At 34.0% G+C, this 68,447-nt stretch overlaps 1 protein-coding gene and 1 pseudogene across 2 annotated transcripts; one reads left to right on the plus strand and one right to left on the minus strand.

Moving 5' to 3' along the window:
- The first annotated feature begins 7,477 nt into the window (after window positions 1-7,477).
- On the plus strand, window positions 7,478-8,075 carry LOC136275640 (uncharacterized; annotated as a pseudogene).
- A 24,773-nt stretch (window positions 8,076-32,848) lies between these two features.
- Window positions 32,849-39,091, minus strand: LOC117684916 (uncharacterized). Of its 2 annotated transcripts, XM_066086209.1 has the most exons (5): window positions 38,570-39,086; window positions 34,675-34,758; window positions 33,629-33,913; window positions 33,486-33,535; window positions 32,849-33,220 (listed from the first exon to the last, which is right to left on the minus strand). In XM_066086209.1, exons 1-4 carry the CDS (start codon window positions 38,848-38,850, stop codon window positions 33,514-33,516), a joined length of 672 nt encoding a protein of 223 aa, XP_065942281.1. In that variant the 5' UTR covers window positions 38,851-39,086; the 3' UTR covers window positions 32,849-33,220; window positions 33,486-33,513. The 2 variants fall into 2 exon arrangements, with proteins under 2 accessions (XP_065942281.1, XP_065942280.1); XM_066086208.1 differs by lacking the exon at window positions 33,486-33,535 and having other exon boundaries at window positions 38,570-39,091.
- Between the last annotated feature and the right edge of the window lie 29,356 nt (window positions 39,092-68,447).

The raw sequence follows: 68,447 nt of genomic DNA on the forward strand, positions 1-68,447 counted from the left end.
ATTTTTTTAAATGATTGTGTTTAAGGGGCAACAATGTAATCAAAGAAAACTTAACCATCATGAGCAATAATGTTTCCAAATTATTTATGTTACATTTTAGTACACACGGTACATTAAAAAATATTTACAAATGGGACCGATGAACAAACACCTGCAGGCATGTTCACGAGGCTGTCTTAGGACTAAGGTGCGTCCTAAGTACATCTTAGGATACGTCTTAGTCTTAAGTCTGTTTCTCGAAGCTCTCCTAAAGGACTATATATGATAAGGACCTAAAATGGCCCCTAAAATGAACATCATCATTTAACTCTAATGCTTTGTTTTCTTTGTACAGATATATATGTGATGTTCTTACATAATGTTCATTTTGATTCAACTGCCCACAATTTAGAAATATGACATTGTAAAGACAACCTTTTCCCGCCATTTTTGCATTTTTAGCATTAAACAGCTTGTTTTCAAGCAATTTTCCATTCATTAAACATAGAGCGCATGCTTGAACAAAAAAAACATTTTAATCAGAGATGTGTCTAGCCAAGGCTTAAAAGTGCCCCAAAAATTTTACTTGTTCAAGCATGCGCTCTGTATATCCCATTCATAAAAAGATAAGTAAAATGTCGATTTTTGACTGCTTTTGATTGAATTATAGAAATAGCGTCACTTCTGTCGTCATATACTGGCAGTGAGTGCAAATAAATAAAATAAAATAGTAAAACATATAGTTAAAAATCAACTGTTCTAAAAAAAATAAAACAACATTTTATTGTACCCGAAGCATTTTAAAAAATGGCAAATTATGGGGGCCAAATTTAACTCATATCATATATAGTTCTTTAGGAACCGCCATAACTTTGTCCTAACTTTAGGACATCACCTACCTTGTCCTAAGACCATCCTAAAACTATAAAATCATTTTTTTGGGGATATTGGGATGTTGTGAAGCCTTTTATTAAGACCGGTAGAATAGAGCAATATTTTCCACAGTTCCAGCATTTTCGACAAACATCAAATTCCTAATCCAGGGGGGGGGGGGGGGGGGCATAGTCATTTATTCTATCATGTATGTTCATTTTAACAAAATGATGTGGAGGGGGACCCCGAACTCTCACCACTTACCCATTGCTAAATGCCTGTCTTGGAGCTGACAAATTAAGATTTTTTTTTCGCGAATACTATCTCTGTTTGACGAATGAAAATTATTCACTTATTTTTTTTTATCTACACTGTACACTAAATGAGCTACATTCATTGTTTTGATTATAATAATTTTTGATAACAAATATTTAAGGTACTTCACTACACCGAGACTTACACTTTCTAAGACACTACGTCACAAGATGGCGATTTAAATGTTTTGTTAAACTGTTTGTATCAATCGATTCAGATGTATATCGTCATAGCTCAGTGGTTAAAGTATCAGGCTTGTGAACCGCAGGTCATGAGTTCGAATCCACCTGGGGCTTTTGTTTATGTTTACTGAATGAAATTTTTGAAAACATCATATTTTATCAAAAATTGCACATTTTTTCGCCTTTTTGACATTTATACTTCTTATCCATCACGCTTTCTATCATAGTCAAGCAATTTTCTGCTGATTTGAGAAACTATTTCACGGTGTAGTGAGGCACCTTAAATGTCCTTTGCTAAAAAGTAAATTTACATCGGGTTATATAAGCCGTGCGTGATCATTCCTAATTTTTATCCCTTTATTCTGAAAAAATAATCTTTTACAAATTTGTAATGTTGAATGAACTGTATTTATATATATTTTCGAGATATATTACAACTTATTTCTTATTTAACATGTTTGTGTATTCTATATATTGCAGATTATAAGGAAATTGGTTGTGTTTGTACGAGTACATGTGTTTCCTCATGTAACGTTTCAAATTCTATGAAAATAGCGTGTTTATGTACTACATATACTTAAATGACAAGATTCTCAAATGTTAATTATCAAATGACAATACAAACGTGTTGTTGACATAATTATCTGCTTGGAAACCAGTTCTGTCCTATTTTCTTTTTTAAAATAGAACAGTTATTTAAATTTATAGGGGTTTGTGATATTTTTTATTTTAATATGTTTTTTTTGGGTGGGGGGGGGGGGGGGTGTTTCATTAAAAAAAACTTGTTATTGGTTAATGATATATATTGAGGCAAATGTAAATTTTTTAAAATGTATACATTAAAACTATTGGTTTTAGGCCTATTGTGTTAACTACCGAGACGTGCAATTTTAGCAATATTCCAAAACTACGTACTTACGCACTTTTTAAAAGTTTTTGGTAGAGAAAATTATGTAGTTTTAGATATGCCTAAACACTTGCGATCAATTTTGGCTCAGTTTAGATGTGGGATTTTACCATTGAGAATTGAGACGGGTAGATACCACGGTGAACCTGTTGAAGAGCGAATTTGTACTTTTTGTTGTAAAAATAGCATAGAAAACGAAATTCACTTTATTACATTGTCCTTTATATAACGATTATAGAAGAATCCTTTTCGAAAATACTGGGTTTAATCAATTACTAGATTTGTCAGATACAGATGCTTCTTATTCTTATTTCAAATTATCCTCGGCAGGTTGCCAAATACTTATATCATTCTTTTACACGTAGACAATCTTTATTGTTAAGAAAATAAACATACACTGTATTATATAAACTATGCAAACTCAAGGTTCGGAAGAAAGTTTTATACTCATACATGTATATTTTCAATCATATCTTTGTTTACCGCTTGATGCTGTGTTATAATTTTTTCTTTTTTCATGTATTATGTGTTCAAAGTGGCATATAAGCCCGACGGGCCGGGTGTTTAATCTATGCTGACTGTTGTTAATATTACAATTAGAACTGTATACACATGTCACTATAAATAAATAAATTACTTACTTACTTATATCTTAAATCTTATAAACCTGTAGACACCTCTCATTTTTTAGATCTTGATTTTAATTACAATACATTACGACAAAATAACTAATAAAAGGTAGATCACTCAAAAGGCAAATCACAAAAATCATAGAGTAATACGCAGCTCTCCTTATAGTATCATATGGCATTAGTAAATAAAAAATTAACATCCCAGTTATCCAGTTATCTGTTTGTGCACATGTAAATATAGTTTTAGTAACACTTAATTGCAAAACAGTTGATATTTGAATGTTCGCATGAAGACGTTCTGTTTCTCGCTTGTTGAGTGCTTCATTTTTGTTGTCCTCATTAAGATAAAACAATTACAATATAACCCTTTCTTTGTTCGCTAATTCCAAAACAAACTGAGTAATTAATAAGACAAAAATCATTTAGCAGATCAGATATATCATGTATAGCATGTTTTATAAAGTTTCTAAATATGACACGTTCGATTTGTTTCTTTCTCTTATTAAAATTACTGAATTCTTGATTATTGATATTTTGATAATTATTCACACAAATATATTAGGTGACATTATCATTAACACTGTCTTTCTCTTGTAGTAGAGAATCTATTTGATAACTAAGCCTAATATCTGTATAAATATGACAAAACTTATCAAAACTAAGAAAAGTACCATCTTTTTCAATAATATCATTAATATGTCCGATGCTATAGTCCAATTATTGTAAAAGTTTGAGAAAAATGAATAGAAAACAAAAATAATAGTAATTGCTATTGAAAATATTGAAATGAAATATAATGCCGAAAGGCAAAACATACAATTCAAAACTAGTGATATCAATGTATATAAAAAATCAATGTTCATTTTAAATTGATAACGTGCCAACGCCTGAATTTAAAGGACTGTCATATCTCTGATCAATTTTAAAGTAGACCTTTATTTTCCCTTTAGCATTTGTTATATGTAAGTTGTATACAATTTATTTTGGTTGAACTCGATGAACGCCAGTAAGAGTTAGGGGCGGGGCTTAAGGTTTTGTAGGTAAGTCGTGTTCGATATGTATTCATTCTGGCGTTCAAACTTTGCATGGGAAAGTTGCTTCAAGTGACTGAGTAAACTTCGACATGAAGGAGCTCTCAATACCAGACTTACTTGCAGAGTTAAAGTCTCAAAAAGAGGAAATTAAGGAATTCGTTAATTCAAAAGTGTCGGGTTTGAAATCAAGAAATCAAAGGCGCAAGTGCCTCTGCGAATTTTGAGTTGAAAAAATTCAAAGGGCAGAACGAAGTTACCTTGAGGTCGAAAGGACATAAAATTCAACACAATTTTAATAAAGATATTCAAGAGTCTTTGGATTCTATAAGTTGGGCGATTTATAACAGAAAAGTAGACTACGCGAAGGAAGTCATAAAAGAAGCAGGAGCGAAACAAGCATATTCGACTTGCCGATTCTTCCTCTAATGGGTAGGAGACGGTTAACCAGTACGTGACCAGTACGTGACGAACCCGGTAGCAAGCGACTCAGATGGTGAAAGCGAGATATATAAAGCCGAAAACAAACCGGAACCTTTCCCTTTCGATTCGGTGGGTGCTACCTACGTCTGCAGGGATTTCACCCACTTACAACGGGAATGCCCGCTTATCATCAGGACAAGATCCACCCCTAGTTCAACTGGAGGACAGTCAGAGAAAAACAGAGTGCAATTATGAATTTGAAAGTCAGAGTCTTACTGATTGCATTATTAAAGGTAGATTAAAATCTTATGTACAATTTTAGGGAGAAAATAGTGCTTATGATAGTGTTTTAAATATTATCAAACATGGTTCTAAAATTCCTTTTAATAGTGTGCCTTGTAGGAATTTTCAGAAAAATAATAATTCTTCTTTGATGCATAGGGATTTTGTTGATACTGCAAATTTCAGTATTGTTGAATCAAGGACTTACTGAACAATGCAATACTGCTCTTCATTTTGTAAATCCTCTGACAGTCTCTGTTCAGTCTAACACCAAAAAGAGACTTAGATTGGATTTAAGATGTGTAAATTTATATGTAGTTAGACAAAGTGTAAAGTATGAGGATATTAGAACGGCGTTAGTATATCTTAAATCAAATTCGTTTATGTTAAGTTAAGATTTACATTCTGCCTATCATCATATTGAAATGTTTTATCTACATACAGAATTTGTGAGATGTTCATGGATTAGAGATGGTGAACAACAATTTTTAAAATTTTTGGTCCTTCCTTTTGGTTTGAAATCGGCTCCGTATGTTTTTACAAAAGTTACAAGGCCATTAATTAGGAAGTGGAGGGGAGAGGGCAAATGTGTTATCATGTACTTGGATGGTGGTATCGGAATTGGTAGTGATTTACAGGAAACTAGGTCAATGTCAGAGGGTGTTCGAAAATATATACAGTTGAGTGGGTTTGTTATTAACGAACGTAAATCTGTGTGATCACCAGTGCAGGACTTAGTGTGGTTTGGCTTTTGTATTGATACAGTGAGTTTTATTGTTTTAAAAATCCCGGAAAGGAGATTAAGGAAAGTTCGGTGTACTGGTTCAGAAATGATGTCCGAATTTCTTAAATTAAGAAAGTTGCTTGTTTTTTAGGGCATATAATGAATATATTATTTATTACATTTTTAATAAATATAACATATTATAAATAGCGGTATATCGTATGTCGATACTCTGTATAAGGAGACCATTACGGCATGAACGATTAGACGTTATTATCAAGTGTAGTGCATAAACGCCCACGCAGACTTTACGATACAACAGTTCCTTTCATTTATTTCAAAAATAAAATATCAATTATTTAATTGATATTTTATTTCTGTTTAAAAAATGAAGAAAACCATTAAATTCGACAACAGAATCGCTGATCCGACTTTTTTTAAGCCTCTGAAAAAGTATACTATCCAGCATCGGTATGTTCCCTCATCCCAACAGATAGGGTTCTTTATTATCATAACAGCAGCAAGGGAGGTGTTTGGTGCTATGAGTTCTGTCCTGTTGTTGTAAAGTGGTCGCATATAGCATTTCTTTAACATCAATCGAATGTGTTATCATGTACTTGGGTGGTGGTATCGGAATTGGTAGTGATTTACAGGTAACTAGGTCAATGTCAGAGGGTGTTCAAAAATATATACGGTTGAGAGGGTTTGTTATTAACGAACGTTAATCTGTGTGGTCACCAGTGCAGGACTTAGTGTGGTTTGGCTTTTGTATTGATACAGTGAGTTTTATTGTTTCAAAAGTCCCGGAAAGGAGATTAAGGAAAGTTCGGTGTACTGGTTCAGAAATGATGTCCGAATTTCTCAAATTAAGAAAGTTGCTAGTTTTGTAGGGCAGATAATTTCAATGTCGATAGTTTTGGGTTCCGTTAGTCAGCTTATGACCAGGTGTTTGATTATTGACATATTAAGTTCAAGGTCATGGAATGATTATGTAGTTTTGTCTAATGGCAGTTGTGACCATATTCAGACCAAAACAAACTAATAAATATTGAATTCATTGCTTATAATTTAATTTTTTTACTCTTCATTGTAGAAAAAACCCCGGTTATTTGACCTTTAAAATGACGTAAAATTGTACAAAATTCAAACGTAACGTCAGGCGCATTGATACGTTTTTGACGTTGGTTTTACTATGACGTAGGCAACATTTTTTATTTTTGATGAATGAATTCAATATTTATTTGTTTTATACGATATAAAATGGTTGCGGGCAGTTTACGCTTTATAAACCGCGGAGCGGTTTATAAAAAAGCGTAAACTGTTTCAAACTATTTTATATCGTATAAAACTAATAAATATTGAATTCATTGCTTATACATGTAATTTAATTTTTTAACACATCATTGTAGCTAAAAACGGTCATTTGACCTTTAAAAAGACGTAAAATTGTACAAACGTAACGTCAGGCGTATTGATACGTTTTTGACGTTTGTTTTACTATGACGTAGGCAACATTCTTTATACGATATAAAATAATTTTTTAGCCAATCAGAAAGCGCGTTACAACCAGAATTAAATTATTGTCGTTGGATCGTTTTGTTTTTATTGTCTAGCTGGTTCTCGTGAGAGGGTGAAGTGATAAAAATTTCCATGATTACAGGGAACTACTGGGGCGATTAAAATAATGCATTATTGGTCCGATTTACTGACGCCAAAAAAAATCCGTTGAATGAATGTGCAACTAGTCCGAATTTTTTATTCACATGGGCCTTGTTGGTAGAGCTCGTTTCGCGCCGGCGCTGCGAGCTGCGCTCGCTATTAACAGAGTGTCGTGCAAGGTTACTACCGAAGTTACATGAAGTGGTTGGAGAAGAATGGCATTTACGATAAAATGTCTACTATGAAGCCCTTGGTGATTTGTGTTTATTTAGCAAGTTTAATTCAGGAAGGAGTTTCAGTGAGTGTATTATATTCAGCTTTATATGGAATTCGCTGGGCATATTCCGTTATTAGTATTTCATTTCCGACGGATTCGGAATTGGTGAAAAATGTTTATAAGACAGGAAAAAGACATTTGTCTGTACCGATAACGAAAAAACCCCCCTATAAATTCAGATATGTTGTGGAAAATGCATTGTAATTTTTTGAAAGTGAAAACATATAATCAAAGAACAATATGTGCATACTATGTAACATACTCTGGCTTTTTACGTTGTAGCGAGTTACTAAACATCAGATGTTTGTTTAAAAAAAAAACTCACATGGCTATTTTCATGGAGAAATGTAAGACTGATATATATATAGAGATGGTCAACATGTGGTGATTGCTAGGACACAGACTAAATTATGTCCTGTCAGAAATTTGGAAATATACTTTACATGGTGTGGATTTACTAATGATAGTTCGCAGTTTATTTTTTTTGTAATATTAATAAAACGAAGTCGGGTTATCAGATTAGAAAAGTAAACAAACCTTTGACATATTCAAGAATGCGGGAATTGTTTATTGAGGCTTTTAAATCTATAGTCCCAGATATATCAAAGTTTGGGTTGCATACATGTAGTTTAAGAGCAGGTGTTGCAACAGTTTGTGCAAATTCTGGCGTGTCAGATAGATTGTTTAAGAGACATGGGAGATGGAGATCGGAGTACGAGAAGGATGGTTACATCAAAGATATGCTGGATTCTAGATTACTGGTTTCACTTAGATTTGTCTTACATGTATAAGTATAATGTTTTCGTAATTATCCTTTCTTTCGTTTTGTAATGCAAGAACGCAAATGCCAAAAAAAATAAATATTGTATTTTGATTTTGGTGTTTACTGTTCTTGTTAATTACAATTTCTATGTTATTTAATGAACATATAATGAATATATTATTTATTACATTTTTTAATACATATAACATATTATAAATAGCGGTATATCGTATGTCGATACTCTGTATAAGGAGACCATTACGGCATGAACGATTAGACGCTATTATCAAGTGTAGTGCATAAACGCCCACGCAGACTTTACGATACATTTATTTCAAAAATAAAATATCAATTATTAAATTGATATTTTATTTTTGTTTCAAAAATGAAGAAAACCATTTAATTCGACAACAGAATCGCTGATCCGACTTTTTTTTGAAGCCTCTGAAAAGTATACTATCCAGCATCGGTATGTTCCCTCATCCCAACAGATAGGGTTCTTTATTATCATAACAGCAACAAGGGAGGTGTTTGGTGCTATGAGTTCTGTCCTGTTGTTGTAAAGTGGTCGCATATAGCATTTCTTTAACATCAATCGAAAGTGGACTTTCAAGCAGTGAAAACATGTCAATATCTTTATATTTATTCGCCATCCTTTTCTGCTATCCGATATCTCTGTTTGATTCGAATGAGGAATTTTCAAATACTGTATTCGAATATTTATGAAAGGCACCGATGAGATTGCGACAACATCTTCTGTATGGAGGGTCAATAAAGTAACATCTAAAAAAAAAATAAGAAATTAAAAAAATGCAAAATGCAAATTCTTTTAAAACCTTTTTTTACATTATAGTTGAGATTATTCTCAACTATCAATATTGGTAATGAACAGTTTTTACACTTATCAGATAATATATTGATTGTTGGTTTTATGTAATATTCGAGATTTCACTCAATAGGAGGAATAACGAGAAGCCCATGGGCGACATCACTCACTCACTTGAGCAATAATAGCCATAACGAAATCAGATTTATAAAGTCATGTACAAATTACCTGGACAATGTAGTAAAAATATCCTGTATAAAAAGATTTATAAGCTTTTTTCCTAATGTTATTATGTTAAATATTCAGCCTCTGTTGTCACAGAATGATTTCATAGTCATATCAAATATTAAGTATTGCAGTTCTCAAGACAATCTTTCGCAATTGCTCATATATCTATAAACCTACCTCAAGTTTTGAGCCCCTGGTGAGAACAAACAATACGTCAAGATGCTTGCATATGAGTAATACCATGTTTTGAAACATTGGAGTTTTTGATAAAAAAATTATTCTGTGAAAAAATGGAACCACCCTCCCAATATGGTCAAACCCTACCCCCGAAGATAACGATTATGACTTGATTTTTTTTACTTGAATCTATCTACACAATCTGCCGATGCTTTCACAAAAGTTACAGCTTTTCTAGGTGTTTTTTTGACGAAGAGATTTTTAAAGATTTTACTCTAACTGTTCATATGTAAGAATTCGTTTTTTTCTTCTTTAGAAAAGGACAATGTATGTTGTGTGTTAACATATAGATTTAACAAATGATACGACAAAACAGCAATCACTTGACGCCATAGGGGTATTCATGTCCAGGGAAATTATGTAGTTTAAGTATACATGATTTAGCAATACTACCTCTGTATTGGTTGTTTTGTTTTCCTGTGTTTCTTTTTATGTTTGATCATAATAAAGACCGTAGCAGCAAATACTGATTTGAGAATACACAAAATCATTCCATTATTTTGTCAGCATATCCGGGTTTAGCGAAACACTATTTGCATCCATACCGTTTTTTCTCCAAATTTTAAAAAGCGAATGTTTAAAAAAAATATCTGACTGCAAGGAAAGCCGTGCAGATGCAGGCAACAGAATCTGTAGCTTCAAGCTTTAGGTTTTACCCAACCGTAGATTTGTTATCCGAGTGCCCGATCAATTTTTCAAAACAGTTGTTTGGCTGGAAACTCCAAGTAAAGACAGGTTAACGTTGTGGATGACTGTCAGTACTAGACTGTATCGTGAGAAGAGCCTCCAACAGAATATATCGACTTGAAGGGCGATAAAGTAAATGCAGGTAAGTGAAGACCATAAATTCAAAATCCTCGACTTGTATGATATACTTTTTCGCGATTTTTTAAAACTACTTTTTTCATTTAATTTAACAATAAATATAATGCATATTTTTCCTTATGTTTGCAGAATTAAAAAAGATATATTGCTATAGAATTTTTGGAACAGCAATATTACATTGTGTTAATCTATTTTATTTATCTATATTACCACGGACGATTTAGAGACGATGGTTTTATACCCTTTAACGGCACACAAAATGAAATTCTAGAATTGTTTGACATCGGCAATACATGTCACGAACACCTGCAATTCACGTATGAAATCTCAGAAAGAACGTCAATTTTCTTAAAACTACTATATACAAAGGCGTGAGGTTTCAGGAAAATAACATACTTGATATTAAATCATATGTTAAACCAACAAACAGTTTTCAATATCTTCACAGAAAAAGCCCCACAGCCCTGCTGTCTTTAAAAGGTTTATAAAAGGGGAATGCATCAGACATACAAGGAAAACCAGCGATCCTTGTATTCTATCTACCATTTAACGGATTTCAATACGCACTTTTCAAAGAGAGTTTATTCTGATAAGGAAATAGATCCCATTATTCATACAATAGAAAACACAAATAGAAATCAAAGTACTGAAGTGCTGACGGGAGTTGATTTTATCGATTATCATTTATTTTAAAATCAGCGATATGTGATTTAGCATGGCAAATAGTATCAATAATCGAACTATTTCTGAGAAATTGTATGGATCCAGGCAAGATTGAATTCTAGCTTTGTTCAACCAAACTCTCGACTGTCTCCGTTTATCTCCGACAAGCAAGAGAGACTCTCTGGTTTGTCGGATATTATCGGAGACAGCCGAGCGTCTGGTTGAATGAGACTAGTACATTGCAGTCTAGCGTATGAATACATGCATACGACTTCAAAAAATATCTAAACTGTTTGTACCATTTTAAATCTTACAATTTTCATGGTAATAATAAATAGGTTTTCTTGAAAAACAATGCTTCAGAATACATTGCATCGAATTTTATCGATTATTTTCAGGAACTAAGTGTCGTCAGCGGTATTGATTTGTGCTTAGGTCCAAACACTGTTTCACTTTCGGTTTGCCCGAGTAAGTGCATAGGAAAGTTGATTAAAATCAACTCCTAAAAAGTGCTTGGTGAAAACAGATCTAAAATGCAGATAACGGCAACCAAATGTCATGATAACCAAGTACAACCTACACTTTAAGGGTCTCAAAAAGCGCACCCTTAAATACTGGAATGTCCTTAAAAATGATGAAAATGCAAAGAACTATTTACCAAGGAACCTATAACCGCTTACATTAAACACAAGAATATCGGCGAAATGATAATTCAATCACGATTACAATAATGTAAAATTCATAATAGGTAGACCCCTGATGAGGCGAGTCTTAAGAGTTAAAACCATAACTCTAATAAAACCGCCGAAACACTATATGCATCCATAATAACAATATAGGTGTATAACGTGTACTCACAATGTGGTCTAGAGTGTCGGGTCTTAATACAACAAGTTTAATTCGGTTGATTCATGTCGTGTTTTTTCAAAACTGTGCATGTACATCTTGCCTCACCGTGTTACTCGATTGCGATAAAATTATCAAGTTTTATGCACTTTTTTCAAGCCAGGAGAATACTAACATCAAATAAACTGGTCAAAATGTAATTTACATACAGAATTTGCACATAAAATAAGATTTAAATGCATAAAATACAAAAACCACGAAAGGAATACTACATGTCGGCCACGAGTTTCAGGTGTGCAATCTGGTGTATTTACAAACAGAATTTGCACATAAAATAAAATTTAAATGCATAAAATACAAAAACCACGAAAGGAATACTTCATGTCGGCCACGAGTTTCAGGTGTGCAATCTGGTGTGACGAATTCAAAGGGTTTTTATACCAGGTATCTGTGTGACGGTGCCTATTTACGAGCGGTTAAGGAGTGAGGAATGTAGTAGTTGGGGCTATATGGACCGTGGATATCGGCCTGGATAGCTCAGTGGTAGAGCTCCTGACTAGAGTTACAGGGGTCCCAGGTTCGATTCCCGGTCTATCCATATGTTTTCAATATTCCTCCTTTCCTATTACATTTGGTGCCGTAACCTGCCCCTGGATTCTGCCAAGGGGAAGAACCTGAGGTGATCTTCGAGGGCGAAAGTGGAGGAAAGTGACGGTCAGACCAGTTTGAATACCTGCGCCAGATAGTTCAGTTGGTAGAACACCTGACAAGAGATTAAGGGGGGCCGGGTTTGAATCCCGATCTGGTCCGTCATTATTCATCCCATCACGTTACATTTGGTGCCGTGACCAACCCCTGGAACTGACAGGTAAACTCCTGCCAGGGTTAGAGCCTGGGGGTGATCTTCGAGGGCGAAGATCATTTAAGGGGAGGAATGTGACGGTTAGATCGGTTCGAATACCGGCGACAGATAGCTCAGTTGGTAGAGCACCTGACTAGACTTTTAGATGGCCCGGGTTTGAATCCCGGTCTGGTCCGTCATTATTTCTCCCATCCCGTTGCAAAGGAAATTAGTAATGAAAATATATATAAGAATTGTAAATGAAAACTTAAAGCTTTGTATCTAGTAAGTGTCACTGCCATTCATAAATTGTATTTCTTTTTTAAAAGGTTTAGCAATTGGTATTATTTTCACAATTAAGAAAATCTCAGTTATAGTGTAAAATGTTTAGGGATTTTTCTAAAATTTTCCAAAAATATTCAATGACCATTAACTACAAAAATAGTTACAGAGGATATTTGTACTAAATATTTATAAGTATTGTAAATGAAAACTTAATGCTCTGTGTGTATTAAGTGTCACTGCCATTCATAAATTGTATTTCTTTTTTTAAAGGTTTAGCAATGGGTATTATTTTCACAATTAAGAAAATCTCAGTTATAATGTAAAATGTTTTGGGTTTTTTCTTAAATTTTCCAAAAATATTCAATGACCATTAAATCAAAAAATAGGCCATCGACCTACTCTTTTGAAAGTGAAAAATAACACTACCATGAAAGGTCTATAACACACATTAGATAGTTTTTCATTATCATCAGTGGATTTTTTTTTCATTTTGAGGAAACGTATACATTAGAGTAAAGTATATGTAGTGAAGTAGTCAAGTTATTGTACTATCTGATTACGTTAGATTACTATGGTATTGTGAACATGTGCACAACACCATTGAAGGTACATACATTTTATTAATTCGCACATAGAACGGATACACAGACAAACATTAAGTCATACAAAAAATATTCATACAATACACGAGTCTACATACCTCCCCTACTTGGATATGATATTGCATACTAACTCAATTTCTTGATGCATAATACAGTTGAAAAGAATAGCACCATAATCATTTTCCAAAATAAAATAGTTTCTTAAAGTTCGGGGTTTAACCTCAAAAATTCTCATAAACAAAGAATTAAAATGATCATCACTTTACAGTCAACAAAAATCTGAACACAACTGTCATTTCCCCATCATATAATCATGGAAACGAAAAGGTATATTTCGCGTTCTTTGTGGTCTGCTTGTAGTGTCTATGTCATGTTCAGGTTCCACAATTCAAGGTTTCTCGGTATCACTTGGCCGTATTTCGATCTTATAATCATCTGTAGTTGCTTTGGATTCCACATTATTTTGCTTGACTTCCTGTTGGTCATCATGTTTTTCAAGGAACTTCTTAACATGAGTAATGTTTCGCTTGTATTCAACCCCATCTACGTCCAGAGTTAAATTGTTCCCATATTTTGCCTACATTGTCATCGGCTCTGGTCGGAAAATTGGAGTCATTTTTTCACGGTTTTGTGTTTGTTTCACAAGAACACAAGAAGGTGAGATATCGGATTCGGTACTTCCATGCTTAGTATCGCTGTATTCTCCTCCTTTTTCTTTGAGCTCTGAATCTCTGTCACGAACTTCAAAATCATCAATGTGAAAGTTACATACTTGCGGTATTTTGGTTCGAATCTTCCTTCCAAACATCAACTCCGCTGGACTGATTCCAGTACCTAAATGTGGCGCAGATCGGTACATCATCAAGTAAGTTTCTAACTCCTCTTTCAGCTCTTCTTTTCACTCTGTGCAAAACTTATCATCTTCATAAGGGATCTATCTTGCTTCTCAACCTCCCCATTGGCTTGTGACCATAATTGGAGTAGTACGTATATGCTGAATTTGATTTTCTTGCATAAAATTCGAAAATACATCACTGACAAATTGAGGACCATTATCAGTGGTAATAGATAATGGCAATCCATAAACGCTAAAGATCTTCATCAAACAGCTGACAGTTTTCTCTCCTGTTGTGGATTTCATTATTTCAACAATCTTGTATCGGGAATAGTAGTCAACAAGAACAAACAACAAATCTCCCGAAGTTAATGGACCCAAAAAATCTGCTGCTAGGTGCTCCCATGGTGCACTTGGTAACTGTGTTCTGTGCATCGGTTCTGGTTTCGCTGGTATGCTGACTAGCTGACATCCATAACATGTACGGCATTCTCTTTCAACATCCTTGTCCTTGCCAGGCCACCACACTTCAGACCTCAGATTTCTCTATGCTGGACTGTCCTTCATGTCCCAATTCTAGTACTCTAGTCCTCGGTGATCTTGGAATAACACTACTAGTCCCACGTAAAATGACTTGGCCAATCGCACAAAGTTCATTTTTCACATTTAAGTACTCCTTGAAGTTAGAACGCTCCCGCTGGCCAGAATGAGGACATCTACGGACATCACACTGTTCTTCATCCGTTTCTGACGCGCGTTCAATTTTCTTGGTGGACAGCGCTATCGGAGAAGCTGCTAACGCTATACTGTGCACATAGTCTTCGATTCCATTCTGTTCTGATAAATTTTCAGTTGGTCTAGAAAGCAACCTTGACAATGAATCTGCAATGTTTAGTTTTCCTGAAATGTATTTCACTACAAAGTCAAATGATTGTAGGCGAAGAACCCATCGTTCAATCCTGGTGCTCGGCTTGGACCTTGGTGAGAAAATACACTCAAGGGGACATTGGTCTGTCCATAACTCGAATTTGGATCCTATGAGATACATATGGAACCTTTCACATCCCCGGACGATTACCAATGCCTCTTTCTCTGTTTGCGAATATCTCCTCTCCACATCAGACAGACTTCCTCTCGCATACATTATGACTCGATATTCCGAACCATGTTTCTGAACAAGAACACCTCCTAGACCTACCGGGCTCGCACCTGTCACTACAATGGTTTGTGCAGACGGATCAAAACATCCTAAAGTTTCAGGCTGGGCTAGTTGTTTCTTCAATTCTTAAAAGGCCTTAGTGTGTTCATACTCCCACTTAAACGGAACATTGTTTCTAGTCAGCTTTCTGAGTGGTTCCGCAGTAGTCGCCAAGTCAGGAATAAAACGACCACTGAAATTCACTAGACCTAAGAAACTCCGCACCTCTGAAACTGTCTCTGGTCGACGTGCGTTCAAAATAACGTCAACTTTCGTTTTGGCCATTCCAATACCATGACTCGACGGAATGTGTCCCATGAACTCTATATGTGTCATGTTGAACTGACACTTATCAGCATTCAAGGTAAGTCTTCTTTTACACAGTCGCTGAAAAACATTCTCTAATTTCTTGTTGTGTTCCTCTGTTGTTTTACCATGAACCACAATGTCATCAAATATACTTTGCACTCCATTTCATCCATCCAGTGTCTGCTGTATAATCTTGTTATACATCTCCGGCGAACAACTTACACCAAACATTAGTCTCTTGTAACGATACATTCCCTTATACGTCACGAATGTGGTGATGTGACGACATTTAGGATCCAGTTCTATCTGATGATAAGCTAGCTTAATGTCTAGTTTTGAAAACACAGTACTATGATTGAAATCATGCAGAATCTCTTTCACGGTAGGTATAGGGTATCGCTGACGCATGACAGCTTGGTTTGCTCTTCTGATGTCCACACATGATCGAATGTCAATTCTTTAGGCACAACAACAACTGGCGAGACCCATGGACTTGAGGCCTCAACCTTCTCTATGATGTCCTGTTGGACTAGCTCATCAAGCTTTTTTCCCCTCAGGTATTATGCGATTCGTCTAAGGGGCTGTACCACAGGTGTCACCTCCGGATCAATCGTACTCTTCAGACGATAGTCCTTCAGTTTTCCAATGGCAGTAAAACACAATGGAAACTTTGACATCAACTCAGTTTTTCTGTCATTCACACTGTTAACACTAGCTAACTCAAGTTTCAAAAGTCCAAGTTTCACAGCTGTGTTTTCCCCAGAATACCAGGTGCCTCCTCTTGAATCACAAAAAAGTCTGTGTTTCCACTCTTTCTGTTGCACAAGCTCCCATCTGCTTGGAAACTTCCAATAACCGTTTTCCAGCATACGCAAACAATTCCTTCGAGGACCTCTTACTAATGCACTTTACTCTGTTGACCTTCAGATATTCCCATAACTTATGGTCCATAACGTTGACAGTTGCTCCAGAGTCTACTAACAACTTCACCTGCACTCCACCTACAGTGACATGTCAGCAAAACTGTCCTTTGATTCAATACTCAACGCATAATGTTCCTCGACATTCTCGGTATTCTGGCACACATCACCATTCACATCAACAGTTCGTACTCTGTATCTTAACGGCTTCCGTTTGGAATGTTCGAGATTCAAGTTTTGCACATTTTTTTCGAAATGTCCGACATTGTTACACTTGTTACACGATCGCTTCAATGCTGGACATCCAGGGTCCTTCTTCATGTGTCCTCTCCTCCCACATGCATAGCATAATTGATTAGTCATATGTTTATTCTTGTGCTGAATTCGATTCACTGATGAAGTCTGATTTTCTGATGACTGTTGAGAATCTTTCCCCTCAAAAACCTAAGCTTGCTTATCTGCAAATTCCATTGCCTGCGCCGTTTGTCTCAAATTTTCTAGTGTCAAGTATTTGATCTCTTATAATTTCCTACGGTGTGAAATGCACTTCTCAATCACTTGATCTCTTATTATTTCATCTGTTCCTTCTCCGAAGTTACAGTATTCTGCTCTCTCGCGTAAACGAGTAATGAACTGTTCTATGGTTTCGTTTATCTGTTAGCCCGTTGATCTGAATAGTGATCGTTCGTAAGGAACATTTGTCAAAGGTGAAAAATGGTATGTTAATAACTTACACGCAACGTCGTACACGGTCTGGTTTTCACTTGGATCCGTTTCCGTGAGTGTGAAGTAAATATCTTGTACCTCATTTCCTGCTGTGTGTAAAAGAAGAACTTTCTTCGAATCTGCCCTAGTCACGCCTTTTCCCACTGCGTACAGTTCGAAACCGCAGAACCATTTCTTCCACCGAAATCCCACATTATTAACATCGCCATTCGGGTCGACTGGATACCACCAATTTCAATCGATTTCATCTTCACCTCAGATACTTGGTTTATCCTCGTCGCCAATGTACTATCTGATTATGTTAGATTACTATGGTATTGTGAGCAAATATGGTATTTGTTCAACACCATTGAAGGTAGCAAAGGACAGTTTCTGATAAAGTACCCGTCAATATTTTCGTAAAATTGAGAATTGCTGTACTTGAAGGCTTATGAGTGTTGCTAAAATTCATGAAATGATTTTTAATGATTATCATTAGTTAGAGGGATGTCTCTTGTTGACAATAATATGCAAAATGTAGGCCCCATATGTTAGGTACATGAGAATCAGAAGTAAAATGCGAAACCTGCGGCTATGACTGTTGTGTTCACTCTACACATTGAAATTGCAAGTTACAGACGGGAGGGTAAATAACACGAAAAGTAGGTGGATGGGACATTGTAAACTATATACCGGTAAGATACTGACATGTGATGGTGCAACATGCACACGGTACGGAAGGTCAACCCTTTGCTGGGAATTGGCTGGGGGAGGTCTACAAAGCTGAAAAATCATGAAAAATTAGCAAAATATGAAAGAGTCAAAATCTCATAAAACCAGTATGTAGAAAATTTTACCGGTTTTTATTAGTAATTTTCTTCAGAAATAGGTGATTGACCTTATAAAGAGTAAATTAAAGGTATTTGTGCTAAATGGGAACTGAGGAAGTTCTATTTACCGAGTTCCCAAGACACACATCTCTTGGCTACAATGAAATGTATCAAAAAACGTAAGGTACATACAATTATTAATTCGTACATAAAACGAATACACAGACACACATTAAGTCATACGACAAATATTCCTATTATACACGACACTACAGTTATGAACAGCAAAATATGCAAATATAAGTGTAAATACAGGAAAATGTATTGAGTAAAGTTATGTGCAGTAAAATGTAAGTATGAGTAAAATAATGTTTACTGTGTATTTATAATTTCTTTATATTTCAGATCACTTTTTGTACCTTTTATCTGAAATCTATGGAAAAGTTGGAAATCTATTTGTCAAATATCACCTGAATAAAGGCCTTGTAAACTTACTGAAAGTTATTATTTTGGAGTCGCAAAGCCACCCGGCGACGGTAAGTACTACAGAATATCAATAAGCAAACCTCAAAAGAGAAAATAATTGTGATATTTGTTTGTGCCCTAATAAAATCCAAAAGTTCATTATATCTCAGAAAAAAAAATATAACAAAGAAACCCCTGATAGAAAAAAGCAAAGTTAACGTTTAATTAAATGAATAAGGCTAGTAACAATGAAAGTCTTATCTTTATAACTTATTTTAGAGAATCGAGGAAGACATCCAAATTGTAAATGCTTTGTAGAATTTTTTTTCCTGAACTCATAAGCTAACTTACTCACCCCTTGTGTTATATAACTTCCTTTTTTGCTCACTTTTCTATGTCTAAGTCTTCAGCTTTATCATAATTTTCTGAGCACTATGGATCCATCCGTCAACTATTTGGTCACGTAGTACTGACAACATTCTGCACTTGTAATGATTGTAGACTATCAATAAAAGGTCCAATTTAAAAAGAAAATTAGAATTTGAGTCATGAACTTTATTGTACTTTTTACAATCAGCAACAATTATATCTTTTCAATTAATTATGTTTTCCTTTGACATCAAAAGTATTTTATCGCCAGGGTAACTTGACCGAAAATAACAATAAAACCTGTAAGCAGTGTTAATTTTTATGCGACATTTTCACACAATAACAAAATAATAAATTCAAAATAAATAATAGCGAGCGCAGCGCCGGCGAGCAAAGCGAGCTCTACCGGCATGGCGCGTGTGAATAGAAAATTCGGACTATAGTCTGTCCCATACGAAAGCCGAGAAGGATCATTCGAGATTCGAGATTCGAAATACGAGATTCGAAATACGAGATTCGAGATTCGAAATTCGAGATTCAATATCTAAATTAACCAATCAAATCATGGATCTGAAACCTGTATCCTAGCAACATCAAACTGTTCTAAATAAAGATCATTCGTACATGCTCTTTCCTACAAATACATGTCTTAATAGCTCTTATATAGTGGTTATAAAATGGTTAAATTAACATTGATGAATTAACCCCACACAGTATAAACAATTAAATTAGAAATAACACTGTTGGCTTTGCGAATCTAAGTGGTTTTGTTTGCCCTGTATGTATTTCCCCCCGAACAATTTTAACCCGAAGTGTATTCGCCCCAACTGTGTAAAAATCGGCTCGCGAAGAAAGATCTGTTTTATCTAAATGTTTTAGCTATGAAACGAAACTCAGTGAAATAATCGACATGTCAAAATATAGGTTATGATAAAGTTTTAAACCATAGAAGATTTAATGATTTACAACCTCAAAGACAAAAATCCAGATAAGAATAGGGTATTGTAGGGTATGGCAATGCCATTGTCGATATGAGAGAGAGAGAGAGAGAGAGAGAGAGAGAGAGAGAGAGAGAGAGAGAGAAAGAGAGAGAGAGAGAGAGACAAAGACAGACAGACAGACAGACAGACACAGAGAGAGTTTTGTAGTGTCAAATTCAGTTTTGATTTAGAATTTGAAATTGATTTGATTTGTTACAAGCATATATAGACAATAATTAAGCCTCTAAAACGAGAAAAGAGAGGAGGTAGCTAGGGTAGGGCAGACCAACTAGCAAGCTTTAATTTTAACGGTGTTAGCGCACCTGTGATTTACATCGACTCTCTCTCTCTCTCTCTCTCTCTCTCTCTCTCTCTCTCTCTCTCTCATCACCTAGCATTTCCTTTTCCGTGAGGGGGTTTGGGGTATTTGTGATGTCTTACATTAGCTAGCGAAAATAATAAAAAAAAACATGAAATTTTCTTTAAATTGTGTGCGGATGTTGTACGCCAATAATCTGTTTTCAGTATATACATTTCAAGAGGGGGGGGGGGGGGGGGGCTATATAGTCCTAATTAATTTGTCAGTTATTCTGTCCCCACTTTGTTTTCTCTTCGTTTTCCAGTTTTTTTTTTATTTGGCTCGGCAAATTAATATAAAACTTTCTGTGTAGCTCCATAACGATGTATATACTGTAGATAAATTATGAGTAGTTTTACTTTTGATAAACAGGTACATATCCGTTCTTGATTTTTAATTTGACTCTTTGACTCTAATTATAGGGTAGGAAAGAGTAGACGGGACTTTTTTGCGCATATCATACTGTACCATTCATTCAACACAGGTATTAGCACTCATCGAGTTCGACTTGCTTTCCTTTTTTTATCTACTGGATTTAAAGCTATTAATTTTTTAAAATATTTTGAATTTATGACCTGATTATATATTAATTAGAGCTGCGCTGGTGCATATATTTACCCGAATGGACCAAAATATAACCAAATGAATCTAAAAATTTTGACAAAATTAGTTTTAAACGAACGACTCTTTTTCAATTCTAATCGGGTATGTCCTTTAGAAAAATCTTGAACCATACACATTTTAGCAAATAAAACGACAATTGTTTCATTTTTTTATGGGGAGGGAGGTGGTGCCGGTAAAGGACATGTATTGCTTGTGGCAGTTGTGCTATACTCTCATTTGTTATAATAGGTATTGTTATACTTTCATGTTAAATACTGAAATCTGATTGGTTAAGACGCAGTTAATAATATTTACTATTACCCTCAGCGTTAGCAACGCACTTGACAACGGGTAACATTAAAAAATGTTACATGCGCGAAAATTATGCGCGCACGGTTCGCTGTAGAATTCACGTTATTCCTATATAAAAGCAGTAAAATTTTCTTAAAAATTTTAAAAAAGACATTCAGTATAACAAAATAAATAGTGCCTGTTTGGGAGGATAACAGTTGAAATTGACACCCCGAGAAAACCATTGTCAACCTCCGCTTCGCGTCGGTTGACAATGGTTTTCTCGGGGTGTCAATTTCAACTGTTACCCTCCCAAACAGGCACTATTTATATAATACTACATATTGATATAAAATGAAAGTTTCCAATTACACTGTACATAGCTTCTATCACGCATTTTGACCCGTGCGATAGTTTAAAACAATTTTCAAAGCATTTAATGTAATTTAACCGATCATTTTTGAAATTTAATTTTCTGGATCCCCGCCTGATACGTCCGCCTCCATGGACATTAGAATTACATGTACGTTGACCATATGTACACATTAACTTAATCGGCTATGTTATGGGACGATAACATTTTTTATCAATGTTTTTGCAGGATATGAAACGAATAACAGCCTATTTGTGGGTTTTTGCACTGATTATTTGAGATAATTTGCCGCCATCTTTTATGCATTCCACACACCGCTCACAGTTTCTTTATTTGGTGTTCTGTGTGTATGGCGACAAATTGGTAAATTTGCACCACTCACCCCTTGTAGCTTCATCCTGATTACATTTTATCTGGCTAAGTGTAATGTAGTTTGCAGTGCTTATTTACATCTTTAGAGATTTACTTACAAAAAAAGTAAACATTTATATGACTTACATGTAATTATTGTCAATTTTGGTGCGGTGGGGGGGGGGGGGGGTGGTAGGAAACTACAGAGAAACTGAACTTAGCTGTGAAACATATGCTTTTATTCTTTCTTGTTGATATATCAATGAATGAATTATAACAAAATATATGTACAACAATTAATTTTGAAATATTCATGCTCAATCAAATAAAAGGTTTTAATGTTCTTTGCACAAGAAATCGGCAATGTGAACAAATTGGCACCCTATCATCCCTACCTTTAATTGTAGAGAGTAGGTATCCTTCTATATTGAAGACAATTCCAAAAGTAAGACTCATAATAAGTTGTTTACTGAGGAAAAGGAAAAAAAAATGTATTTATCAATAATTCCGTATGATGTGATAATATCTTAATGATTTGTTTATAATCATAGTACTAGTGTATCACTGTATGCAATCAGCATACATAAAAACGATACACAAAAGGGGTGAATAAACCCGGGTTTTAAAATAATACCTTAGGGTTCAAACGCATCAGGTGGAAATGCACCAGGGCAAACAAAATCACTTAGATCCGCGAAGCACACTGCATTATTACTAGTCTACTTAGATATTCTGCGTAAAAGTAAATACAAATAATTATTTAGTTAGGTAGGGAGAAGTGAACAAAGCATTTATTTGTATATAAGAGCATGTACGTATGATTTTTATTTAGAACAGTTTGATGTCGCTAGGATACATATTTTCAGATCCTTGATTTGATTGGTTAATTTAGATATTGAATCTCGAATTTCGAATCTCGAATCTCGTATTTCGAATCTCGTATTTCGAATCTCGAATGATCCTTCTCGGCTTTCGTAGTCCCAAGATATCTTGAATTCACATTTTGCTTAATTGCGTGATATTTATAAATACCCCAGGGTTAAAACGATGTTCATTCAAAAGTATAAAAAATTTCCAAGATTTCTCAGTCGAAACGCCCCTGTTAGCGTATCAGGTTTCAATACAATGCTAAAAATGTGATGTCTACGGAGATTTTGTATTGGAGCAAGCCCGGATGATAACGTTGAAAAATTGCGCGATGTATTCCGAGTGTATTCCGAATGGAGTAAAGATGTAAACATTCCCCATTATAAATCTCCGTAAGGAATCTGTTTTCGTTCCTGTGAAATTTTCTGAGTGACAGTTGATAATGTGTCAAAGAAATTATCTTGGAAATTATCATTTTCAACTATTACAAGTGCACTTCTTTCACAGGTATGTGTATTTTTTTTTTAAAAATCGTCCAAATGTGCTGCATAAATATCTTAGGACAGACTTTAGATGCACATTGATTCAACGGAATTATTTGGCGTCAGTTACTCGGACCAGTAATGCAATGTTTTTATCGGACCAGCAGTTACCTGTAAATATGGTTTCCCATTTCACACTCTCACGAGAACAAGATAAAAAACTATGTACATGCATTGAAAATATACTGCTGACACAATGTAAGACTAACGGAGTTATCGTCCTTTCGAGTGGCGTCACAATGAATTTCTTATACATTGATCCGACAGAATTTTTCGGTTAGTAAATTTCGACCCACAATGCAATTCATCAGTGGCGGTCGATCTCAGTAGACTGGATACCTTTTCGCGAGAATCATAGTAAAGCTTTTGAGAAACAGTTAAAATGTATTATTTCAAGAACATCATGCTTTTTAAGTAAATAAAACATTATATTTCGTGTAGTTTTTTTTTTCAGGGTAGTCTTTAAAGAGACAGACGACGACATTTGACCGACGTGAACTTTGACGTCACAATAAGGGGAAATTACTCTCACTAGTTATTGTAAATCTGCTGAAGTATAAATACCAAAATCTTCTCAAAATCTCGCAGAGCTAACGAATAGGGACATTTCTTCAGAGACAGAAAACAGTTGTAACTTGCTCTCATTTGGATGAATGCTCATATTCATTTTATTTTCTATATTTACGGTAATTTTCATAAAAGTTTTAAAAAGGGGGCTTGGCAGCCTCATTCAAAAAATCTTCACAAGCAAAAAGAAAAAAAAATCTCAAAATCAGGTAAATTCTAATCCGGGGTAAGGAATGGGGAGTGCGTAGTATGCCTTTAGCTGCTTAATGATATAGTTATTGTCCCCAGCCGCAACTCGGAGCGGGGACATAGAAATGCCGGGCGTCCGTCCGTGTGTCCGTGGGTCCGTGCGTCCGTGTGTCCGTCCGTCACACTTTTTTGTAAGCGCTCTCATGCCTACAAATTTTGACGGATTTTCATTAAATTTATACCAAATGTTTATACCACTAATACCTTGGTCAAGTTCGAAAATCAGCATTGGTCGATACTTTTTGTTGGAGTTATGGGACTTTGACTGCAATAATGACTCCGTTTTATCCAAAAATTGACCTTGTAAGCGCTCTCATGCCTACAGATTTTGACAGATTTTCATTAAATTTATACCAAATGTTTATACCAGTATTACCTTAGTCAAGTTCGTAAATCAGCCTTGGTCGATAGACTCGATACTAGTATACTGCTTGACCGGCGGGGGACCCTGGAATTCTATTCTTGTTTTCACTTAAATTTATTACATGCTCCCCGAGGGGGGGGGGGGGGGGGACTCCATTTTCCTTATATGATCTTTTTTTAAACGGGAGGGGGGACTCTATGATAAGTCAATTTTTTATATGTATGTTTAAGAAAAATGTCTGCTGCAAGAAAAGTGGAAATAAACTGCAACAGGGGCGTAGCTTCCATTGTGGCAATGAGGCAACTGCCTCACTAGAATTTTTTTTTACCATCAATGGGATTTTTCCTCCCAAATAGTAGAAATTCTATTCTACAGCAATGCTATTATGTTGGCGGACTCTTGACTTTTATTCCAATTTGCATGTCATATTCCGCATTTTACTCACCATGCCAGTTGGTTCAGTCTGATGCAAGAGATCTTTCACCGCAATAAGTCGCTTGAAACATTGGGGAAGGTCAACAATGACCGAGGACCATATGGTTGGCCTTGCCTTACTTTTTGTTCATATGCACCGAATGGTCTCAGTTGACACTATTCTCACAAAATTTGCTGACTCTAAAAAACGCCTAATCGGCCCATTAAATTTTTGAAGTAAAACAACGATTAAAATAAAAATGATGATTCATCTAAAATATGTTAGAAGTCTTATTTTATTAAATACTGTCGTATACACATTTTTGAATTATAAAGAATTAAAAAATTATGTACAGGACAATCGTGTTCTCAATTTTTGAATTTCTTATAATTCAAAAATTTGTATAAGACATTACTGTGAATAGATGCTGGTCTGAAATGTAAAATAACAAAATATTCGTATCGTCCAATGGTTTTTTTCCCCACATTATAAAACTCCCAAATTCATTTTTCGTAGGGAGGCTTCGCCCCCTGAACCCCCCGGCCCCCAGACCCCCTGCCGCAATAAATTTGCCTCACTAGAATATTATCTCAAGCTACGCCCCTGTGCAATGAACATTATCATTATGTTAAAATCTTTCTAATTCAACAACATTATATCTGAGATAAATTCTACTTACAAATCAATAAAAAATCTTATTTCTAGAAAAAATAGCTATGTTTTATTTTATTTTGCACTCAAATTCATTTACGTTACGTACGTAGTTACTTTTATTTTTATTGATTTATCAAAATTCATTATTTGATCACATGCTGCGCTCGCCCCAACGGTCGCACCGTAAAACATATTAAATTCAAATCCACCTGAAAGCTATAGTAAAATACACGTAAACGTCATTTGTCTATATCTCATAAACATTGGGTATTTCATTCGTCACCTTTACTTGTTCCTAGGAGTAAACTCGTTATTATAGAAAATGAAGGCAAATTATATATTTAGTTGGCGAACGTGGCCACGGTACTAGGGCTGCCATGTGCAAAATGTGCAAAATGGGCAGCCCTATCACTAAAAACATTACACATTACATTACACATTATATTAACCATTCCTCTATTTTTTTCTAAACAATTTTTGGGTTGAAAAGTTTGAAATTTACCTCTATTGTAGGTTTAATTTGAATGCATGACAACCATTTGTTACAAGTCAGGAGAGGAACGAGTCGATAGTACTGTTTCAAATTTTTCACTTTTTTGACAATAAAATGCGTTTAAAACAGAAATATAAGACATGCAAATTTTATCTATTACTTAAGTTTGTTAAAGACGGAAGATAACACAATATTTATCAAACATTTAAATTAATTTTGCCATAAAATATTGGACTACTGTAACATGTATATCAAGTTGTATCGCTAAACCAAATGTAATTTGTAAAACAATAAATTGTTCTGGACCCATCTCCACTAAAAAAAAAATCGTTCAAATTAGTGAAGAATTTGAAACAGTACTCAAGGCTTGATACTCTCCTAAATTGTAACAAATGGTTATATTCACAACATGTGTGTTGAATTTATTGTAACGAAGCTTTTCTACTATGATAAAGTTTTGGACTTCAAGTTCTGTTAATAGTTGTCTATCAGTGCTTTGGGTTATCTCTCGTTTCATTTGATAGCAGAGCCCCAATAAAATGAGAGAGAGAGAGAGAGAGAGAGAGAGAGAGAGAGAGAGAGAGAGAGAGAGAGAGAGAGAGCAATGATAATTTACGATTAATAAAAATAAATTAACTTCACCAATACACCCTAATGTTAATTAAAATTTTGCATAATCAACCATTGATTTTACATAATTGTAAAATTTTATCTAAATTATTAAAATTCAGGATGAAGACAATGTTGTTTGTGTTCATTCTACGAAGCGTATTGGTATATATACAAGTTTGGTACAGAAATTGACAATTATCGAATATTAAACGTAAAGCACTTTAACTTTTGAAATTTTGGAATTCAAGAACTTATTTTCAACGTGCAAAATACCATTTAGTTATAAATTTTATTCATTTCTCTTCCTTATGCTTAATTTTATATTGTCCTTGTGTTTTGGGGAATATGGCTATATCATGGAATAAAACGAAAAGACAAAACCTCATTTCTGTTACTTGAAGTGCTGTGATTATTATGGTATTATTGTTGATTTTTAAGTTTAGGGGGTCAGCATATACATGTATATTAATAAGTCGTATTGTTTTGTATGATTAGTTTTCGATTTTATGAATTTATGTAATTTTGTTTTCAATATTTTCGTTATTTTTGATAAATGACATATTTCACTTCCACGTAGGCGTTGATTTAGTTTTTATTCAACAAACGCAATGCTGCGGTTAGAAAAAGGGTTTATAACATTTAGTTGATAATATCTATTAACAATAGTTTAAATAGTGTAATAGTCCATATTTACCAGATTTATCATTTCCTTTGAGCTATTTAGGAAACATGATATAATTAGATATCTAACGATACCAAATTGTAGTTTACTGCGCGCAATATACATTAAAATGCACTATGTGGAACTTTCACACTTTGTACATTCTCTTCACTTATAGTACTGTACAGTACTTACGGAGTACTTATCAACGCCCTAGTTATCTTTGAGTTGTCGAGTAGTTCTCGTTTTGCTTCTCTGGTGATGGTGGTTTTAATAAGAGCCCGAGAAACAAGTACCTTTCTCTTTGAGAGTAAGGTATAACTCTTGTCTGTCCACTCAAGCTTTGTCTATTTATTTGTTTAGCTTCATGTTCACGTATTATATGACTGTTTTTTTTTCTCTAAAACATATCAATCCTTTGAGGCTGTCTGAAAGTTACATACCAAGTAGATTTATTGTTTTCATATATGTGTATGTTATGTCTATCATACACAAAGTTCAAATTAGCCATTTATGATAAAACGTTGCACGTTCTAAACACGTGATCAGAAATTTATAATAATTTTATGCGTTGGTGTTGATGTGTGTCCGTGTGTGGCAGGACTGCATGTTCTTTAACGTCCATATCAACATAATTAAAAAAAAACTAACCCAAAATCTAACCTTCACATTTCATTAAAACGGCACTTCCTTCTTTTTTTAAATTGTAAATTATTAGTGCTATTCATAAATATTTACATTTTACATTGTCTTTGTCTGTGGTAACAATACGTTTTGTACTATATAACCCATAACTTCAAATGACCTCAAATTGAGGCGCCAGCGGGGTTTGCTTATTTATATTTAAAAATTTAATCGTACGATGGCTTAAAATTATATAATTATAAGTAATAAGGAATCATTCTTTGAATACTAAGAGATGATAATTTCGGTCGGGGCATGATCAAATCTATGGATTTGATCACGCCCCGACCAAAATTATCACCTAATAATACCCAAAGAATGATTCCTTATTCCTTAAAAAGTTCCGTGTTAATGTAGCTACATTTCTAGTCGGAACTTTGTTCAGAAATACCCATTATTATGGTGACGCTTGATAATAAACTGAGTGAAATGTTTTACAATGTAAATGTGGTTATTATGGCTAGTTGAAAATACAATTGGTTCGTGTAGAATTATTTGCCGTATTTCCTTGATCTAGGGGGTTCATGCAATTAGTACACTTATTCCTTGCTAGACTTTTTCCTGATTTCAAAATTATTCTGAATCTGAACATTTCAAAACCTGTACAAATATAACAGTATAATTTAAATAGATGCATAATGTTAACTAGAATGAATATGGCATATGCCATTGCTAGGGAAAACAATTATGGACACATTCTTATAAACAGTATATATAAGTATAATCAAATCCTTTATTTTCTATTTCGACACAATTAGTACTTTAACTAGACACGATCTCGTTGCGAGCAACGAGGAGGTCTTCCGTCTGATTTTAGAATTTGAGATATATGTTCGATCTTGATTTTGCTATTTAATAGCTAAACATGATTTAGAATAGAAAAACGGGGTCTACATTCTAAGGGCCAGATACTATTTTGTTTCAGGGATAAGAGCTTTGTTCAACAAGTGTTTAGAAATTCGTCACCGTTCTTGAGATATCTGAAAAAAAAGTGTTAGGGACCAGTCCCTTACCTCCTTATTGGAGTCGCTGAACCAAATTTTGAAGGTTGCATTTTGTATAGTACATTATTTTGAGCATCTTTTCTTCTACACTGCATTTCAAAATATTTTCATTTTTGAGATATAGCTGGTCATAGTTTATGGACTCTTGACCCCTAAAAAATCATTACATTACTTGGATACAGAACTGTAAGATAAACATATCTACTTCTATAGCCTTTCATTAAATTTCCCTCTGTAAAGAGCTACAGATGAAAAGTTTTAAAGCCCTTTAGTTCCTTAATTTTAGGGGGCAGCCCCTTTTTTGATATCATATAAAAGGTCATTTAAATCTCAACACATTTTGTTCAACAACTGTTTAAAAATTCGTTACCGTTCTTGAGATATATGGGAAAGAACGTTTAAGGGGCTGATCCCTTAACTCCTTATAGGGGCCGTTTTACGAAATTTTGAAAATTGCATATTATTTAGTACATCATTCTGAGCATCTTTTCTTCTTTACTGTATTTCAAAATATTTTTCCTTTTGGAGAAATTGGTGATCAAAATTCTATAATTCTGGCCCCTAAAGACCCCTAATTATGTAACACATGATAAAATCATTACATTGCTTGGATACATAACTGTAAAATAAACATATTTGCTTCTATAACTGTTCACAAAATATCCCTCAGTAAAGGGTTACAGATAAAAAACTTTAGAGTCCTTTGGTCCCCTAATTATAAGGACCAGCCCCTTTTTCTTGATATCAAATAAAAGGTCATTTAAATCCCAACCATTTTGTTTAACAACTGTTTAGAAATTCGTTACCGTTCTTGAGATATATGGGAAAGAACATTTTAGGGGCCGATCCCTAAACCCCTTATAGGGGCCGTTTAACGAAATTTTGAAAATTGCATATAATTTAATTTATCATTCTGAGCATCTTTTCTTCTTCACTGCATTTCAAAATATTTTTCCTTTCTGAGATATATTGGATTAAAATTCTGGACTTTTGGCCCCTAAAAACCCCTAATTACGTAACACATGATATAATCATTACATTGCTTGGATACATAACTGTGAAATAAACATATTTGCTTCTATAAGTGTTCACAAAATATTCCTCAGTAAAGGGCTACAGATGAAAGACTTTAGAGCCTTTTGGTCCCCTAATTTTAAGGGCCAGCCCCTTTTTCTTGATATCAAGTGAAAGGTCTTCTAAATATAAACTTTTTTTGCATTACATGTGTTAACAAAATATTTTTCAGAAAAGAGATAAACTAAGAAAACCATGAAAAATTACGGCGTTTTTTTAGTATCAATTTTCAGGACCAGGCGAGCTTTAACGCCGTTTGAGCATGACAAATATGAATGCCAAATAGCACATCTACGATCTCTTGTCTACAATCCCTAAAAGTTTGAACTCAATATCTTTTACCGTTTAGGAGGAGATCCCTGGACAAGCCGACCCTCTGAAAATCGCTAAAACGTCATTATCTCAATAACGGAAGTGACGTCATCAAAATAAAAAAATATGTATTTAGATCAAATTAATATCTATCGGATCTGAAAGTTTCATGAAAATCGATTGAGCCATCTCCGAGAAATCGCCTGCACAAAAATGCGTAAGAAAAAAAAACAAGAATAATAATAGGGAAAAAGAAACAAAGCAATAACAATAAGGTCTTCCGTTGGAAACGGAAGACCTTAATTAAAGCAAACTTTGTTGTAAAGCAAAGAGTAGGTCACCGCTGCGAGACTAAAACGTGTCGTCTACTTGAAGAGGAACCCCCTTCTTCCCACAGCTATTAACACATAGAATATAGATCTTTTACTTACACAAACATATTTAAAGACTTATTTACATACAAAATCTTATCCAGTCTTTAAAAAGGCGTTCAATATATAACAGATGTCAATGGTGAAAAGGCACTATACAATGCTTAGACATAAAAGATATTCGCGTTGTATTTGAAAAACCTATCGACAAGTCTTGACACAACAGAATAAAACGAATTTTACATTTTGTTCTTACAATTCGAAGGCATGATCTAAAATATTGATTTTTATACAAAAGATATTTGTTTAAAAAAACTAAAAAATGTCAGTTTAGAAAAAAAATATAGAAAATGCCAGTTAAAAAAAGTTCCTGGTTCTTACATTGTGAACATCAATAAATATTGTTTGAAGAGGCACTTCAATGATGATTTCCTTTTGAAAAATCTACGAATTCTGTCGCTTTTAACAAACCATTTAATGATAAAATGAAAATTGGTATAAAGTGTCGAAATAAAACTATTTTGTGAATAATTTATCAGTGTATCTGAATATCATCAGTATCAATATTTGTTTTTTAAATCTTTTAATTTTGTATAATTCCACTTTAATAAAGGGAGTATATTGCTACATTTATGATATCTTTTTAACAAAGTGACAACAATTTATCCTATATAATTTATATCTATTACTGTTATTCCTAAAAAAAATCTGCAGTAACAAGATTCATTAAAATGTGTATTGTACTGAAGTTATGTATATTGTTTATTTTATTCTGATGGCCGAGGGAGGCATTCGTGACAACAACACGTCCTTAAATATAAAACTCCCGAATTTAATCTTCCTTATTGTTTTGTTCACTGGCGGCCTATTAATGTTCTTATTCTTTTTCAGCGGTAAAGTAGACAAGCTTTTCTTCCTCATTGTTTTGTGTGAAAAATGCTCCCTTTTGTGAATTAACATTTGTTATTTGTCAAGGAAGAATAAGAAAAACTTTTCTATCAAGGAAGAATAAGAAGAAATATTTCCTTGTGATTCAGCTGTTGGGGAAATAAAAAATTCTAAAACAAATCTTACATGCTACATCAGAGGGTTCATGAAACAACATACAACATTCATCTATCATCAGACACTGACTTTGTATCCAGTTATCATCATACATCGTATCGTTTGATAAATTTTGCGCTTGCTTCTTGGTGTTAAAGAATAACACTGTATAGTAAATGTTTCATGCATATACTTTTTACTTCTAAATTTTATAGTCACATAACGACAACACAGAAGACAGAGAACATCTATGTTTTTTTTTAGCTTTGAACTAGCGATACAAGAGATTTCATTTTGTCATTGATGTTGTTGTTTAAACTTTCAACAGACTAAGTGTGTTTTTTTGCAACCATCATCCTTTAACGTATAATTTTATTTCAAGGCGATTGCATCATACATAAGTAACAGTACAACCCATAATAGACACAAGTGACAAAATAGTAATGTTTTATATATAAACATGTTCATAAATTTAACAAGACATACATCATATATAATTTCATTATTTATTTATTTTTAAAAAATTCAGCTAGGCGAGGTTTATTTAGCTGTTGTTTTGAAATTATAGCTACAGAAAACTAAACACGACTGTGTTTAATGAATGTTGATAAAAATATTCGATAGCAACCAAACTCCGCTATATACCCCAACTTCTTGTTTTGTTTTAAAAATGTATATTAAATAAATGGATCTACAATTATTTGGTAAAATACATATTTGCATTTGTAATTGTTGAGAATATTAATGTCCACAAAACTATTTTCGGTCCTATTTTTTGTCTTTGAATCCAAGAATTTCACAGTTACCGAAACCCCCCCCCCCCAAAGCATTATTTACTGGAAGACTATTTTTCACCTAAAATTTTTAAAATCAACAAATAATTGTTGAGCAATTTGTAAATAATTGAGAATTCGACCATAGTCCAATATCTGTTATGATTCTGGATAGGATGTAAAATGGAAAACTTATGATTTAAACATTTTAAACATGTATGAGTGTTTTCAGCCAGATGGCGATATAAGCCAAGGAAATCGTTTCCAAGTCAGTTTCCTTGTAATAAATATAAAGCGTACAGATTGCACGCAATCTAACGATTATGAACAAAACGAACAAAACGATTATTCAACGATTATGAGCAAAAAATAAGTGTATAGATTATCAGGTAAGAAAGAAGAAAACAAAATAACTAATCCGGAATCTGCTAGTCTGACTAACAAAACTTTACAACTGAACGTTGTATAAAGTTTGCATCCCAATACTTCCGTAAGCATACAGGTTCAGTCCAGGAGTAAATTTATGTAATTTGTTGGCGTTTGGCCCCTGAAATTTAAAAAAACCCAATAATCATAATGATTATGAAATGGAACTTTTGAATTATGCATGAATGTGAGGACTAAAACCACTAATAAATCACACAATCATATTCTAAACCAATATGAAAAGTTATGAAACCAATTTGCAAGCATTAAATACGCTATAAGTTTATTACATTCATGCTTCATGCTTGTAAATATCTGATAATATGATTAATATCATTGTTTATGTATTCTCTGAGCTTGTATACTTATTATACTTATGCTTTTACCATTTTAAATTGTTGTTGATTTTACTCCTCAGACCCACGCACCATCATATCTAAAATTTCAGATAGAATTAGATTTTAAATGTAGAAATATAAGAAGGAGAATCAACTGCATTGCTCAACATGAAAAGAAAAAAAAACCGTACACATTTGGAGGTTTGGGAATAGTTTCAGAAGTTTCCGTTGAAGCTGATGTTTTTTCATCACTTGATAAGTTTTTGAGATTTGTGGTCTCTGTAGAACTTGAGGGATTTCCAGTATTTGACGAATCCGTATTGTTCAGCAGGTTAGAGGTATCTGACGAGTTTGTGTCTTTTGACGACTTTGCAGGAGTCTCCCAGGTTTTCTGAACAACGGCGTATTGTGTTTGAAAATCTACCGGGTCCGCATAAGGATTGTCCCGTACATCCTTGTCTAGTTTTATTTGTCCACTGTAGTAAAAAAAAGTGAGAATGTATTTTAATATGAGCATCATTACTCAACAAATCATAATTGCTATTTAAAAAGGTAAATGACGCCTTAAAATACTAATGCGGATGAAAGTACAACAAAATATATTAATGGAAATCAAATCTTCGTTTTTTAATATTTTTTTTGCTATCTGTTTGGCCAAAAATTTAATAATTTAAGAAAGGAAAAAATGTAAAGGTCAAACTCATGACTTGCAGATCAGTAGCCGATGCTTTATTCTTATTTGCTAGGCAATTACAGGGTATACACCAAATTTTAAATCTTTCAAAAAAAAGTACCAATATGGAGGCGCCCGATTACTCTTTGATTTTTTGCGTTTATAAATAATTAGATCCAGGGGAAATAGAAATATATTAGAATGGTGATTTCTTTGAAAATATTTCTAAATATTATTTTATTTGTAAACAGAACTTATATACAAATTCCATTTTATGGAACTTATGTTCAACACCAACTCAAATATCTTGTTTATCTGCTCATTTATTGACAAAATCTTTATTTATACTGAGTTGATGTGAAAGTTAAATTTAGCAAACATTTATTATGTTCACTCTTAAAACATTCCTTAATGTAGGTGATTTGCAATTGAAATCCAAATCAATTACGGAAATATAAAATTTTAAGGTTAATAAATTTTAATCAAACACGAATATCAATAATTAATGGCGTACTTGCAAACATTAACATCTTACTTTATTTAAACAGAACAAAATAGTTATACTTTTCTGGCCTTTTTACATCCTTAGGATCGGCATATCCTCCAAAATCTTCAAACTTCTCTCTAGTATACGACACGTGAACATCACTAAAAAGTGAAAAAAATGCATTTGCAATCAAACGATCGTATTATTTTCATTAAAGGTAGTTGTTATTTCCTTTTTGGTAATCAATTCTTTTGTTGGGAGGTGGTTTCATATTGTTTCCTTTTATCTCCCGTATTTAAAAATCCCAAAGCAAGTATCCTTATAAGTGTTGCGTTCAGTGTTACTGGTACTTATGTTCACTTCTTGACACAAAATCTTTAGTTTTTTCTTTTAAGTGAATTCTTAATCTAGATCATTTTTATCAATTTCAATTTAGCCACATCATTACATAAACTCCTTTATAAAAAGCGTGTAGCCCTTAACTCTATATTCAGCGCACATATACTTAATGTTTAAGTAACGTTTAATAATTAATTTTGTCCTTATGTCTGTCTGTCAGGATATCCTAAGATTTAGGATGCATCAACTGACCAAACTTACTATCCTCTACATGCCAAATGTAACATAATTGGACAAAGAATAATTACAAAACGTGAAAACTAGGTAACTGTGGCCCATTTTTGAAAAGTGATATAATGATATTGCAAAATACACCAACTAACAAAGTTTAATGACAAGAGGCCAAATAAAACTAAAGTTACAAATTTGACTTAGTAAGTAATCACCAAACGTGAAAGAAGGTAACTGTGACCTAGATATGAAGATATGAGGATGCTTACATAGTTATATCACTAAATGAAGCTTTGAATTTCTTAAGGAGTCTCGGGGGAAAATGTTTCATACATACGATTTCCTTTAATTGTTTTACAGTGAAATGCCAACTTATGAGTAAACTATGTGCAAAATATAAAGTAAATTGACCGGATAGTTTATTCGTTTGCCGAGCTCAATTTTTGGTCGTATGTCCGATTAATCACCGACATTCTATATAAGATAATATAGGAAAATGAGGGTTTTCATTTTCAATCTCATTTTTAAAAAATTACAAACATACGATTTTCTTTTAATTTTCAGCGATGAAAGGTTAACGTATAAGGGAACTTTTTGTTAAATTAAAACGAAATTGAATGGATGGTTTTTATGCTATCCGCCCTCATAGTTTGATCCTATAAACGTGCCGTGCCAGCCATTTTACATATATATATATATATATATATATATATATATATATATATATATATATATATATATATATATATATATATATATATATATTGAAACACAATAAAATCCACAGTGGTCGGCGAGTTATAGATAAAAATTAAATAAGAAAACACGAAAAACGTTCAATATAGCTTAACGAGGCCGGGTCTAATTAGTTCTGCCCTAGATTTTTTACCTGAATTTCTAATGATATAATTATTATTTTAAGATTAGAAAATAAGACATTTACCACACTGTTTGTTTAGGGGGTCATCTCAAAGTTTGTTAATCTTTAACATAGGACCCTATGGGATTTCGCTTGAAATGTATCAATTTTGCAAATTTCTTTAAACTTCTGCCCTAGGGATTTCTTTTTCTGTTCTACATATTAAAGGTATTGCTAAAAGGCATCAAATGGTCAAATAAAAAAAACCTTTTACCTCCTGGTTTGTTCCAGGGGTCTTATCAAAGTTGATTTTTGTATGCCCAATTTCCCAGATTTGTCAGATAATGGCTATTTTTTATTTGAGAAAGGCGGAAAAGGTGATCTTTGTAGTATTATTAAAGCATTCAGACATATTTAAATAATAAAAAAATATATAACATCACATTTTAAGGGTCATTAATATAAAATACACGGTTACTGTCTTGAAATATATGAGTATGTAGGCGGGTTAAGAAAGCGTGACAGAGGGCTAGGCTTGCTGAACCCTCTTCACGTTTTCGACCCGAGCCCAAATATAGCTTATACTTCGAGACATTAATGTTTATTCCACAATATAACATTATTTTTAGGCATCAAACGAGATATTTTCAACAATTTTCGCTGAATATCTGCAGTTGAAACTATCACGCCATGGCGTCAACCAAGCAAAAAGATGACGTCACAATACAATTAAATGCTGCGCGAAAGCGTGCGTACTCGTTCTGTACTCGGCCTCGTTAAGCGCTTTCATTTTAAAATCTTCAGAAGCTATATTGCCGTTCAACGTTCAAGTTTTTTGACGTCACGTTACTATGTTACCATTATATAGCTTCTGAAGATTTTAAAATGAAAGCGCTTAAGCTATATTGAACGTTTTTCGTGTTTTCTTATTTAATTTTTATCTATATATATATATATATATATATATATATATATATATATATATATATATATATATATATATATATATATAAAGGATGTTTACGCATCAAATTCAATTTTTTTGTAGTAGAAGAAAAATACCTTTCCACTCACACAGAACGTAGAAGGATCACGTATATGTTTTTATTTTGCAAGTTATAGTTTTGATTTTTATTATTGACGCTGCAATAGAAAGTGCACGACGTTTATTTTTGTCAATTGTTACGTCAGAGTATCAACTGACGTCATTGTAAGACGTTGATTCAGACGACAATAACGTCGATTTTGAAGAAGCGGCAAGATGATTAAAATACTTCTGACATTATTCTAACAAGTCTTTTCACTAAATATAATTTTTTGATAATTCATTTTTTTAACATAAAAACGTTACATGATAACCTGTATATTTGAACATTTTACTTTACATTTGCGTTTTACGACAGTAATGCGCAATACTCTGCGCAGAATTTTAAACCCGCTACCGACCTTAAGGGAAGGATTTTTAAACATTTTTCCAACACAATTCTATGTTAAACTTTTAACCGCTTTTGGGGCCCCAGTATGGGTATAGGGGTAGAAATTTGCAAACAATACAATCTATACCATCTGAGGACGCTTGCATAGTAATATCACAAGTTATTGCAATTATTACGATGAAATGTTTAAACTGTTATTATGTATATATATTTCTAAGTTGAACTTTGAACTCCTCTGGATGCCCTAGTATTGGTCCGAAGGGGCACGATTTTTAGAAATAAGAATCTACACTATCTAAGGAAGCATGCATACATGTAGTAGTAATATCACAAATTGTAGTATTTAATTCTTGAGGAATCGATTTTAAACATTTCCCCTACATATTTCAAAATTGAACTTTGAATCCCTTTTAGGACCCAAGTATTGGGCCAGGGGTTATGGTTTTAAGAATTAGATTCAACACCATCTGATAATCCTTGCATAGTAACATCACAAAACTGTAATATTTTAATATTAGAGAAGAAGAGTTTTAAACATTTTCCTTATATATTTTTGAAATGAACTTTGAACTCCTCCAGACGCCATAGTTTATGTCTGGGTGTAAAGTTTTATACAATTAAGAAACTTGACCTTTTGTAGGATGATTGCATAGAAATATTACAAATTGTAGCATTGTTCATGTATTCCTAGAGGAAAAGATTTGTAAAAATGTTTCCTATATATGTATATATCTTTCTTTAGAAGAAATTAGAATCTTAAAACTATTTGAGTAAGCTTTGATGTATATATTATAACTTCTGGTCAATGGTTCTTGAGATACAGATTTTTTAAAATACACGCCCTATTTTCACCGTTTTATGATTATCTCCCCTTTGAAGACGTTTCACCCTTGAATTAAACAATTTAGATTTCCCTTTCCATGATGATGATTAATACCAGATTTGCTTAAATTTGGACTAGTAGTTGTAGGAAAAAAAGTAACAAAATGTGGAAAGTTTACAGTCACAAGGACGGTCAGATAGACGGACGGACGATGGACAACACCTGGTCAGAATCGCTTATTTAAAACTCCGGTTTAAGGTGAGCTAAAATATATGAACACTTACCCAATATCCATTCTTTTCTTGCGGTTGATTCTTTTTATATGATTTGCTTTCGAAATTATTAGCATCAGTGTTATTGTTCCCAAAATCAGAGTCAGGAAAATGAATGCAATTGCAACTACAGCCCAAATATTTATGGAACAAAATGCGCTTCCATTTCTCATAATACAGTTTTGTATAAATAAACAAGGGTTTTCCAAACACGTTTTTTCTATTTCCATTGCATTATCCTCTTCGTGTCGTTCTTGGACAGTTATGGTGACATTGGATGAGCTGTTGAACATATTCCCTTTGATGTAGTTATATGCCACACACTGGTATAAACCACTGTCGGAGATGTTCGTAACGGTAAATGATAGCTTGGATTTATCTGCAGATATGTTGAACTTTGAATTGTTTCCAATACTTGAGTGATTAAATTTCCATGCATATATCGGATTCGGGTTGCCGTCAGAAATACATTCAAGAATTACAGAGTCTTTAATGAATAGTGGTGCGTTTAAATCGAAAGAATTAACTCTTGTATTTGATGGACCATCTGTCAAAAAATAAATTAAAAAACCCAGAAAGATGTTAGCTTTTGCACCGATTTATGTTACATATCTCCATGTTTTTACTCTTTTCAGTACACAAAAAATGTATAAACTACCTCATGCGTTGTTTAAAAGACGGTGCAAAGTTTAAAATAAATGAACTTACGCTTGATAAGAAAAGACGAATAGGTTATGATAATACAAGCATATGATATTCATTTCACTGTTTGATTGAAAATTGTCGATTTCTTCAATCAGGGTATTTGAAAATATTGTAATAAAGAAAATTAAAGACCTAGCTTCTTTCATTATACCAATACTCAGACAACTTTTTCTTTAGAGCCTAATCAATTTTAAACGGTATGCAATAGGGTTTTGTTTTATTATCAGCTAAAATTTCCTATTCTTTTCAAAAAGCTACATGTATCTACTTCAGAGTGTTTTTCTTTTCATACCAAAAATCATAAAACTCTTTTGATAGACATCAAGAAATTTCGAGGGGTATGCAATAAATTATTTTCTTATAAGCTGGAATTCATTAATTCATTTCAACTAGCTACACCTTAAAGTGTAAAAAACTTAAAACATCTTTATACTGTATTTTTAGATTTTATAATTACTTAATAAGACGGACCATTGAAGATTAATGCTTTAGGACTTACAGAGAACTTTTATAGGACCAAACTCTGCGGCTGGGGCTGGTTCTTTAGTGAATTTATTTCTTGATGAGCACATGAACTTGGCTCCATTGTTATGTCGGCTGACTTTATATGTTATGGTAAGATTTGCAACAGATGTACAGTTGTCAGTATCAATAAACACTTTTGATGTGTTTTTCAGAAGTGTCAAAGTATTTGATGAGACATTTTGTTCCCATATGGCCAGCGATCCGTGAGGACTTCCGACAACTGCGACACACGCAATATTCAGAATTTCATGTTCCTCCAGGCTGTTATTGGGGTGAACTGAGAATGTTGTTGGTCTCTCTGCATTTGCTTTAAATCATAAACAATATTCATTCACTTAAAGTGCATTAACTTTGAATGATTTAAAAAGACAAGGAAATTGTATAGTTAATCAAATGCGAAACATACTATACATGTGTAATTTTTTAAATTGCCTATTCTGTTATTTAGGTTTGTTTTGCTCTCTAGTTTTGCACAATAGAAGCTAAATGCAGACAAATTCACGTTAAATTATAAATAATTATTCCGTTTCAAAGTTTTTATTAAAACACTGCCTTAAGTTAATAATTACTAAACATCTAAAAAAGTACATGAGTACAAGAATAAAAAAACCGAAATGATAAGGTTTAAGAAAATGTAACCATACTTTGATTATACTTGAATAAGTTTTGTAATTACAATGTATTTTATTCCTGTCGTGTCTCTGTTATGGTACATATAAAAATCATTTTTGAATTAAATAACATCAAATTTTCATCAATATATGAAATAAAATGTTGATGGATAAAGAAACTGCATTCAAAAATTATAATCATAAAAACTGCGTGGACTTTCAAGATATTTAAAAGTGTATACCTTGAATGTACACATCTGTGTATTTCCGGTCTGTTTTTCCTTTTGAATCTACCGAGAATTCTACTTCACATTGATATTGTCCGACATCTTCACATCTTACATCTGTAATGTTCAGTATGGCGCTTTGAGAGGTATCACTGAAACTATGTAGATTGGATCGGTTTTCCAAACTCAAACCATGATCTATATTATAAATGGCATTCTTATAAGCAAATTCTGCCAACTTATTGTAATTAGTGCCGTGCAGTTTCTTTCCCCAGTACACATTTCTGATGCCTTCATTGGCGTCAAGTTCAAATGTACAGTTCAACACAATAGATGAGTTTGATTCAAGGGAGACGTTTATTTCAGGTGATGTTGTGATAGTCAGCAGAAAGATTCCTAAAGAATAAGATCGTCGTTACTTTTTATGACGTAAAAATAATGAAACATTTACAATAAGTTAACATCTTTGACCAATACGTAATGTACATGTAATGTTTTTTGTTTTTTGTGAAGAATCAATTCACAATCACTTTCATGAAGTACTACTAGCAAAATATAAATAAAATCATACATTGAAACCACAAATTGTAAAATCAGAAAACAAATACAGCCCTATAGATGGCTGTATGGAATATACAAAAATGGTCAAAAAGTTTAAAAACTTAATTCTTTTGTGTACTTATATCACTTACCTTCCAAAAAATGGAGCAAAAAATATATTATTAACATCATTTTGCCGTTAGCACGTCTGTCAAATAATAAAAAAGTAAGTTTGCATTGAAAATATGGAAATATTCAATTTTAAATATATCATGAAAACAGTTATTATCCCACGTTATTATCGTTTGTAGATGTAAAAGATCATTAAACAAATTTGCTGTCAAGGATGAAAATTACCCATCTTACATCATGTACTTCGTCTACAGGACATTATATAAATAGTGCCTGTTTGGGAGGGTAACAGTTGAAATTGACACCCCGAGAAAACCATTGTCAACCGACGCGAAGCGGAGGTTGACAATGGTTTTCGAGGGGTGTCAATTTCAACTGTTATCCTCCCAAACAGGCACTATTTATTTTGTTATACTGGATGTCTTAATTTTTAAGAAAATTTTACTGCTTTTATATAGGAGTAACGTGAATTCTACAGCGAACCGTACGCGCATAATTTTCGCGCATGTAACATTTTTTAATGTTACCCGTTGCTAAGTGCGTTGCTAACGCTGAGGGTAATAGAAAATATTATTAACTGCGTCTTAACCAATCAAATTTCAGTATTTAACATGAAAGTATAACAAAACCAATTATGTTCCTAAATAGTCCTAAAATAGGGTGTCATTGCATTCATTTAATCTCAATATAATATAACCTATTCAATATTCTGTTTAAAATGTTTCTGTGCTACACAATTGAATATGAAAAAGTGATCTTGACAGAATGTGACGAATTTTAACAATATTGCCTGTGTTTTTGGGCAACATTGATTATATTAGCCCCCTTGTCGGGCAATGTTTCGTCCCTCGGGGGCTAATATAATCAATGTTGCCCTCAACCCCAGTCAATATTTGTATAATATATAACTCCCCAATTAAAAGAATACTCAAAAACACCTTTAAATAGAAAAAATCATCAAAACAAATATGTGCTTGGCTATTTTCTTTAAGCAGTTGTTACACGCCACCTAACATTTGAGTACACAAAACACACCCAAAACCAAACTTACATGTACAGTACGTGTTAGTCTAAGCCCAGCATATCCTAATTGTGATCTGCATCGTATTTAACGAGGAAGTTTTTTGACAAGAGGCGTGTGTAACCTTCGTAATGTTAGTTAGTAAAAAGTTTTGTAAATGACTATGATATGCCTTGACATTGACATTCATTAGATATAACTAAGAAACCAAATAAGGACGAATTTTAATGATTGTCAAATTTTGAAGAAGGTATTTTTATTATAAGAAATGTAAATCTAGTAAAAGAATCTAGATAAGGTCTACAACTCCCTGGCTTTACCTTCAACTTCGTGAGGGGAAGGTCTTTAACGAAACAGTTGATCATAAAAAAAATGGGTTTGCAATACTACTAACAAAGGTGACTAGGTATAGTTAGTTTAGTAATAGTTAGCCTTATATTCATTTATAAGTTTTCATTGAAAATGGACCTGGATAAAATCAAGGATCATATAAACCAATAATGACAATTTGCATGTAGAAATTTAGCTAGTTTTACTAAAATAAATACAGTGCATATTAATTTTTATTCTTATGCAGGCGCGACAACTCTTGCATATTTTTTCACAGAAAAAAATATCATGTACATCAGCTGTTAACTGACAATTAAGCTACTCAAATCACAGAAAAGAGGAGCAGTATAATCATAACGTCCAAAGTTGTCATGACTAAACACATCGCCTTCCCAAGTCAATGGTGTCTGATCCGCTCCGCTGCTTACAAACCCTTGACCAGATATATAGGCAGAGTTTGATGAGGTTAGAAAGCCCGTTCTTTTGTTGGTCTCATTAAAGTTTGCATGATCCAATAAAAAGCCTGATTTTAAGTATAATTATGCTAATGTCAAATAAATTTGAGACCAACTGCAGTCTATCCCAAGTTATTGCTTACATCACTTTTTGATATTTTTTTTATCAAAATACACATACCTGTGAAAGAAATACAGTTGAAATTGATAAAAGGGGAAATATCCAAGATATATATTCATTGACACATTATCATTTTTCACTAATACAAGTGAAAAGGAACGAAAACAAATCTTACGGAGACTTGACCTTCTTTTCACCATTCGGAACTCACTCGAAATATTTTGCTTATTTTTTTTCAACATTATCATCCCGGCTATTTCATAGCTGATGGAATGCAAAATCCCCGTAGACTTTCTATTTTGGGTTGTGTATTCAAACCTGAAGCAGTAAAGGGGCGTTTCAAAACAGACATCTTCGCTAGCCAAGGGTTTTCGGTCCACTTTGCTCCCCATAAACCCTTGGCGGATCTCGGTGATGTAGTGGCGCTATCTAGCGAGCAACTTGAGTTGCGCCCCTTGCAGATTTACATTTTAATCGAATTAAACAACGGGTTATATACACACTACGGCATTAATACAACTTGAAAACATGTTGACTACCGAATATCGGAACATAATTAACGATGCTATTAAATATGAGTTAAGTTATAACCTAGGGAAAGCATGGAATGTTTTATTCACAGTGTTTTGTAAGGACCTGTACCAGGAGTGAAAAAGTCGCGATTTATAACAAAGCTTTCATGTCATAAAACCAGGTATCGTTGTCGTAAATATTGTGAACCAAAGAAATTAAATAAAATAAATCTCATTAAACCTTTAAAAGCAATAACCATAAGCAGGAACGTATACATGCGCGGATCCAGAATTTTTTTCCAGGGGGGGGGGGGGGGTCCGAAGGATAATTGTGTTTGCCAGGGGGGGTCCGAGGCATATTTTCGCGATAATTTTACTATGTAAATTTAATAAATTTTCATTTTCCAGGGGGGGTCGGGACCCCCCCGACCCCCCCTCTAGATCCGCGCATGCGTATATACTAACGGGATGGGCAGCTTCTACATTCGTCATGTTTACTTCCCATGCTATCACGCGAGCCTTGACAAGTTTGTAGAACTATGTTCAATCCCGGTAAAATAGATAAATTTTTTAAGCGATCTGGTTAGACCATCGTTGGCGAGGCACTGTACTCGAGAACTTGTGTCTCAATTTGTTAAAAGCACCGAATGATTTACCAAAGATCACACATGTGTTTTCTTTTAAAGTTTATATTTACAAGCACTGCGATTGGATCAGCTACTCGCAGCTGCAGCCAATCATAAAACGGAGCTCGTCACCGAGTTTTCGCAATGTAATCCGCCAATATTACTTATTAGGTTCGTTACTGACTGGAGCCGAGCCTTCTATGGACTTTACCGACCCCACAAATTTCTGTAAACAGTCAGTAACGAACCTAATAAGTGTTTTGTTTTGTCGAGAGCCTACAGTTCGATATGTAAACAAACAAAAGACTAGATGCTGTCATTAGACAGTAATACCCGCACCAAGTGTTTGCCCCTAAATAACACTGTTTTGTACCAGTTTAATTAAAAATGAAGGTCACATGCAAACTCCGGTAATACATTTAAAAATTATAATTTTGATAACTGAAGGATGAGATCCCTTCCCATATGATAATACATATGAGCAGCACTTTATGTGCAATTTGGAGTTGAACTGTTTGCAGTGAATTTTCAGTTAATCAATAATCTTAACATTTCATGTCATAGAAAGTATAACGGTCTATATATTTATTACAAACAAAATTAAAAATTAAATTATGCTCCCTAGTTTTGCTTCTGTGTTTCATCATCGTGTGCACAGATTTAGAGAAGGGATGGGAGTGAGGGGACCAGAGCCCCCCCCCCCCATGAAAATTCATTGATATCAATTGTAAAATTACCAAAAATACACCTTGGACCCCAATGCTCTTACAGACATGTAAACGCTCTAACCCACTGCGCTTCAATGTTAGGTAACATTATCTGGGGGGTAAATATTTAATTAATATTTAATATACTTTATTGTTTATCTCAATAGAAAGTATACATCACAATATGCAGGTGTCCTGCACCATCTTAAAGCTGTTATTTACCTAATAAAATGGTGCATGTGGATTTGAAGAATAGGTCATAAAAATACATGCATGTTTCAAATAACTGATTTTTGTCTGAAGTTACGTACACAACACAGGTCTGCAGGTATCATTAGCGGGTACTAGTTTTACCCAGCTCTTCGATTAGATGGGTTCGCGTGTATACATACATGTCTGTGATTTCCATATGCAGAAAAGGATTAGTTAAGATCAGCTAAAGGAATTCATTATTGTGTTTTAATTGGATTATCATTATGATGCTGACAAATATAGGTAAGCATAATACATATAGTAGCAGTAGCACAATATGATGAGATGCCAGCATACATAAGTTCTACTTTCACTTTCTAAGTGTGATCTCCCTTTGACAGCATACTGTATCATCATCTTTTAATATTTAAATAAGCTTATCATCGTTACCTACCCTATCGCATTTGTAAAGTTTCTGTCATTTTAGTTGCAAAAGTTATTTTTTTCATTTGTCAGACTTTCACTATTGAGTTCACCCCATCTTGACCCTGTATAAACAATTTCTTATTTAATTTGTGTATTACATGTAAGTTAGTGTACTAGATACTTAATAATCATTTTTATATGAGTTATAATAAGAAGGAAGGAGTATTCTTTTATTAATGTATTATAATGCATCAAATACAATATAGGTCATGACCTTATGGGACTATCTGTTCTGACCCCACGAAACAGGAAAATACAAAATATCTTCTAATGTCATTATGATGCATCATATGGTGTAAAGTACATTAATGACCCCCAGGTGTTATCTTTAACTGCTTTGCCAGAGTAAGTGCATAGGAGAGTTGATTAAAATCAACTCCCAATAAAGTATTTTATCTTATTCATATGTTACAGTAGTGTTTGATCCATGTGGGTAATTCCTAGCCTAATGATGTCACTGCTTTGTTTAGGAGACTTTACAATTGCCCCAAATAGGCGAATACACATGCATACATGTATAACATTTTGTTTATAAATCTTAAAAATTGAATTAAGCTATTTCAAAATGTTAATGTGCATCAGGAGAGAAAAAGCAATCAAGAAATGATTTAAAATTTGCTACTGCAAACATGTAAGAATGTATTAAGAAGACTGAATCTTAAGAACCAGGTTATATTTGGGGGTGGGTGAATGTTGAGTATAAACATTTATAATTTGAATCTTTCATTGTTATTAATTTTAACTTGTCAATGAATACTAGTTATTGATCCCAAGGTAGAAATATGACCTCTGATCATATCTCAATAGATCATTTGTCAATTATGCAAGGTGTAATGTAATTTTTTATAAGAATAACATTTTTTACCAGTTAATAAAAGTTTGTAGACACCCAAATTATATTTTGATTTAATAGATCATTCGACAATTAAGGAGGGGGGGGGGGGGGCGGGGCGGTTTATATTTGAGCTTGTTTGGGGCTGGGGGTTCCAAGTCATATATTTGACAATTTTTTAATGTAATTTAAAATAAGACTAAGCCATACTACAGTCATGAAAATGAATAGTATAGAACAAAACACAAACTAATACATGTATATATACATAGGAAGTATTACAAAACATAGATGATTGATCTATATCTGGGTTCTTAAATTGAATCATATATCATGTACATATTATATTATTGTTTCTTTGTTCAAGGCATTTCAGATGGTATGTATGTCATGATCCCAAGTGCTCTTCCTGAAATTATCAAATATCATAAAAACCATTGAGATCCCCACCTTAATCCAAAGATATTAATCCTCCTTAGGTCATGGCGCATCAGATCATTATGGCATGTAAGTCATGACCGTAACGGGTGTCAAAAGGTTGTGGGGTCTAACATTGAACCTTGTAGGAAGAATCGTAGACTCTATTTTAAATGGTAACTTGAAAACGGACAAAGATAATAATATAGGGTTTTCATAATCATATATTGACTGTTACTGGCAATATATAGGGTTTATTAGATCTGACCCTTGGGGTCATCCCCACCCCCCAGGAATTTGAAATTACGATATATCTCAGAAACTGTTATAATCATGACCCCTAAACCATATATATTCATTTTTCTGATGTCAAGGGGCATCAAATGTTATGTAGGTCATGGGCCCTGTGGGTGGTCCTGACCCCCTCAAACAGTAAGTCCCTTAATATCTTCAAAACAGTTGAGACCCCCACCCTAAAACCATATATTTTTTTGTTCCTTGTGTCAAGGGGCATCAAACGGTATGTAGGTCATGGGCCCCGGGGGTGGTCATGACCCCCCTCGAACAGGAAGTACACGAATATCTGAAAAACGGTTGAGATCCCCATCCCTTAACCATATATATTCTTAATCCTTAAAGGGCATCAACAGATATGTAGGTAATGGGCCTCAGGGTTAAATTTAATTTTTCAAAACCGTAATGCACATCTACATTGATCTATGGAACAGTTCCTATCATATTCCAAGATATGATGTGTCTATCCATTAAATCATAAAAGGAGATCTAGGATCTATGTTTTTTTGAAGTGATAAACATCAATTTTCTGCTACTTTTTGACTCCCTGGATGAAATTTAAATTTTTAAAACCTTACTGCACATCTATAGAACAGTTCCTATCATATCCCAAGATATGATGTGTCTATCCATTAAATCATAAGAGGAATTCTGGGATCTATGTTTTTTTTTGAGTGATAAACGTCAATTTTCTGCTACTATTTGACTCCCTGGATGAAATTTAGATTTTTAAAATCTTATTGCACATCTATAGGACAGCCCCAATTATATCCCAAGAGATGACGTAGCTACCCCAAAAGTTGTAAGAGGAGTTCTGGGAACCATACTTTTTTTTGCAAAAAACGTCATTTTTTGTTGCCCACTGATCCCCTTAATAAAAAAAAAATTCTGGAACCTGATCACACTTCAATATGACACCCCCAATCATATTCTAGAAGATCATTTGGCTACTGCAAAAAGAAAATGACGTTTTTGAAACCAGTTTTTTTGTAAAAAAAAACGTCATTTTTTAGCAATTAATTGACCCCCAGGACAAAATTTAAAATTCCGAAACCTTATTGCGCATCTATAGGATACCCTAAAACATATTCCAAGAGATGATTTGTCTACTGTTGAAAATATAGGAGGAGTTCGAGGAAGGTTTTTTGTGAAAAAACGTCATTTTTTACCAATTATTTGACCCCCAGGACTAACAGAGAATTTTTGAAACCTTTTTACAAAACAACATGATACCCCAAATCAAACTCCAAGAGTTCAGTTTGCTGGTTTATAAGATGTAAGAGCAGTTTGAGAAAGTAAAACGTGACAGACGGACGGACGGACAGACGGACGGACGGACGGAACAGGGTAACAACAATATACCCGAACTTTCTTTAGAAAGTGCGGGTATAATAATACATAACGATTAAATTCATAGCTTAATTCTCTAATTTTGTACCTTTCTCGTCAGTCGTCTGTGCAAACCGGGATACCATTGTATATAGGATCGTTTTATTACGTCACGGGCAAAGGGGGGTCACTCTAAATATTTTGGGGCTTAAAAATTAAAGGTATGGTTGAACGTTTGTGTAAAAAATAAGCTCAAATAACGTTACGCCGCCATGTTGCCGTATAAATTTCGACGCCCGCCGTGTAAAGAAGTTAATAAGGCAATCACGTGACGCGATTCATCCAATGACGTCGAGACATTCTAGTCCGAGGCAAAACAAGGGTTTATGGGGAGCAAGGTGGACCGAAAACCCTTGGCTAGCGAAGATGCAAAACAGATAATCTGGACATTTTTCATTTTAGAGGATAAACGTAGTTTGAGCACAAATGTATTTATGAATATCGAAATATCAATCGATAAGTGGTGGGTGCCAAAACTCGGGACAGAGTATAGTAAGTAATTGACTTACTGCTATCGGTGTTTAGTCCTAGTGAACTCATCCGTTCTACAAATTCCATTACTATAAACAACTTGTTCATGGGAGCAGTCATATTACTATAGTTTTATAGGCTTCGGCCGATCATAGTTGTGTCCATATGAGGCATACAGCAAATTGTACTGTTTGCACTCGCATTGCGCCTTGCACTACTTTATTTACTATGCAATGACATCCTCATTTAAATCTTTATTTACACGTTTATTACATTACCAAAAATGTTACTCTTATCTGTTTGCTTTGAAAATAAAACATTTATACAGTTACATACATAATGATTCAAATCACGTTTTTCTTCACGCATACATACAAATTTTAATTGGAAGTATAATTCGCCTACTAAAAGTAAAGCTTATTCATGCCTTACTATATTGGAAATCAACAAAACTGAGCCATATATAGTTAATTGCATGTAGCGTAATGCTTCTGTATTACATTAACAGAGCTGACCAATGATATTACATGCCGATCATTCCTTTAAAAGGAATACTTGAAAATACACATTTTCTGATTGGTAAAAGGTCATAAAAGTAAAATAATCAGTACTCTCACTAGACGGTGCCTACATATGGTTTGTCTGTTAGGTCAAGGGTTTGTGAGTAGCGGAATGGATCAGAAACCCTTGACTTGGAAAGATGTAACACCTATTCTCCATAATTACGTCCAATTCACATTAAAAAAACCTAAAATCTAGTTATGGTCAAAGTAAAGAATAATCTTATTCTGAGTAAGAACTAGATGATGGCCCACGCAAGCGCGGGAAATAACACTCTACACATTAGTAGGTTTTGTATGTTGATTCAGATTTTTTGTTCATTTTTATAAATATATACAATGTATATACTGTGTCCAAAATTTCTAATGTTTTTTTCTGAGCGTATTTCTAAAAATGTAATAAAAAAGCAACTGGCTGGATATTTACAGGAGCGGATAGAGATAGAAATCTAAAGTGTAATTTCGTTTTGTTGCAGCTGACTGGAAAAATTACAAAGTGTTTTCGGCTTTTGACTATTTGTTCCTTAAGAAGTGTTTTGTTACAACTGGAATTATTTTTTTGCATTATCTGTTGTAATAAATATCAAAATTTAAAACCGATAGGGACGTATAGTTTGTCGTATTACTTTTCGAAATTTTGTTCTTTAGCCCTTTCACTAAAATATTTAACACTCTCCTAAATAATTTATTATTATTTATTTCAACTTTGAGCTACTAGCCTTTTATATATATATATATATATATATATATATATATATATATATATATATATATATATATATATATATATATATATATATATATATATATATATATATATATATATATATATATACAGCCTACTCCGGATATATTAGAATTCAGGGGACCATGCAAATTATTTCAATATATTCGTATTTCAATATAAGCGAAATTGACTGACGTGAAGCCGCCATTTTTGAAAGTTCAATCCCGATGTAAGCATAGAAAACCAAACCCGAACAAATTATTAGATCATCATTTATCTATTACAATAAACGGATTACATGGAACAATAGTCCTTGAAAGTTTGATTAAAATTATATCCGAAAGTTTTGTAAGTTTCGTTTTGTTACTATCTTAAACCTCATCATAATCTCGGATCGCATTCTTTTACGTTTTAGAAAAACGTTAGAGAAAAATCACCACACTCAAACGCTTCAAATATTGCTGAACGCTGCTTGTATATCATCGTAAGTTAACACGCGATAATCTCAAAATCCTTAGCTATTTCGAATTTAGGCTTTGTTCTTTCATCAATAGCCATAACTAGTTTGTATTTAGCGTCCGGATATAAGGTATTTCTTTTCCGTGGGGTTTCCATATTACGTCAAGCCTCAATACATCCGTATTCGTAAAAACAAAAAATTAAACAGTGAATAAATTTTACTTTTTAATAAAAGTATAAAAACGCACATGAAGAGAACTTATCAATTCACACCTTTGTATATCAACCGGTCAGTCTGGCATAATTACTGTCACCAACCGTGACGACAACCGCCAGGGAGAACTTCAATATAACCGTTATAAAAACAACTGATTATCACCTTTGGAGACCGATCAATGGCTTCAATATAAGCGATATTTCAAAATAGCCGATTTCATTATATCCGTGAAATCAATGCAAAGAATATGAGAGGCAAAAACTGGGGATTTATTTCTATTTCAAAATAAGCGAGTTCAATATAAGTGGAGTAAGCTGTATGTACATAAATAAAGCCTTGGTACAGCAAAAAAATACTTAAATAAATAAAACAGAATGCCACAGTCCAAATTAAATAAATTGTTTACTGTTAGCGCTTTCAGCCATGTCGGCTCTTCAGACAGTTATACAAAATTTTGTATAACTGTCTGAAGAGCCGACATGGCTGAAAGCGCTAACAGTAAACAATTTATTTAATTTGGACTGTCGCATTCTGTTTTATTTATTTAAGTATATATATATATATATATATATATATATATATATATATATATATATATATATATATATATATATATATATATATATATAGATATATATATATATATATCTATATATATATCTATATATATATATATCTATATATATACAAAAAATAAACAATATCTGAGGCCAGATAGGTAAAGTTAGCTACTAGTAACGCTACGAAAAGTAAGATCAATAGCTTCTAGTAACTGGCTACAAGATGAAATAAAAGTTGGCTACTAGTAACTGGCTACAAGTAACTGGCAACGAGAAGTAAGAAAAGCTAGCTACTAGTCAATGGCTACGAGATGAAAGAAACTTGGCTACTAGTTACTGTCCAAGTGAGAAAACCTAGGATTTCTATTTGTGTTTTTAATATGTAAATTACACTATAACATCATTTACTTATATTCCTCTCATACTCTCGTCGGTAATTGGTGCTTTTCAGTGTTATTAATCATAACATTCTATCACATCATACGCATGATATTACAACAGTCTTTCCCATATATACCTCTTAATCTCGTCAGCTACCAGTGCATTTTGTTTCAACTATCTCTATTTTAAAGACAATTTTTTAATGTAACTTAAGTAGCCGTACATAAAGATTAAAGACATCTTCAAGGGTTGTTAATATTAACATTGTATCAGGTCATCAACAAGATATTACGATAGAATTACACATATATATCTTTTTATGTCATCAGCTTCTAGTGCATTTTGTTACAAATATCTATATTTTTTGGCGGTTTTGTCAATATATCTCAGGTAGTTGTAAATATATAGATTGAAAATATATACCAGTCTTGCTAATATCAACATTATGTCAAGTCATCTACATGATATCACGACACGAATACTCGGATATCTCTCTTTATGTCGTCAGCTACTAATGCATTTAGTTACAAATATCTATATTTTTGGCGGTTTTATCAATTAATCTCAAGTAGCGGTATATTAAGATTGAAAATATATACCAGTCTTGCTAATTCCAACATTTTATAAGGTCATCTACATGATATCACGACACATTTACCCTGATATCTTTCTTTATGTCGTCAGTTACTAGTGCATTTTGTTACAAATATCTTTATTTTGAGGGTTTCGTCAACAAATCTCAAGTAGCTGTACATATAAATTGATGATTTGTATCAGTCTTGCTTATTTCAACATTCTGTTAGGTCATCCACATGATATTACAACACAACTACTCAAATATCTCTCTTAATCTCGTCAGCTACTAGTGGAATTTGTTACAAATATCTCCATTTTTAACAGTTTAGTTTATATACCTCAATAAGCTGTATATATAGATTAAATATATCTACAAATTTGAACATTTTATAAAGTCACCTACATGATATTATGACACAATTACTCAGATATCTCCTTAAATCTCGTCAGCTAGTAGTATATTTTGTTACAAATATTTTTATGTTTTAAGGGTTTTGTCAACAAATCTGAAGTAGCGGTATATATAAAATGATGATGTACCAGTCTTGTTTATTTCAACATTCTGTTAGGTCACCCACATGATATTACGACACGATTACTCAGATAGCTCTCTTTTTGTCGTCAGATACTCGTGCATTTCGTTACAAATATCTCCATTTTAAACAGTTTAGTTCATACACATCAAGTAGCTATCTAATAGCTGACGAGATTTAGTGAGATATCTGAGTAGTTGTGTCGTAATTTCGTATGGGTGTTCAAATTAATAGCACTGTTACATATCTTCAATCCATATACACAGCTACTTGAGATATACTGACAAAACGAAAGTTTTACATAGGAATACATAGAGAAAGATCTTCAAAAATCTTCTAAACAAAAATCGTGTCTGATTTGTGTCTGACAACTGCAGCGTCATGACCGGGAAACACAACTCCGTAGTGTCCAGAATCAAGAAGAAGGTGCCATCTGTGTTTGACTTTGGTTGTGTCTGCCATCTTGCCAACCTGTGTGCCATTGTGGAATCAAGACCCTACCCCTTCCAGTGGAAGATCTCCTTGTAGATGTCTACTTCCATTTTTACCATAGCTCAAACAGGAAGGAGAAGTATAAGGAGTTCTTGGACTTAACCGACACAAACCTAGCAAGATCATCAAGCATTCTTCAACGAGATGGCTGAGCTTAGAGAAGTGTGTCAATCGCCTCCTAGACCACTGGACAGCACTTCAATCTTACTGCAACTCCCATGACGATGTGGAAAAGCTAGGCCGAGTGAAGAAGTGTGCTGCCTTCCTAAAGGACCATGAGATGAGACTCTACTTCCACTTCTTGAGCTTCATCATGCAGCCCCTCAATAACTTTAACACCATGTTCCCGGCTGATGAGTCAAGAATTGGGTATCTTCAAGATGAGATGAATGTAATGCTGCAGAAGTTCCTGGGGAAATTTGTACGGGCCAAAGTCATCCAAACAAGCCAGAGTCTGACTTTTGTGCCATTTGAAATTAACCAGAACCAACTGCAAGACAACATCATCGCTATTGGTTTAGCAACAAGGGCCTACCTATGGGACAACGAGGATGAGATCCCAATATCTTCTCTCAGGAGATTTTTCATGTCTGTGAGGAAGTTCTACATCTCCGTTACCTCCAAGATCCATTTGTGTGTGGACTCCTCTCTGCTGAATCGAAAGGACAGAGGCGATCTTCCACTATCAGCAATCACTGACATCGCAAGAAGATTTCCCAATATTGTGGCAGAGGAGGGCTTCACTTTTTTTGGGAGAAGAATTCCTGGATTACCAAACAACACCAGCCAGTTAATTCCCCAGTTGTGATAATGTGAGGACTGATGAGTTATGGGGATCCATTCTACATCTCAGTAACAGGATCACCGAAAAGCCAAGGTTTCCCCTCATGATGAAAGTGATCTCTGCTGTGCTCACTATACCAAACTCTAATGCAGACTGTGAAAGATTGTTTTCCATTGTCAAGAAAATCCAGACAGACATGAGGAGCAACCTGGACAACTCAACAGTGTGTGCCCTCCTGACCTCCAAGTTGAACCAGACAGATAAGTGTCACAGCTTCAAACAAACAAAGGAACAGCTGAAGTGTGCCAAGAGTGCCTGTGTTTGTTACAACAGTGGATTGTGACTGTGATAATGTGCCATGTGATGTTGTGCTTATTGTAAGTATTGTGCTATGTTGAATAATATCAGACAAACAGTTATGTGCATGCATATAGACCTTAATTTGATAGAACTTAGTGTTGTTTCTTTTTATGCCATACCAAAATATTTATTGTTTGTTGAGTTTTTAAAGATTGATGTTACTATTTGAAAATAAAGTTATGTACTTTCTTCTTGTTTTCATTTTAAAGAGGAAATTGAGTGATAAACACATTAAGATATATGATAAATAGAAAAAGAAACAGATAGAAGAATCTAAGGAGCACAATAGTTAATGCAAACCAATTACACGACAAAACGCCGCGAATTTTCCTTCTAGGAAATTGTCGTCGTCCGTAAAATCCCCGATGGAGATTTTCAAAAGTTGGCATGGCACCCCTGCGAATGTGTTCGGAATGTTTTCTTTATCATTGCTAAGATTGTAATAAATCCAGAGGTACTCGAATGAAAGTTCACGAGAATTCATCGAGTGTAGCTTAGTTCCTGTGAAATTTCGAGCGGAAGTATAAGTGTTCGGATAATATTCTCAAAAAACGTAAGTACTGGTCGTTTTTCATATCATATCCTACTTTCATTTATGTTAAAACATGACAATCTATTAAGATGTATGTCTTATTTCATCATCTAGAGGTTATTAAAACTAAACGATGATATTCAGAACAGAGTTATCGTTCGTGTTCAACCTCTTTACACAGGGTTGAAAGTATAAACATTGGGTTGCTTAATAAAATCATTCGCCATGTTTGAGGGTTTTGGCGAAGAAAACCATGCATTTAAAAAAAAGAACGTATGTCTGTTTTGTATAAAAACTTAGTTAATCGAGCTATTTTCAAGGAACATTCTGCATATAATATTATAGTCTGTTTCGCTACTGATGCTATTACTAGGTCAGGCGCGGATCAAAAATTATACCTGAAAGGAGAACCGCTACTAAGCATGTCGATTGTTGTAAGAGCAGAAAAAACCCTAAATTTTCTATCATCATATTTATTTCTAGAACTCATTTTATCCCCCAATTAATTAAGATGAAGTTTAAAATCAATAAACGTTTGTTTTTATATTTGACAACAAGTACTTATAGATTCTTTGAAATAGACTATCAACACGAAGCACGATTTTTACCGCGAAACTGAAAGGGTCAAATAAAACCATCTGGTCTAAATTTAAAGGACAATAACATTCGCAGGGATGTGTATGGTATTTCCATCAGCGAAATTAATCTCCGTTCAGACTGAATAGACTAGAGAAAATAGACTAGAGAAAATACTGACAACTAGCCTAAAAGAACTATTACGCAAGATCATACCGTATTATACCATTATAATTTGTATTTTAGCTGTTAATGTACCGTACCCGTAAATGCATCTTATTTTCCCCATGTAAAAAGTCAATTGTCTTATTTACCGATGTCTATGTTTGATTGATACGTAAGAATTACAAAATACAGGCGATAGTTCCCCCAAGTTACAAACCGTAATTCATGAAAACGATACGAAAATCAAAACAGGCTAAAACTACCGTCAAAGTTGAAATTGTCAACGCGTTGGAATATTAAATCTCAATTTACGTTTCAAAATCGGCATTAATGTATCTTGCATGTTTCAAAGATTTCATTCGCACGCGAACTGTTCCACAACAACCAAGTAATCTTTGGCAGGTTGACCCATTTATCATACGTACAAAATGGCCGCTTCGAAGAGGTTTTTGCGATATGGAATACCGAACCCGAACTTATAAACTAATTGAAGCCCACGCCTTTCAATTATCATTTTTTAATCACTCAAATTCGGAAAAAGTTTGGCCCTTAATTTTTGCAATTTATATTTTACTTTCCATAAGGATTATTTAACTTAAATTGCGTTGAATATGACTCAGTAGTTCTTGAGTAGAAGATTTTAAAAAATGCACCCCCTTTTTCTACAGTTTCGAGGTTTTCTCCGCTTTGAATAAAGTTCGGTCTTTTATTTCTGCAATTTATATTAGCCTTACCATAATGATTCGTGCAAAATTTGGTTGAAATTGGCCAAGCGGGTTTAGAGAAGTTCAAATGTTAAATGTTTACAGACGGACGACGAACAAACTGTGATCAGAAAAGCTCCCTTGAGCTTTCAGCTCAGGCGAGCTAATGATGATATAGTGCAATGAACATATTAAGAACATAAATAGAAATCCTAGGTATTGTTTTCTCAATTGGGCAGTAACTAGTAATTAGTAGCCAAGTTTCTTCATCTCGTAGCCAGTTACTAGTACCTAGCTTTTCTTACTTCTCGTAGCCAGTTACTGGTTGCCAGTTACTAGTAGCTAACTTTACCTATCTCCTGAGACACGCAAAATGCGAAGCCAATAATAAAAATTTGAGATAAAATCTTGTTTTTAAAAAAACCCACTTATGCCCCCCCCCTCTTTTTAACACAACCTGTTCTTAGTTCATAAATTAATATATCTGTCAGTAATGTATGTAATCTAAAAAGGCGAGTGTGTGCCTATATAAACTAAAATTTCCCAATAAAACGAGACTTACCTTGGTAAAGGTGAAGTTTGATTCGAATTTTATTAGTCACATTAACACTGGAGGGATCAGATGAGGTGCGTCCTTCGAGCCCGATTCGTCAGTCTTGACAGGAAGGGATTTTGCATTTTCTAATATATTCAATTCTGCACAAATCTATACTAAATGAATTCCATTTATCTTATTTTAAAACCTCCCTTCCTCAAGGTTGGGTACTATTGTATTATAGTCTATGTGGCGGGCATCTGATCCCTCCAGTGTTAATGTGACTAATAAAATTCCAATCAAACTTCACCTTTACCAAGGTAAGTCTCGTTTAATTGGGGAATTTTATTTCGTCACAACACTTCCGGAATCATATGAGACTTAAAAGCAAAAAATGCACAAGCCCGCTTATGAACAAACGAAATTTTATTATTTTTCACCAAATAATCAGCACAATACATATCAAGTCAATACTGCAGAATGAAACTGCGATTCTACAATTTTCTTATCGTAAAACTTTCCAAATATTCCAACATTTTTCCACCCTGCAACCTTCAAAATATCATCAATAGGTACAGAAACATATTTTGTTTTTGACACAGCAGCACTTCTAATACTATGACTTGAAAACTTATTTATATCTATACCTGCTTTACTCATTAAAGTTTTAAGCCATCTTGAAAGAGTGTCCCTGCAAACTCTGTTATGAGGTTTCACATAACTAACAAACAGATATTTACAATCTTTTCTAATAATACTTGTCCTCTTAAGATATTCTTTTAATACAGTAATCACTCTGGTGGATACGCTTTCAATTCTAAAGACTTTTTATGACACCCAGGTCTATCCTGCTTCAAAAGACCTTCATACTGTAACTTATATACATGTAAGGATTGACACCTAGCAGCAGTAGTTAATGCAATCAACATACATAATTTTAAAGACAAATCTTTTAACGACAAATATTTGCAAGGAATTTTCTCAATACATTCAATACACAAGCCACATCCCATATCTTAGAATAACGTGGTTTACTGGGCCTTAAATTAAACACGCCCTTATCACCAATGGATGCTTTCCTATTACAAAACCATCACAAGAATTCCTAGCGCACTCAAAGAAGATCTTGCAGTGTTAAGTGCACTGTATCCTAACCCCAAGTCATACAGTTCAGTCATAAACTCAAGGACTTGGTCTACAGGAACTTGAATTGCACCAATTTTCCTTTTATTTGTGAACGAAATCCATTTTCGAATATAGCTTGAGTATTGTACCTGGTCTCCAGGAAGCCATATGCATGATGATGTCTGAAGCTTTTCGCGAAATCTTTCGCATTTCCAGATTTTCCCTGATAAGCGACACGCTATTAGAGTTAGTTTCTTGTGTAGTGGATGTTTCTCCCTCGAATGCGGTAGGGATAGAATTCCCCGCGGAAGAATCAACGGAATCCTTATCCATTAGCACCGGATACCAGCACTGAGTTGGCCACAGAGGAACCACCATCAAACACTCTGCCTGGTCCGTCCTCAACTTTTGTAATGTTCTGCTTATTAGACTGAAAGGAGGAAAAGCATAATAATAACCTGTCCATTTAAAAGAAAAAGCATTTATAAATTTTGCATCTGGATCAGGTTTCCATGAGCGATATAGATATATCTGTTTATTTAGTCTAGATGCGAATAAATCCAATTCTGGGATTCCAAATACATTAGAAAATCTCTCAAAAATTCCAACTTCAATTTTCCATTCCACTGAATCATTAAATTCTCTAGAAAATTTATCTGCTACATTGTTCTTACCAGGAACATGATCAGCAGAAATCCAAATATTTCTATTCATACACCAAAACCAAATCTTTCTTGACAAAATATTGATTTTTTCTGACTTTATACCACCCATGTTATTTATATATGCTTTAGCACATGTATTGTCTGTCATTATCTTCACGTGTATATCAGAAAATTCCATACAAAATGATTTTAATGCTAAAAATATTGCAAGAAGTTCTAAATAATTGATCTGATTCTCTATTTCATCAAGACTCCATCTTCCTCCTGCACTACATTGATCACAAACAGCTCCCCACCCTTCGGTGGAAGCATCTGTTATCTCTATATCTGAATTTCCATGGTCTATGATTCTCTTCTGAGAGTGAACATTTTCTATCCACCAAAACAATTCACTTTTAGATTTTTCTGAGATACTTAAAATAGCATCAAAATTTCCATTATTTTCTTTTAATGCCTTAATCTTGTCCATTTCTAAACTTCTATAAAATAATGGACCATATTCTACAGCAGATAAACTTGCCACAATTAAGCCAATTACTCTAGCCAACATTCTAATTGTACATTTTCCTTTTTTCCATACTTTTGAACTTTCTTCCAAAATTGTGTCTGCCCTACTTTGAGTTAAGGTTACAATCATTTTTCCAGAATCAATAACATTCCCCAGGAATGTAATACAATTAGATGGCGTACATACAGATTTCTCTTCATTTATCACCAATCCTAATCTTTCTATCAAACATCTTGAATCTGAGATATTTTTTACACATTCTTCAAATGTGTCACTTATCAGAAGAGAATCATCAATGTTACCAACACTTAAATGACCCATAACCCTTAGGGTAGAATATACTGGTTTCATTAATTTTGTAAACAGGAAAGGGAGCACAGGCAATACCCATTGGCAAGCAGGAAAATTCTAAAAATTTTCTTAGAATTTTCCAAGCCAAATAAATCTTAGATATTTTCTTTGGCTTTCTGCAATTGGTACAGAATAATATGCATGTTTAAGATCTAATGATGCCATAAAGCAATCTTTTGTAACTAATTTTATAGCACTTTCAAAACAATCCATCCTAAATAATGGTAAGGAATGTACTTATTTAATTCTTTTAAATTTAGAATTACTTTCAACTCTCCATTCTTTTTAGGTATAGTAAAAATTGGGGATAAAAATTGATCTTTTACAAATTCACATTCCTTAATGATGCCAAGTTCATAAAATTCATTGATTTGCTGGTTAATTTTTTCTGTTTCAGACTTTGCAAACACAGAATGAGGCACCATGCTCTGAGATGGTAAACCTAAGTCTTCATCAAATTCAATATCGCAATTATTAACAATATCTAAAATGATCTTATCCTCTGTAATTTTTCGCCATTAAAAGAATTTTTAAAAAAATCTTCCTGCACAAAAAAACATCACGGTTTAATTTTGTACTTACTTCAGCCTCTATTTGTTGGAGCCGCGCTCCCCCTTTGAGTTTTTTGTACTGTCTTTGGCATTCGAGTTGTTTGACCAACGAACCTTCAACAATGTCAATATCCATTTCATTGAGTTTACTTGCTAACTTTGTCAAGTTCACTGATGCTTTAATTACAGCTGGTTGAATAACCTGAAATTTTGCATTACAATTACGTGTATCTGGATTTAGAATACTCCACATAGCCTGGTTAACACTTAGTTTTTATCAATGATTTGCAATTTTCAGGCCTTTTTATACTCTTCAAAAGTCCATTAAAATAATCATCGTTCAATCCTTCCCTGAAGAGTTCATTTATCATAGCTGCCAATACCTTATTAACATTTTCATCACAATCTTCTGAGACTTTATATTTAACCCCGAGTTGTCTAAATCTAGAGGTTTCACTATCCTCTCTACGTTTTTTACTCGGGGGTTCACACGAATCCCTCTCAACTTCAACATCAGAAGACTGGTTTAATATAGGAGGCAGTAACATCTCCTCTTCTTTTAACTCATTCATGTCACCATAACACAGTTCATTCACACGACTGTTCATCTTTTCAATTTTTCTGTCTTGACTATCTTGGTTTTCTTTTATTGACTTTAATAATGTCATTACCTCCACAATTCCAGGAGTCTAGAAACTCGTGCTTGCCACGTTACTTTCACCAGTAACTGCTCGGTCCTCGCTGTTATGAACATTATTTACGGCAGCATTAGCTATACCGCCTTCTTCACTACCCACGGTAGTAGTTTTCTTTTCTGTCTTTCTTGAGGCACGTTTGGAAGGTTCACACTTCGTTTTTTCCTTTTCCGAACGGTGTTCAACATCCGCCATTTTCTAACTCACGTTAGCCTCAAACCAAAACTATATAAAAAAATACGCTACCTCGTAACGTATTAAATATGAAAAAGAAATAATAACCACTACGTGATTATAAACACTTAAATGATAACCACCACGTAGTTACATGTATCTATTAAAACGTGTTATGTCTGACGAGACAGAGTAGACCACCTCCACTCTCGAAGACAAATGAAAGTACACTGACGAATCGGGCTCGAAGTACTCATCTCATATGATTCCGGAAGTGTTGTGACGTAATAAAATTGTTCGATTCAAAGGTATGCTAATTGCATGATGAACTCGCACTACACTGTCGCGATGATGTTAATTAGTCGACCCGCGTTCTTGGTTCCTCAGTTCTGCAAAGTTCTTTACGCCAATACTTAATCGAAACTTCTAATTAAAGTAGCCAATTCGTTTCTGAAATGCACTTTTCTGAACGAAAAAGAAACAAAATGTTATTTTTCTTCATTTTAAGATGAAAAGAAATGACCCCCATAAAAAAATGACCCCCGCTATAATCAAGAATAGAAATTGGTTACCCCGTATCCAAGATATATGACTTTGAAATTATTTATATTTTCACTTTGTTCAGTTGATTTTGAAGTTATAAACACCGAACTTGTAAAGAAATCGCTGCAAATAGTTTTTCACATCCGTAGCAAACACACACAAACACAATACATGTATTGCCATGTATTGCCACAAATTGATTGTCTGATCCCGTCGACATATTGAGGGAAAATGACGCTGATCTTGTGTAAGTCTGTTGTACTTTAATTAATATTTTACAATGAATAACTCTTGACAATCTTTTATATAGCTCTCATCAAAGTACTGGGAATACTCGAACAGAAAATAATATTTTACTTTCTCAACGGTATACTTTAAAAACATCAAGATGATCAATGCATCAATAATTTGAACATGCATTGACAACATCGGAGGCAGTAAAGCATAAGAATTATAAATGCGCATGTGTTTAATAGAAATCAAATCAATATTCATATGTGTCTATACGGGTCATAAGTTATGAAATTCACGTTATCTAATGTTAAGTCTTATTATACAATGGAAAAAAATCAACGCGTCTATAAAGTAGTATGAAACTGTTTGATAATATATGACATGATAAAGTAATTTAAAGTCCTATGCTATACTAATTGTAGGTTTACCAACAATATTCGCTGTATATTCTTACCAAATCACACATTTTTAGATAAAAGTTGTAAATTGAAAGGGAACGTTTGGTAAAAAAAATCCTGACTTGTTAAAAATTAAAATTAAATGCTTACTTTACATTTTATTAGCCCCCTCCCCTCCCTAAAAAACTAAAAAAAAATAAAACAAAACAATCTACCGAACACAAACTGTTCTGGATTAAATTTGCACTCTTGTTTCCATACTTTATAAGTAAAAAGCTACAAAAGACAAACAAATTGTTATTACTATACACATACATTTCGGACATAACAACAATGACAATAATATGACCGGTAGAAATTCACAAGTCGGTATGTCGAATAACAATTTATTAACAATCCAACCTTGTCGTTTCTACACGATCTATGCAGTCGGCATGGACAATAGAAGGTCCAGTCTCCAACTGACGATCATTGTGGGTAACGACTAATTTATAGGTAAAACATACATACATGTGTAAATAATAGAGTTACTCTTGACACATACAATAATTAACTTAAAGGATTACTCAAGATATATAATTAGTTCAATAACAGGTGACATCTTAATGTCCGGCGGTGAAGGTCTAATTAGAAATAATTAGCACTAATTTAAAAAAACAATATGTCACTCTAAATAAGTGTTTCTCACATGATGATAATAATGCGACTCCATACATATCCGTATATAAATGGATTATTGACTCGAATTGCCTTCCATAGAAGTTTCATCAGCAGCCACGTGTTTGGCAAAACCTTCCAAAATTTCAACAATAACATTTACTTACACATCGTAAATCTGCCAGGAAATTTTACTGCATGAGAAAATACAGACTTATATTGTATGCTTTTACAATAAAACAGTTGCATGCTATACAAACCACGAATCTGTGCACTATGCAGAAAGTAGGTCTTGTCGGCCGATAGACCTTAATAGAGAGAAATACACAACTATCATAAAAATGCAAGCTTATGAAATCTAAAATTTAACTGAAAACTCTGGAAAGATACATACACAATCGCTAAACATGTACTTACACTATGGCACTGCACAATTCACACAAAATGAGATATTTAATATATCCCCATAGTTAACTGTCTGAACCTCATACGCACTTCTATATTAAGTACTGGGTTTGAATCAGAAAAGAAGAACGCACAAGATCCAGTTCCTTTTTTTTCACACTCTATATTGAACATCTGATAAAAAAAACCCTACTGTCCACTCCTTCCGCAAATCGGCAAGTGATGTTGCTACTCGTTATCAGCAGTTCTCAGTGGGGATCTTAATATATCCCCACTGTTAACTGCCTGAACCTCATACGCACTTCTTTATTAAGTACTGGGTTGGAATCAGAATTAAAGAATCTTCCTTGACCGAATTGCTTTCACCGTTTTAGAACCATATTGTTCTTATTATATACTATAACCTCTCCCAACACTCAATCTTAAATATAATAAACAAATTTCAAATCAATTGACTTTTGTATTTATGCAGGTGTTTTGCATACAATCATCAGAATAGAAAACAATATACAATTTTTTTAAACAATACACATATTCATGACATATTTCAGTCACATACACATCTAATCAAAGGCTGGTGACAATGAAGAAATATCCCCATGTGTTTTATAAAATGATTCTATATCCTCCCTGTCACTTGTAATCTTGGCAATATATCCTGCTACTCTACTCGCGTCCGTCAAAGATTTTGACTTACTGTAATAATGTGCCGAACTCTCCGTTGACCATCCTACATGTTGCATAAGCTCGCCGGGGCCCTTGACCGTACCCGACACTGCCATTGTGATAGCAAAAACCTCCCCGTAAACTGTGCGGCGTCTCTCCTTCATCTATTCCCAGTGTAATTAAGTAGCATTTTAATCGTTCATATATCTCTGAATATTCCAATTTTTTTTTTTTATCTAAAACCCTCCCTTTTTCCGTAACAGGTCTAAACAAGTAACCCAAACTTATGTTAATTCCATTATCACTTGTCCATTTATAATAATGTTCCAAACCCAAAACAGGACATGTTATTTTATTCTCAGACCTTTTAATGACAAAAGTGTTACATTTTCCATCTCCTCGAAATGTTTTCCCATACGTATGATTAAACACGAACCCTGACGAGTTTGGAAGTTTCTTAACCTCTTGAGACAAAATGTTAGAAATATCACTTGGCAATGCTCTATCGCCAGCAAAAAATTGTAATTTAAACACAGCCTGGTCTCTCACAATTTTTCTCTTAAAGATAAATCATGTCTAGACAACTCTCTGTCAATGTATGTAGCTATTTTTTGCAATTTCCCCAAAAATATTGGTTTTGCTGGTTTTGGTAAAATGCGAGATTTAGCTTGCTCATCTTTACAAGATTTTTGATAGCTTTGAACTTCCGGAGACATGTACGGATTGCCGCTGCATGTACCAACATCCCATGAACGACCCCTACCATGCCTACACAAAATTGCAGATAGACTCTGTATCATGCCATGCACTGTCCCAGCCGCTAATCTTATCGCGCATCCACATCGATATATGCCAAACTCTCCAATAAGTGGACCTGACATTCCATGGATTTGGGTCTTCCAAAACCTATCATTCCACACTAAAAATCTACAAATATCTTTCGGTGTAACTGACATAATTGTTGGTGTATGTGGTAGAGCTAACAGAAACTTCTAAACTTTTCCTTTTCTTTGTCTGTTTAGACTCATCTTCCCGAGATTTTAAGTCATTAAGCCTTTCGTCTATACCAAACAGATCAATGGACTTTCCAGTGAAACCCTGAAACAGGAATGTAAACCACTAAACATTTATTTCATCAACTAAAGTCCATTCTATATGCTTTCAAATCCCATTTTAGACCAACCATATGTAAAAAACCCAATTTAGAAGGATACATGAGTACGTTTTTGTCCCCTTTTCCACCCAATTTTATTGATGCAATGCTAAAAGACATTAACAATGGCCACCATATTGGTTTCGGTGTTATGCTTGGCACAACCAATGTGCATTGCGGGAGTCTATGTTCCCTTAACAACCACAGCACTGGTAATATGAGGCTAAAGGGGGGAAACACATATGGGTTTACTTCTTTGGATAACTCCTGAGCAAATACATTGACACCTGCGGACTGAGGGAATGGATATTGCGTAAAGTGGCGTAATGGTACTCCTTCCGAATCTCTCATTACATTCGAATCAGTCGCCATGAGATCCACAGTATGTGGCCCAAATGCACTATCAACCAAACCCCATGTCGCAACACTTAACATGCTATCGACATAAGAAATTTTTCTTGAGGGATAATCCGCTAGATTAGATTTTAACTCAACGTAATGCATTTTTAAATCCACATTCAAAACGCAAACCATCTGAAAAATTTCCTTCATGATTGCTGACAACTGAACATCCCTCGATCCTTGATTTTCCCAAGCACATACAACCGCCATATTATCAACAAAAAAATGATGAATTGGCCAAATATCTCCCTTTGCCCAAAAATCACCGAACACCTCACCTTTATCTTTCCCAGACATGATTGCTACCCCATAACGATATAAAGAAGCATCTGTTGAGATGGACACTTGCAAGTGCCTCTCTGGCCTCCATGGAGCACAACCTTTCCAACCATCGACAAAACGCCAATATTTCACCTCCTCAAGTAACGCCCCAGTCATCTTAATTTTCCTACTGTTTCTCAAACCTATGGAAATAGCTGCATTTATCTCACGTGTATATAGTTTTGCTCCAGATATGACTAACGACATTGGTACACATTTTCCAGCAAACCTTTGCAACGTTCTAACATCAACATTCTCATAGCTTAAGATTGTTTCTCTTAAAGCCATAAATTTTTCTTTCTTGTCATTAGGTAATAGATAAGCTTGTTTTTTTGGAATCAACATAAAACCCCAAATACCTAACTAAAGTGGACGGAATTAACTGACACTTTTTTAGTGCTAGAGTATACCCAAGTGTTGTCAAACTGGTCACAACCATCAAGACCATCTTAATTGGACTATCAATTGTAGTTAGAGAATTTGCCATTTTACTGCTCGGTTTTGAATTAAATACCATAAATCGGTCATCAATGTATTGAATTGTGTTTAAACCCTGATCTCTGAACAATGACGTTACTTGCATGCCTAGCATTTGATATATGTACGGGGGGGCTTTCCAACCGAATGGCAGAGTATTGTATGTGAAAACCCAACCCCCAAATTAAACTCCAAAATACTCTTCCGATTCTCTTGTAAGTTTTATATGATCATATCGCGATTTCTCATCACACCAAATCATGTGTGCTACCTTTTCGACCAATCTATGGACGTCTTTCAGAGTGTCAAGACTAAAAGGCAAATCTCGAGTCCATAGGTTGATAAAGCGTGCATCATGGCAGAGTCTCGGTTTACAGGGTTCAACAGTCAACGGCATTATCACCTTTGGAAGAGAGCACTCGCCTACCTTACCCCAAAATCGAAATGACCCATTTTTTAACCTTTCGTTTATTTCTCCCCTAATGAACGACGTATACGATTTGCAAGATGGCGCATTAGGAAACAAGAGGCCCAGGGGCCACATCGCTCACCTGAGCAACAATTGCCTTAATTCTGATCAAATTAGCATTACAGTATCAAAATATCTTGACAACTAAATACAGTAGATCTTGCTAAAAAAAATAGAAAATCTGCCAATTTTTATCCACCTCTTTTTTGGGGTAAATACCAAGCCCCTTTTGTTGTTGTACCTGTAAGAAGATTTTTCTCTATTCCAATTTACCCCCCCCCCCCTCCATTTCGTGGCCCCCCTTTTCTCTAGGGAATCATGGTTTCATCAAACTTAAATCTGCATAACCTGTGCTTTCACACTAAGTACTGAGTTTTGGACCGAAAACTTTCCCAGAATATTTTTAAAGATTTTTCTCTATATATTCCTATGTAAAAATTCAAACCGCCATCACGGCCCAGCCCTATCACTAGGGACTGTGATTTTGCAAACTTGAATTTACACTATCCGAGGATGCCTCTACACAAGTTTAGGCTTTTCTGGCCAAATAGTCTTTAAAAAGAAGATATTAAAGATTTTCTCTATATATTCCTATGTAAAAATTCATCCCCCATTGTGGCCTCACCATACCCCATGACTACTATTTAAACAAACTTGAATCTTTACGATCTTGGGACGCTTCCACTTAAATTTGGGCTTTCCTGGCCTTATAGGTTTGAGAAGAAGATTTTTAAAGATTTTCTCTACATATAAAATTTATCCCCCATAGTGGCTCTGCCCTACCCCCAGGGACCATGATTTGAACAAACTTGAATCTACATTATCTGAGGATGGTTACAATTTGAGCTTTCTTAGCCATAAAGTTTTGAAAAGAATTTTTTTTAAAGATTTTCTCTATATATTCCTGTATAAAAATGTATCCCCTAATTGTGGCCCCACCCTACCCCTGGGGACCATGATTTGAACAAACTTACTGGTCTACACTATCTAAGGATGCTTCCACTCAAATTTAAGCTTTTCTGGACTTATAGTTTTTGAGAAGAAGATTTTTAAAAAAAATTTCGATATATTCCTATGTATAACATGACCCCCTCTTGTGGCCCCACCCTACCCCCGGGGACCATAATTTGAACAAACTTGAATCTACATTACCTGAGGATGCTTCCATTTTAATTTGAGCTTTTCTGGCCTGAGAGTTTTTTAGAAGAAGATTTTTAAAGATTTTGTCTATATATTTCTATGTAAAACTTGATCCCCTAATTGTGGCCCCACCCTACCCCTGGGGACCATGATTTGAACAAACTTGAATCTACACTATCTGAGGATGCTTCCACTCAAATTT

This window comes from Magallana gigas, chromosome 5 (genome assembly GCF_963853765.1).
Source record: "Magallana gigas chromosome 5, xbMagGiga1.1, whole genome shotgun sequence".
In the NCBI taxonomy this organism is placed as follows: domain Eukaryota; kingdom Metazoa; phylum Mollusca; class Bivalvia; order Ostreida; family Ostreidae; genus Magallana; species Magallana gigas.

Excerpts from the sequence above, each read along its gene's own strand:
- LOC117684916 (XM_066086208.1), bottom strand. The coding sequence starts at position 38,850 with ATGTTCAACAGCTCATCCAATGTCACCATAACTGTCCAAGAACGACAC. Across the intron at positions 34,759-38,569 it reads AAGAAAAGAATGGATATTGG|TGATGTTCACGTGTCGTATA; the intron begins GTAAGTGTTCAT and ends TTCACTTTTTAG. Across the intron at positions 33,914-34,674 it reads GATGTAAAAAGGCCAGAAAA|TGGACAAATAAAACTAGACA; the intron begins GTATAACTATTT and ends TTTTTACTACAG.